At 45.2% G+C, this 71,031-nt stretch overlaps 1 protein-coding gene across 9 annotated transcripts; it reads left to right on the forward strand.

Annotated features, from left to right (window-relative positions):
• The first annotated feature begins 684 nt into the window (after positions 1–684).
• On the forward strand, positions 685–35,207 carry P4HA2 (prolyl 4-hydroxylase subunit alpha 2). Of its 9 annotated transcripts, none has more exons than XM_044228055.1 (16): positions 685–752; positions 1,303–1,439; positions 9,217–9,340; positions 9,952–10,048; positions 10,388–10,539; positions 13,392–13,529; positions 17,046–17,285; positions 18,553–18,746; positions 19,539–19,715; positions 23,705–23,775; positions 24,038–24,137; positions 29,605–29,658; positions 30,202–30,267; positions 32,038–32,106; positions 32,493–32,589; positions 34,729–35,207. In XM_044228055.1, the coding sequence occupies exons 3-16, from the start codon at positions 9,259–9,261 to the stop codon at positions 34,797–34,799; spliced, it is 1,608 nt and encodes a 535-aa protein (XP_044083990.1). In that variant the 5' UTR covers positions 685–752; positions 1,303–1,439; positions 9,217–9,258; the 3' UTR covers positions 34,800–35,207. The 9 variants fall into 9 exon arrangements, with proteins under 9 accessions (XP_044083990.1, XP_044083955.1, XP_044084005.1 ...); XM_044228020.1 differs by having other exon boundaries at positions 9,241–9,340; XM_044228070.1 differs by lacking the exon at positions 30,202–30,267 and adding an exon at positions 30,093–30,152 and having other exon boundaries at positions 686–752; positions 9,241–9,340.
• The last annotated feature ends 35,824 nt before the right edge of the window (positions 35,208–71,031 follow it).

Consider the following 71,031-nt stretch of genomic DNA (forward strand, 5'->3'; position numbering starts at 1 on the left):
ACCCACACATTCATCACCAGGACGCGTGTCTGACACAGGAGCTGGGGACAGGCAGAATTCCTTCGGGAGCTTGGTCCTGTGGGTGGACCCCGGGTCTCTTGTTGCCTTCAAGGTCTTCTCCACTGGTCTACCCACTTCGCTGATACCTGGGCCCCTGGCCCGGATGCCCCCCACCCCACCCCCGCGCCCCTGTAATCCAGAGGTGGTGATGATGCTGAGGGTCAGTAGGAGCGCGTGTGCCCAGCAGGACCCCTGAAGAGATGGGCAGGAGCGGAAGCCAGGGAAGTCCGCACGCGGACAGGGGCGCTCCCCACCGCACCCGCGCCAGGATCGGGTGGCGGGCCCTTTAGCAGCAGCCGGGGGTGCTGAGAAGGAGGGAGGGCCGAGTCCCGCAGGTGGAGCAGGGCGAGGGGAGGCGGGCGCGGCGTACGTGCCGCGAGCAGCCGGCGGCATGAAGGGCGTGGATAGCGGCCCCCGCCCGCTCCCGGCGCCCGGCGCCGGCCTCCGGCGCGCATTGCAGCCGGGACGTTCCCTGGGGTCGCAGGCGGGGATGACCCCCGGCCGAGGCTGTCAGGGCGCCGAGCCAGGGCTAGGGCCGGCCGGCAGGGGGGCAGGAGGTGGGGACGTGGCGAAGGCTCAAGCGGGCGGGGCCCGGCCGCGGCGGGAGGCGGAGCCGCCCGGGGAGGAGGCGCAGAGCGGGCAGGGCGCCGCCGCGGGAGGTTCTGGAAACGCCGGGAGCCGCGCGTGTTCAGGTGAGCGCCCCGCCCGCTCGGCGGTCGGGGTCGCCGCTGGGCTAGTGCATGGGCCTGGGGCTGCGGGCCGTGCCTGCTGCTTGCGCGGAGCCGGGAGTTGGGGGCCGGGGGTCGCGCAGTCCCGGCCGCAGCGCCAAGCCCTCCGCCCTGTTTCTCCTCGCGTCTGGGTTCCTGTCCCGCCGCTTGCGTGCCCTCCCCGAGCTCGGGCTGGTGAGGTCAGCGGCGCCCTTCCTGCCGGTCCCTAGGCGTCCGCTCCCGGCCGAGCGGGGCGGGGAACTTGGCCGCCCAGCCTCGTCAGGCTCCGCGGGAATGGGAACGGGCGGCCTGGCCCGGAGGACGACCAGAGGTTAGAGGCGGAGGCGGGGCGGTCGGCCGGGCCCCGGGGGGGCCACTTAATGTTAGCGAGGTCCGCCTTCCTTCCTCCAGAATGCTGGGAGTCTCTGGCCTTGGCCCGGCGGGGTCCTGCTTGGTGCTTGTGAAACGGGCTGTTGGTTGAGAAAGTTTTTACCTGCTCTAGACATCTCTTTCCAACGTGCTTGTTTTTCCTCAGCAGCTGCGCAGACCTGTGGTAAATAGTTAACTAATTCACCAGACGGACCCTTCTCTGTGTCAGAAACTGCAAGGAGTTGCTAGCCCAGTGAGGCAGACGGATTGAAGATTGGGAAAGTCCAGGTCCAGAACAGTGTGGTGAGTGCTGTGCTCGGAGGGAGTACCAGGCTGTGGCTCCTTGGTAGGAGACACAGGAGACACTTGGTAGGACAGGATGCTTCAGGCCAGAGGGCTTCCTGGAGGAGGTGATCTGTGAACTGGTCAGAGGAAAGCTGAATAAGACAGAGAACAGTGCGTGTGAGTGGGAGCAGACCTGGGTGCTCCAGTTGAGGCAAGGTGATGAGAAAGGAACATTTAATGGGATAGCTGCCCATGGACCCAATCCACAAGTTTCAAGTGAGAGGGCAGTGCCTCGTACTGTGTCCAGCATGTGGATGCTGCTCAGCCTGAGCATGGATCAGGGCACTTACTACATCAGGACACTTGGGCCCTTGGCCTTTTACTCTAATGTGACATCTTTAAGATGGTGTAGAATTTTCGTGTGCCTCCTAAGTCTGAGGCTGGTGTCTTCTGCTGTGGAGAAACACCTAAGGCTTGTGCTTCTTAATGTGAACTGTCTGAGGCCTGACAGCCTCAGCCCCCTTGCAACAGATCCTGGTTCTGAGAACAAGGGTCGGGGGACATGATTTTGTAGCGGAGGGCATTCTCACACGTCCCAGATTTTGCCAAGATCTGCTGTCCACCTAAAAATTTGTAGAATGTTTTTGCAAGCTGCTGCTGCTTCTTCTCACCCTATATCACATCTGGAACAACAGGTTCTGTGATTTAGTTCTCTGTTAAATGAACTGAGATTTCCTTTGGCTTGTGCTTAAATTGCCCCTGAAGTGTCTAGGGTATAGTCTCTCACTGTGGTTTGGGGGCTCAGAGCCCAGGTTCTTCTGTTCACTTCAACATACTCACGGGAGTGTCCTTCGAATCCTTTTTTTCTAGGGCTTTCTTATTCTCAGATGACCAAGTATGTCCATGTGTGGCCCAGCCAAGGAGGCCACGTAGCAAGGATGGAGTGAGTTGGCTGGGGGCCTCATCCCAGAGAGGCTGTCATGTTGGGCCACCCTCATTCTCTGAGAGCTCAGCAGTCAGACATGATGACAACTAGGCATTGCCTGGGACTTGTGATAGGCACTTTTATCGAGGAGGGTGGAGGAAGGAGGCTCTGAAACAGGGTGCCTGGGAGAGTGCTTACTTAGCCACTGCTATAGCTTATGCATAGCTGATCTCTGATCATTCCCTGAGTACCTCCCTGGTGCCTGCCTTCTGCTTGGAGTGTGCCTCAGGGTGGAATTAGGAGGGAGAGGAAGAGGGGAAGGAGGGGGTGGTGACACCCTCCTTGCCCATAGGTAGCTCATAATCTCCCCGAGATTGCTGCTTCAGCCTGGCAGCTGGCCGTGTGACAGAGGAGAAGCTCAGAGAGTGACTACTCCTCAGAACGAGATGGTGTGGTTGCAGCCCTGAGGAATGACTTGGGTGAGGGAATCTGGGTAGTACTCATTTCCTTACAGAGCCTCACTTTTTACTCTGCCCTCCCACGTCCATGGGAGGTTCTGAGGCTGGATGCAAGACCTTGGCCGATTTGTGGCCACGCTGGCTGATAGTGTACATTGGGCTGGTGGGTGTGTCCCTGGCTCTTGGTATCTGTCAAGAGTTTAATTTTATGCAGATGGTCATTGGCAGGAAATGCTCTGATGCAGGCACGTGCAAGCCTAGACAGAATGCTAGAGCGAGAGTTAAACTGAGATTGCTTGAATCTAGCAGTTTGGATGTGCCCCAAAGTGGAACATCAGCCTGTTTTAGAGTGAAAGGGCTAGTGGCTCCTGTGGTCTCTGGGGTTTTTGCTGGGGATGTGGACTGAAGGATATGGTTTTTATTCTCAGAAGGGGTGGAGGAGAATGAAAAGTATGGACTAGACTTCTTAGACCCCAGAAGAGAGTTTTTGTTCAAGTGGTTTTGTTGCCAGGCAGAGGATTAACTATTTGGGTAGTGAGTTCTCCACTCAGATTGGATCTGTCTGAGCCTGTTCACAGACCAGTACGTGTTCTAGACCTTTCAGGAAGTGCTTGCTAAGAGTATTGCCCGCTCTGTACCTGGTACTCCCAAGGAACATTGTGTGGCCACAGTCCTGAGACTTGGTACTTGTGGGAGCTCAGAACCAGTAGGTCAGAGGTAAGGAAATACAAGATATCTGAGAGTATTACTCCAGTCCCATGCCTTTTGCCAGAGAGCTTTCTTTCCTTGATGAGCTTTAGAGCTACTGTTTGACCTGTTCCAGGGTTATTCCCTGATGGTCAGTGTGCTGCATTACTTCTGATTCTGCTCTCTCAAGTATGTTTCATTTCTTTTGGCCCTTGTGGGATGTGGAGATTGCCTGGTATCTGCTTTGTTTTCATCTTGTCTGTCCCTTAGACTGGACTCTTCTTCTTTGCCAGGTGTTAGCCAGGCAGCTTGCCTCTTAAGGTCTACTGATGTTCTTCCAATACCATGGGTGCTGATGTCTGGTATATGCTGAGCTGGATGGTAGGCAGCCCACTGATAATGGCCATCTCCTTCAGTCTTCGCAACAACCCTGTGAGATGCAGGTCCTCATCACCATGATATAGATGGGAAACAGGTTCAGAGAGATCTGGAACTCGTGTGAAGTCACAAAGCCAGGTAGTGATGGTGGAGTTGAGATTGAAGTTGGGGTTTTCTGACTCCTGACTAGATGGTGCTGCCTTGCCTGGAGCTGGGTGGTCATTGCTGAGTGCCATGATGTCTGAGGCGGGAGTGACTGCTCACCTGAACTTGAGGCTCCATGGTGCTGTCCACCTTTTGGTGGAATCCAGCCTGGAATGTCATGTCACTGATTGGTGAACCTTGATAAAGTCCTTCACCTGGGCAGGTCTGCTCTGCTAGGTCAGAGTGCCTCCTCCTTGTGGGAGACCCTCGAGCTGTAAGGCAGTAGATGTTACTGAGTGGACTAAATGGTTGCAGTATCTGATGGAAAGTGTGCTCTGGGTTTGAGTCTCAGCTCTGCCCCTGATGTGTGGTAGCAGGTGAGGTATGCGGGAAACTCTTGCTCAGCCTCACTTTTCTAGTTTCTGTATCTGAAATGGAGATGATTGTCTAGTGTACATGTTTTGGTGAGGATTAGATGGTAGAAATGAGAGATTTTTGGAGATACAAATCGTGGTTCCCCAAAAAGTAGAGCCAGAGGCAGTGCTTCATGCCTTATTGGAAGGTGCAGAGCAGCAAGGGTAAGGAAAAAGAAACCTGAGAGAGAGAAGGCTGGAAGGCACAGGGTGGTGCTTTAGTCAGCTGGCCAGTAGCTGCCATGCAGGATATCTCTGGGGGAGCTCTGCAGAAACTCCATGCCTGCAGAACAGTTTGTCAGCGGAGGCCTTGTGAGGGAATTTATCTGCTGACCTCCTCCTGTCTTCTGTCTTCATTGGTCAGAGTTGCCTCGTGGGAGTTAGCTCCCTCTTGCTCCTTGGTTGCATTACCCGAGTTCTCCAGCAGCCACAGAGGAGGCCTGTACAGTATTTCTCTGGAGTTTGGAAGTACAGGAAGAGCCAGAGATTGGGGACCTGCACACACTTTCCCACTGACTCTGAGGCCTGGCAAGAGACCCAGGGCCCGGGAGACTGGTGAGGCCAAGAGGCTGTGAAGTGGGACATCGGAGGCATCCTATATATTGCTTTGTGGATTGTGTTCTCATTTGTCCCTTCTTAAGAGTTGGTCACACTTAGATTGCCAAGCTTCTGCCAAGCCCCTGACTGAAAGTCCAGTTTGGACTTTGCATGTTGATTTTTACAGCCTTCTCTGCTCCTTCACTGCCTAGCTACTGAAGCAGGAGACGCTGTGGTTTTGATGGTGCCCAAGTGGGAGGTACAAATCAACATGTTCCTATACCTGATAGAGAAGTATAAGGATGGATGCAGGTGAACATCGAGGTTTCAGTGAAGAAAGCCCTCAGTGAAGAATATTTTTCCCTGTGAGGTAGCATCCGAAGCTGGAAACCTGGAGTCAGGAGATGGGGCTAGGGAGGGCCATTAGGCCATTGTCATGCAGAGTCAAAAAGGCCCCTGGAGCTAAGGAGTTTGGACTTGATCCCGAGGACAGTGGAGAGAGAGACCAAATGAAGAGCTGAGGTAAGCCATGCTGGCTGCTTTGTAGAGTAGAGGTGGGGGGGGACGCCAGATGAGAGGAGAGACCGGTGGGGGAAGGGGCCAGAATGGCTGTTGGAGGGAATTGGGGGTGGCTCAGACCAGGTTGATGATTGAGGCCTAATGTCAGGTAAGGAGAGTAGGGTGCCTTCCGTCCTTCCCGGGGCCCAGTTTCTGGGCCTGAATGGACCTCCATGTGTCTAAGTTCTGGGACCTTCTCTCCACAACTCACAGGTCCTCATGGCTTTGGTGTTCCGGAGTTGACCACACTGAGAATCAGGGCCACTGGGGGGGCGCCCTTTTCAGACAGGTTTTTGCTCCTTCACAGAAGGCAGGCCACTTCTTGATTAGTGCCAGGCAAGACCTGCTTGTACTCTGCAAATCCATGTTCAGTCTCTAGGCTGTTAAATACATTGTTAAAATTCAAGCTGTTGCATTTGGGTTGCAGCTGGGAGCTTGGCAGAGGTTCGTGCCTGATGAGGTAAGGGGAGAAGCTAAGGACGCTGCTGGTTTGCAGCTGGAAACCTCTTTTCATGGCCATTTGGCCAGATTGTAAATGTCCTTTCCAAAGAGCAGACTTGTTGGGGCCTCTGATTGTATGTCTTGGAATTTGCCTGTGCTTAGAAACAGTGCTGGTTACCTGGTGAGTGAATCGTTGTCACTGGGGTGTTCCCGGTCTTTGGAGAACCTCCCTGTGGGTGTCCAAACTTGGGACTTACTATGCATACAGTGTCCATTCTTAACAATGCATAGCAGTCCATTATTTGGAAAAAAATGTAACATTTTCTGTTGTTGTTTCTAACTTGAACAAGTCTGTGGTGAAGCCTTATTTGTTGGATGCCTGATATGGGTCAGACATTTGTTCTAAACTTGAGATGCAGAGCAGATGAAATTCAATATTGGTTTTCTTCTTGGGCTTGATGCCACTTTGTGTTTTGTTTTTCATAAAAAGAGGTTTGATGTTGCCTATTTCCAGGTCTATTCAGCATGGATTTATGAGGGTTCCTGGAAGGGCTTTTGGCAGCACTGGACACTTGGGGTAGGGGAGGGGTACCGGGCATGCATACACATTCCCACCTACTCTGTCCTAAGCAAGGTATGAGATAGGATTGGGGCCAAGGCAAGTAGGGGCTTGGCCTTTCCCACACTGTGGGACAGTTGCTCTTCGATGTTACCTCTTCCCAACCTGGCCCTAATTAGAAAACTTTTCATACAAAGCCTGTCGCATTCAGGGTCAGGATCCAGAGAAATGCTGGGACTCTAGGGCATCCCTGCCTGAGGTGACAAGTCTAGGGGCTGCTTGGGGGTATCTCGCTCTCTGACCATTGGAGTAATCTTCCCCTCCTCCATCAGAGCAGGACTTTACAGGCTCTTGGCAAACCATTTCCCAGAACCCCATCTGTGATTCTTTGGGGCTCTGCCTCTGGGCTGGTAGTCATGGATGGGCTTAGTCTAAGCCAGAGAGTACATTCCAGAGAAATGACAGCTGGTATTCATGTAATGAAGGAACCTGGCTGCTTTTCCCTGAGTGCTGTACAGCGTGAACCCTGGATATTATCACCAGGAGGATTTGAGAGGAACACAAAGATGTCTCCCTCCTTTGAACTTGCCACCCCATCTCTGAAGAGGTATGCCACTGCAGCTGGAGACAGAGCAGGGGAGAAATGCTGGGCTCCCCTCCTTCCAGCCATGTCTGTCTGGTCTCTTTCTGGGGCCCTGCTCTCCTACCATCCCAGACAGGCAGTTGGCTGGTCCCTCACTGTCCACAGATCCAACCTCTTGGCTCTGGACTTTACTGTTCCTTCTTTTAAAAAAAAATTTTTTTTTAATTTGTATTTTTTAAAAGATTTTATTTATTTATTTGATAGAGAGAGAGAGCAAGAAAGGGAACACAAGCAGGGGGAGTGGGAGAGGGAGAAGCAGGCTTCCTGCTGAGAAGGGAGCCTGATGTGGGACTCAATCCAAGGACCCTGGCATCTGCTTAACAACTGAGCCACCCAGGCACCCTTTACCGTTCCTTCTTTTTACATATAGAAGGTGCTTTCCTGAGTTAGTTAAGCCTCTTGAGGTAAAAGTGACATATTGTACTCTATTATATAACGTATAGTACCCCTGTAAAGGGGCTTCTGTAAGCACAACAAGAGGCTTTCAGGAATCCTGGGCTGGAGATACAGAGGATGTGAAACCTGGGAGCAGACCTGTGGCTGGAACACGGAGGACCTGCCCTCCACCTCGGGGCTGATGGCCTGCTCACCTTCTCTCAGTGACTTGCTTTTCTCTGCTGCCCTAACTATATAATCCATTGCTTAGCCTGATACTCTGTGCCCTGCAGCAGGTTCTGGCCCTAAAGACCTGGCTCTGTGCATCTTGGCCCCCAACGCCTAGGCCACTGACGGGCCATGCTGATGGCTCTGCAGACATCTGGCAGGGACATGAACAAATGCAGCCATTCATTCATCCTCTCCTCTTTCTGATAGAGGAACCCGTTTGGGGTTGGGCCTTGTGGTTGGGCTGAGCCTAACCTGGAAACACAGTGGGTTGGAATTTCTTCTGAGGCGAGAAGTGGTAGGCGTGACTGTGTGTCTCTTAACCAGAGCAGGCAAAAAATGGACTGGCATTAGCTCAGACTTGGAATTCTGTCAGGTAAGGCTTCCATTTTGGGGAAAAGCATTTGTATTTTCTTCATTTTTCCCTGTTTTCTCTTAGTATATTTCCATGGGGCTTGGCTGACGTTGAACAGGAAGAGAAGGGACTGGTAGAGGTGGGGCTCAGGTGTGTGCTGGGTTGCTTGGCTGAGCTGGGAGACCATGTTCAAAGCTTCTATTATGTACTCAGGTCCCCTGCCAGTGGAGCTTGCCCCAGGTTGTGCCTGCTGCCCTCACAGCTGAGTCTGGCTATTTCTAGGCTAATGAGAAATCAGAAGTTTTTCTTGCATCCATGTCAGAAGTCCAGCCCATCCCAGGGTTTTGGCCTTGCATGGCTGATTGCTTTTTATATCCCAGGTGCCTAACTCAGTAATTAGCCCATGTGGATCTTCAGCAGATATTTGTGAGTGGTGACTTGCTAGCGAGGACAGTGTCTGGTGAGGTGGCAGACAGGAAGAGTAGTGTTTGCCCAGAGTGCCTGCCCCCCATGCTGCCTTTTCTGTGGCCGGGTGCAGACTGGCAGGGGATGGTTTTATTCCCCTCTGGCCAGCCATCTGGTGTACACCTCATTTTGGGTGTGGGTTCTCTGGAGCCTATTGTGGCATATTCTCTTTCTGTCATTGTTTCTCCTGTCCTTTCAGTCTCCTCACATGCAGAAGCTGCATGTTACTGGTGGGTCCCCAGCACCTGGCACTGTCCTGACACATGTGTTGGAAAGAAAGACCAAAATAAGACAAGCAATCTGTGAAATGAGAAGGGGTGGACTAGAATCTTGGACTAACTATTGGAAGCAGAGGGGACTGTCTCCCACACCATTCAGCCTTTCCATGTTGCTGGCAGTTACCGGGAATTGGGTGCACAGGGGTTCTCCCAAGGTGACATGGCCTCCCAGAGCAGGGGCCAGAATTGAGCACACATCACTGGTTGCACACCCGGGCCTCTTTCCACTGCTGGTGCAGAATATCCTTAGTTTCTGTGTCCTAGGTCAGGATTTTAGCACGTTCGGTGTATCTATGTGCACATGCATATGTATGTATTCACCTACGTTGCTTTTTTCACCTGTTGATCCAGTGGCTGTCACTGAATGCCTTTCAGACACTGCTCTCTGTGACCATGAAACGCTGGGTGCCCACATTGCTGGTGGCCTGGTTTGGTGTCCTGGGCTGTGTGCAGGCTGAATTCTTCACTTCTATTGGTATGTGCCAACAAGACTGTCTTCTTGAGCCATCCTTGGCTCAAGTGCCAGGGAATGTCACCACCTGAAGCCTGTTCTCACTCAAGGTGGGATGGCTCACCCACTGGTTTTGACAAGTTCTGGGGAAAGTAGGGTTTGGGGAGCTGCTGTTTCCCCTTCTGAGGCCCTGATGACCTGAATGTCCTTGCTGGGAGCCAGCTATCTCAACTCATCTCCTCCCTGAGAAGCACAGGCTGCTCCTGGGCTCCCTGGCCTTCTGACTGTCTTTGTCCAGGCCAGAGAGTGGTTCTGAGCAAAGAAGCCCTTAGGATGTCCATGCCCTGGTGACATGACCAAGCCAGGTGCCAGTAGAAGAATGAGATTTAGGGCTTCTTCCTTAAGGCTCTCCCAGTGTGCTCCCCTAGGATCCTCCACCCCTGTCTTACTGAGGCTGGGGGCCAAGACCATGTGAGTGCCTTGCCCCCCTTTAACTCCCAAGTGCCTTTGATCCCAAGAGAGTTGCTATGCCAGTGATCCAGAGGACTTGCCTCTGTGCTGGTGTTCTGTGCCTCAGGAAGGGGGATGGATGTCCCTGATCTGTTTCTTACTGGCCCTTTTCTCTTTCCTTGCAGGGCATATGACTGACTTAATTTATGCAGAGAAGGACCTGGTACAGTCTCTGAAGCAGTATATCCTTGTGGAGGAAGCCAAGCTCTCCAAGATTAAGAGGTATCTGATGTTCTAAGCACCCATCCAGGGTGCTCATAAGAGGAAGCGCTTGAGAGAGCCATGAGGGGCTGGCCTGGAGGTTACTTCATGCCAGTTCTCCAGAATGGCTCAGCGTACCGGCTAAGGACTCCCTGCTTTTCCCTATTTAAGAGCCTTTTTGCATACATGAAGATTCCCACCTCTTCTCTGCATTAAGGGGCTACAAATGTCAGTGGGGAGTTGCTATATTCATTTTATATTGCCTCTCAATAGAAAAAGGGGTTTCACCAGGGAAATTACCATAGGTCAAGACCTGTGTGAGTGGGCATGTTAAGTCTTCCTTTTCCTCTCTTTCCACAGCTGGGCCAACAAAATGGAAGCCTTGACCAGCAAGTCAGCTGCTGACCCTGAAGGTTACCTGGCCCACCCCGTGAATGCCTATAAACTGGTGAAGCGCCTGAACACAGACTGGCCTGCACTGGAGGACCTTGTCCTGCAGGACTCGGCTGCAGGTGAGGAATGGTGAGCAGGTGCTTGGGGGGCCAGTGGTCTGTGTGCCCGTGTATGGGGAGTGTTTGTCAGAGCCTGTCCTGGCTCTGCCGTTGTTGGTGGGCATGTGCGGTGTGTTGATATGTACCCTGCCCTGCCTGTGGCCATCTCCCTTTTCTGTGGGCACATAGCAGTTGGCTGTCCTTGTTTTTAATATGTAGCAATAATCAGATCTTGCCTTGTCCTAGTATGTTCATTCCCTTTTTTTTACACTTTTTTAGTATGTGCTTTACTAGTGTGTTTTTGTAGAAAAGTTAGGAAATAAAATGATGTAAGTGAATTAGAGTTCTTAACCCAGTTGTCTAGTGATAAATACTATTAAAATTCCTGTCTTCCTACACTTGGCATTTAGAAGAAATGGACCCATTCATATAGTCCAGGGAGTGCAAACTCACTTGCTTTGCGGGACGAAACGAATTAACAAAAGTGAGTCAAGTGGGCTGGGTGATGGGGCAGGCATAAGCTGGGGATTATGGGCTTCATCTAAATTCATTCCCATTCGTACCTTTTAGAAATAAAACATATCTATAGGCAGATTCGTACCATAAGCATACAGTGATTTCCTGAATTTTCCAGCTTCTTTAAATGTCTATTAAATGTTATAGGGCACGATTTTAATGGCTACATAGTAATAACTCAAACCAATATAGTGTGAAATTTGTCAAGTTAGTGGATGTGGGATTGTATCCAAATTATCAGCAATTGTGCATATACATCTTTGTGCCTACCTCTGATTATTTTCTTCTATTAAATTCTTTTTAAAATTTATTGTTATTTTTTTTTAAGATTTTATTTATTTGAGAGAGAGAGAGAGAGGGACTGAATACACAATGAGGGGTGGGGAGGGCAGAGGGAGAGGGCAGAAGCAGGCTGCCGACTGGATCCCAGGACCCCGGGATCATGATCTGAGTGGAAGGCCAGTGCTTAATTGACTGAGCCACCCAGGCACCCTCTCTGATTATTTTCTTAGTTTAAATTCCTAGAAGTGGTATTTAGGTCAAAGTATGAACTTTTTAAACTTCAAAGCTTTGACCGTGCTTGGTGTTTTTTACTGTGCTGGTATTTTTTATGCTCTAACATTTTCCTCTCAGCAGGAGGTGGTGGGGCAGGCATGGAGGTGGGCGCTCCTGACTCCAGCCAGCCCTGGGCTCAGCCTCCTGGACTGAGTGCCTCTGCTCCCCCAGTCGGGAGTGCTGATTAACTTCAGACTGGTTGTCTCTGGCTGAGCAGTTCAGCCCATGAGGCCAGACTGGGCTGGGCTTGGCTGGGGGCAGGGTGGCCTCTGGGGAGGGGTTGGTGAGTTGAGCCTGGCTGGAGCTGTGCCCAGTGAGCTCACTGCCTCCAGAAGCGGTGGCTGCCTTTCCCAGCCCGTCTTCCATCCTGGGGCTGTAGCTCAGAACTGGCTGTTCTGCCGGCACTCCATGGCCCGACGAGTAGAATGAGCCTGCCTGGATGACCTTCCGCTCCCTAGTCTTGCTCTCCACACCCCGCCCCCACCGTCAACATCTGGTTCTTGTAGAAAACCTTATAATTACCAGAAGGCAGACAGGACAGGCCCTGAGAGCAATAGGTTGTTTTCACCTCTGACTTGAGAGTTCTTGCCTCTGAAATGAGGGGTACCTGCTGACAGTGTGGCTTTTTCTGGGGGCATGTTTTCTTTTTCCTGAATTCCAGACTCTTAGAATCCCTGACTGGGCAGCCACCAAGAAAGGCAGGATTACAACTTCTCGATCCCTGGGTCCCCAGGCATGGTTAGAAGTGGGTGTTTGGACCTGAGGTCCTGAGAGTAGGTGACCGTGGGTACTGCTGCCCTGAGGAAGAGGCCAGGGAAGAAAGGACCTTGGGTTTCCTCTCCCAATTCTTAGCTCATAGGTAGCATTGAAACTCCTGAATCAGCTTGGGAAGGCCTGGCCTCCACCTAGAGTCCTGAGATACAAAAGTTCATATCCTGCTTAAGAGCTAGGGCTTGGAGTCCCAGAACAGCGTCCTTGGGCACATCTCTGGCAGGGGCTGGCCTAGGTTCCAAACTGTGGCCTTGTGTGCTATATCTGGGGAGCTCATGCCTTTGAGCTCATGGCAGGTCTGAGTTGTGGGAGTCCTCGAGAGAGCAATAGGAAGAGCCAGTGTGGTCTCTCAGTGTACTACACTGGGCTTGGGCAGGCCCACCTCAATGCTTATTCTGGCCAGATGATCCCCCAGTCCCTAATCTGGAGGTTGGGGACAGCACTAAATCTCTCCAAGACTGTCATCATCACCTTTTTGGATGATAAGGGCCTGTGGTCAGTAATCAGTGGCCAGCTAGGTTCCCTGAGTTGACTACCTCTGTCCCTTAGACTCCTTGACCTGGAATGTGGGCTGGAGGTCTGTTTATCTGGTCCCCCCAGTGATTCTGGATCGAGGTTTTCCATGTGATTCATTTTCCATTAAGTGATCAGTAGGTCCTCTGTGAGTCTTCTCCTGTGTCCTTCTCAATTACTGTTTCTGTCCTCTGTCCCTTCTGTCTCCACCAGATTTGACTGAGTGCTTTGGAGCCAAGACTCTCAGACTCCCACATGTTAACCAGTTTGTGGGCCATCTTTGTTCAATTCCAAATGAGCAGTACAGGCAGTCCGTACAGTGAGGAGGAAGAAAAGAGAGATCTTCATGGACTGGAGCCATCAGGGAGGGCTTCCTGGAGGAAGGGGAAACTGCCTTTGAGGGAGGGGGCAGGGAGGTTGCACTAGCCAGAAACCCTCCACTGGGTACCTTTCTGGTCCCAGGTGGAATTGCGCCCCTGGATCAAGTGTAACCTCTTGTTCTCACTCTCATTTCGAAGGTTTTATTGCCAACCTCTCTGTGCAGCGGCAGTTCTTCCCCACTGATGAGGATGAAATGGGAGCTGCCAAGGCCCTGATGAGACTTCAGGACACATACAAGCTGGACCCAGACACGATTTCCAAAGGACAACTTCCAGGTACCTTACCACTCTAGGCTTTGCCCATGCTTGGGTATGTGTCTACTGGGGCCTCTGGACAGAGTTGGAGCCACCACCATCTTGTGGTCTTTACCCTCAAGCACACCGTCAACTGCTGGTGGTGATGCTCTCTTGGGTTTCCAGTTGGTGCCAGTCCCCACCCATTCCTATGGCAGCCACCTCCCCTCAGCTCCTTCCCTTCCCTTCCCTCCCTCTCCTCTCTCTTCTCTCCACTCAGAGAGAGCCAAGGCTGCTGCTCAGAACCCCTCGGCCTCTACCCCCTGAACACTGCTCAAATCTTCTTCCAGACTTGCTTCTGTCTCCACACCCTCTGATTTCTTTTTGACAAAGACTGATCTCTGGACTCACTGCCCAGTGTCCTGTGTGTCCTCAGTTATAGTCTCTGCCTTGTTCCTTCTTGGCCCACCCCACTTGGCTCTTCCCCTTGAGCTCATACACTGTGGGTTCTTACTAATGTTACAAACCCCTCCCTGAGGATCCAAGGCCTGTTGAGTCTCTGGTGCTGATGGATCTGTTGGCTAGCCTAACCTGGCTAGGCTGCTGGACAGTCATCCACATACTCTGTATTTCTTTGCTTCCCAGGTCCTCCTGAACACGCAATCTGGCCTCTTTGCTCAGCATCCACTGATCCTGTCCCTGCCAGGTCTCCAGTGGCCACTCAGCTGCTAAAGCCAGTGGCTGAGTTTCAGGCAGAACGTCCTTTAATTTTTCAGCAGTGTTTGGCACGTTGATTGTCTCAGTCTTCTTGATACTCTCTGAATTCTAGGGTACTGATCTCTACTGCTTCTCTTTTTGGCTTTCTGCTCTCTCTCTTTCTCTTTTTTTTTAAAACATGCCCCTTTCTCCTGATTGTCTCAGTATGATTAGAAGAAGGTATATTTGGTTTGGGGGACTGTTAGAGGCCAATAAACCATGGGGTTCTGTTAGACCCCATTATACTTTGGATGTCACTCACCCTTGAGGACCTGGGAGGAGGCACAAGCCCAGGGAATCACAGTATGTAGGACAAAGAGACACTCTCTTGGTGGCTGGTTAAGGTCCAGAGTTGTAGCACTGAGGAGTCTGGTGAGCCAGTGTGACAGAGTGTAGACTTCTTATTCCTGCCTCTGTCAAATCTTAGATCAAGGCAGGCCACGAAGCCAGTGAGAGAAGGCCCTTTAGGGCACCTAAGAGATGTGTTCCCAGTGTAGCCCCAAGCATTGACCTTGTACATTCATTTAACAGATCCTTGCTTGTTCTAGAGAGGCAGGGAAGGTGGATTCCTTTAGGTAGAGTTTTCTCTGAGCACCTTCTGCAGGTGAGCCCAGCCATTTCCATCAAATGTACATAGATGACATCCACATCTGTGTTTCCTATCAAGGCTTATCACCAAAGATTCCAACTACTGAAGACAAATGCCTTTGGGGCATCTCCACTTGGGTGTTCTCTGGGCTCCTCCAAAGTCACATGTTCCAAAGCGAAATCCTCATTGTCTTGTGAAACGTTTACCTTCCTCCCTTGCCCTTTGCCTGAGCAAACAGCAGCTCTGGCCACTGGCAGCCCAAGTCAGAATCCTAAGGCCCATGGATTCTGCCTCTCTTGTGTCGTCTTTACTTGGAGGCCCTGACTCCAGCCTCATCACTTACTTCTCAACTGGATTATTGAAATAACTTTCTGACTTTTCTTCTATCTCCAGCTCACTCCTTAAAATCATTCTCCATGTGGTCTTAAGTGCATCTCTGTTTATATCAGTTCCTGATCACAAACTTAATCCTTCCTGATCACTTAACTTTAAGTGCTAAACCCAAATTCCTCCTGTGTGTGGTTTTTGAGGTCTTGTATGGTCCTCTTTCCTGGGCCTACTTGCCTATCTGTATTAAGTTTGTACTAAACTACCCACCACCTAGCTTCCTTGCCTATCCCACCCGATCAGCTGGATCTCATGTCTGATTGCCCTTTGGCATTCAGTTCTCTGAATGAAGAGCACTCTCTAGGGAGTGCTCTCCAAAGGTGTAGACTTTTGATGGGCCTCTGGGGAGGATGCTGAATATCTGGGAGCTCTTCTTTTTTTTTTTTTTTTTTTTTCCTGGGAGCTGTTCTTTACCTTCTTGGCCTCTGTAGAGTATGTGGATCATAGCTACTGATGATTAGCATCCTGGAGATCATAAAAGACATCTTTATGTGTCATCTCATTGACTTCTTGCCACCAATTCTCTAAAATTGATGGTATTAACTCTAGACCTAAGGGGACTGAGAGTTAGAGAGGCTCAGTAATTTATCCATTGTGACACAGCGGTGGGAGCCCTAGTGAGACCCACACGGAGCCAGCTTTGTGCAGCTGGCTCAGCTGCTGTGTTATATTGCCTCATTGTGCGTTCTGGAAAACTGCATAGCTAAAGGAGATCTCTAGAGGCCGAAGGATAATGACCAGGGGCTCAAGGAACCCCTTGATTACTAGCCTGTCTACTAATTCTGTCTCATGTTTACTCTCTTCATCTTCCTATCCCACATTGCTTAATGCTGAGCCATCACGGTGAGCAGACCTCCGTCTTTGAAGTAGTCAACCCATTGCAGTAGGGGTTTCATTGTGACAGAGCCCCACCTTGGACACTAGGCAGAAAGAAGCCCCTCTAAGGCAGCTCTTCCATGTCACCCATGTCTAGGTGTCTGTTAATGGGGTTAACGGAGACTCCCTTGCCTTCCAGGGAGGATCACAGCCCTTCTTTCCTCTGCATGGGGCCTGCTTTTTCGTTGTTCCCTGAGGAATACACTCATGTCCCTCCCACTTACCCCTACCCTACATCCTATATTTTCCCATAGTTAGCATACTATAGCTCATCCTTCTCGACCGGAGACTATTTTCACAGTCACTTTCCAGTATGGAGCCCATAGCAAATAACCTGTGGTCTCAGGACCTGCAGTGTTGATGCTCACCAAGTTCCTCGCCACCTAACGGTCAAAGCTGGCACTGCAGTCTTGGCTCTGACCTCCCTTGGCGTCTGTCCCATTGCTCTTGCCCTGTTCCTGCTACCTCTCTGGTCCTGCTCAGTGTCATTCGTTGTCCTTTCTCTGTAGGGTTCTGGCCTTAGCCACTTTCTCTACTCTCTTCTTACAGTCTTGCTGGAAGTGATTTTCCCCACCCATGGCTTTAGCTGCCATTGAAGTTCTGTTTTTTATATTAACTAATTTTTCTACCTTCCAGACTCATAAGGCCAGCTGCCCAGTAGATATCTCCTCTGTGGCTCACAGGATCATCATACTCTCCTGAATACTGCTTCTTGGGCTTCTTCACAAGAGAGGCCCCGTCCCACATGGCAGAATGGGAGTCTGTGGTCAGGAGATTGGCTGTGAATCATGGTCCCAGGCAGGCCCAGCCTGCTTGTGCTTACTTAGAAGTCTGGGTGGGACTCTGCTGGGATGATGCCCCCATTCCATTGGCCCAGGCTTCCTTGTGGGACTCTCTCTCTCCAGCCCAGCGGCTCTTTAGAGCCTGACTGTTTGCATTTCCTGCTGCAGGAACCAAGTACCAGGCCATGCTGAGTGTGGATGACTGCTTTGGAATGGGCCGCTCGGCCTACAATGAAGGCGACTATTACCACACAGTCCTGTGGATGGAACAGGTGCTGAAGCAGCTCGATGCTGGGGAGGAGGCCACCACAGCCAAGGTCGAGGTGCTGGACTACCTGAGCTATGCTGTCTTCCAGCTGGGTGACCTGCACCGTGCCCTGGAGCTCACCCGCCGCCTGCTTTCTCTTGGTGAGGAAGTTCTAGGGGAAGGTCAGAGCCGAGAGGGTGCTGGCAGGAGAACTGGTTACTCCACCAGCCACTACCTGACCCCTCTCCTGGGACTGAGCCACTTTGACATGCTGCCTGGCCAGTGACTCGAGCCGTACTGCTTTCAGGCCCATTCTGGCTGCTGGTTAGCTCTTTACCCACCTCATTTCTGGCCTTAGCCCTTGCCTGGTTGCTTATGGATATAGTCAGACCCGTGGCTCTATACAGTTCCTTTGAAAATAGGAATCCCATGGTGCAGTGCAACGGCTGCTGTACAGGGTGAGCCTTCATGAGGTCAGGAGTGGCTGGGGAGGCAAGCCATGCTTCACAGTTGCTGCAGTGATTGTGGCCTGACCCGTTCATTCAGGTCCGAGGTCTTATTGGTGGGACTTGCTATGGCATTGGTGTTGTAAGTATCTTGAGGTGTTAGACTGAAGGAAGTTAAAAGCGCTGTGTTTTTAAATCCTGTAGGTTCCACCTCTTACTGATAGATGGGATAATCATAGTCTGGAATTCCACAGATCAGCAAAGACTTCTTTTGCTGCTGCTTTTCATGGGCCTTGAGTCTGAGGCCAGCTACCATATGAGTGTTCTGCAAGACTGATGTGGGAAGAGAGCTTTGTAGCTGCTATCATATTAGTAAGAGCGTTGTCCTGGGAGTCAGGATACCTGGTTTCCTGTTCAGTCTAACCTTTGCCTAAATCTGTTAGTATCTTTGGGCCTTGGTTTCCTCATCTATTGAGTGACACAGTAATCCTGCCAACCTTGCTCCTTTGTGTTGTGAGGCCCACAAGATGAGGCTATGGCATTGTCACGTGGCTGTTCTTTTTGCCAGGATTTCAGCCTGCCTTCTCTCTGTGGCCAGCATGTGATCTGGTCACCAGTAATGGATGTACTCTAGGAGATGGATGTAAGTGACTCACAGCCAAGTTGGGAGGAGGTGGCAGGAGTCTGGAGTGCTTCTCTAGACCTGTGCTGTTGGGCCCTCCAGGGTGGCCTGAGAGGAGAGCTCCCAATGTGGCTAGCTAAGTGGCCTCCTTAGTGTCTCCTTTCCCATCTCTGGCCAAGCCGGAGAGCCCATGTTGGCTTTTCTGCTCTGACCAGTGAGCCCTGGTAAGATGCTATGGAAAGCAGAATGCTGCATGCAGATGAGCTGCTGGGAGAGAAAACTGCTTACAGAATAATTTCTCTAACTGACCTAACAGATGTTTGTGGTTTCCTTTTCCTTCTTGTTCTTTGCTCTTTCTAGAACCGAGCCATGAACGAGCTGGAGGAAATCTGCGGTACTTTGAACGGTTGTTGGAGGAAGAAAGAGAAAAAATGTTATTGAATCAGACAGAAGCTGGGCTAGCCACGCAGGAAAGCATCTATGAGAGGCCTGTGGACTACCTGCCTGAGAGGGACGTCTATGAGAGCCTCTGTCGTGGGGAGGGTGTCAAATTGGTGAGATGCATGGCTAGGTTCCACATGTGGACCTGACTTTGGCTCTGGATGGGGAGATTTGGGAATGATGTTCCTCTGTGTGTGTGTAGGCTGTTTCCTCAGTATCTTGCCCCATTCTTTGTAGCATCTGCTGAGGCTGATGGGTGGGTGTTCTCTGAGGTATAGGACAAGAGACTATCTCCCACAATGTCCCTGGCAGAGTTTGAATCATCTCAGTTATTGCTCAGCTCCCTTCCCTACCCCAGCATGCCCAGCTTCTGCTAGACTCACGCTGTGAGGAAAACCATGGGTATGGATGTGCCCCATAGGAAGCCGTGGTCTCTGTAGTGAAGCCGTGGCCATAGCTAACAGCTCAGCCTCCAGTGTCACTGATTTTTGAGAGCCCTGGGATCCCAGTGCTTCCTCAGTAGGTTCAGGTATGAGGTGGTCTCTGGGCCTTGTCCATGTCTATATCTTCGTGCATCCCACTGGTTTTTTTCACCTAGAATGGCCTCTCCCCTGCCTCAGTCCTTCTGATTTACTCATATCTCTGTGAGAAGGCTCAGGGGTTAACCTTGTGCCACAGGACCTGTAGACATGAGGAATTTTTGCAAGAGAGGAAACATTGCATGATTTGTGGGGGTATCATTTCTCTCAGTCAAGCTGTAGGACTTTTGTTTCTTCTGTGGTTGGGGAGGAGGGAGCAGCTGCTGGACATGGTATGAGACCCACTTCTGCAGCCAGCCAGTCTGGGGCCGGGCCGAGGATTAGAACTCATTATGCCCAGAGCCTTTTGCTTTGTATGCTCCCTAGACTCCCCGGAGGCAGAAGAGGCTTTTCTGTAGGTACCACCATGGCAACAGGACACCACAGCTCCTCATTGCCCCCTTCAAAGAGGAGGATGAGTGGGACAGTCCACACATCGTCAGGTACTACGATGTCATGTCTGACGAGGAAATCGAGAGGATCAAGGAGATCGCGAAACCCAAAGTACGTGTGTCTGCAGTTCCTTCCTGGGCACCTTATCCCTGTTATCGTGGGGTGGTTTGTTTGCTTACTCCTTTGGCCTTTGCCAGTGTTTAGCGTAAGTCTGCTATCCGGGTCCTGAGGTACTAAAGACTCAGTTTGATTTTGTGGGTTCACAGTCCAATGGCAAAGAAAACTGAAGGAAGCAATGTGGACAGCCAAGTGCTATGACAGAAGGACTCCTGGGGAGCAGGGCAGGTCCACAGTGGGAAGTGTTAGCTCACCTGCTGGGGGCTGGTGTGTGGGTGAGTTTTGGGGAACTGCCATAGGGTGCTGCCATTCTGGGTCGTGTGGAGCTCCCAGTTAGTGCTGTGAAGAATTGATTAACATGGATAGTGAACATCTTGACAGTGTTCAGTCTTCTCATCCACACTCTGGTCTCTCTGTTTATTCATATCTTATAAAATTTATTCATATATGCTCAGTACATTTCTTGTTAGGTTTATTCCTAGGTAGATTTTTTTATCATATTTTTACTGCTTACATCATTTTTATTAGTTTACTATTTTATATGCTGAAGTATGATTATAAAAATACATTTCATAGTAACAGCAAATGTTTACTGACTTCTTTTCTTTTTTGGAGATTTATTTATTTGAGAGAGAGGGAGAAGTGTGTGAGAGAACACAGGTGGAGAGGGGCTGAGGGATAGGAAGTAGCAAGCTCCCTGCTAACATGGGGCTTGATCCCAGGACCCTGGGCTCATGCCTGAGCCGAAGGCAGATGCTTAATCAACTAAGCCATTCAGGTGCATCTGAGGCGGTTTTTTGTTTGTTTGTTCTTAAGATTTATTTGAGAGAGAGAATGCATGAGTGAGGGTGAGCGGGGGAGGTGGGCAGAGGGAAAGGATCTCAAGCAGACTGCCACTGAGCCTGGTGCCTTCTCAGGGCCCGATCTCACAACTCTGAGATCGTGACCCTAGCTGAAATCAAGAGTTGGGTTCTTAACCAGCTGAGCCACCCAAGTGCCCCTGTTTTCTGTGTTCTTAAGTGTGATATAGGCCCTGTTGTTTTTTTTTTTTAAAGATTTTATTTATTTATTTGATAGAGGTGACAAGTAGGCAGAGAGAGAGGCAGAGAGACAGGCAGAGAGGCAGAGAGACAGGCAGAGAGACAGGAGGAAGCAGGCTCTCCACGGAGCAGAGAGCCCGATGCGGGGCTCGATCCCAGGACCCTGGGATCATGACCTGAGCCGAAGGCAGAGGCTTTAACCCACTGAGCCACCCAGGTGCCCCATATATAGGCCCTGTTTTAGGTGCTTAAACATACATTAACTATCGCGTCTGGTAAGTGCACTGTCACTGTCTTCATTTTACCCACTGGGAAACAGACCCGTGCAGAGTGCAGCTAGTTATTCAACTTATTACTCTTTTGATTTTTAGCTGATTCTCTTGCATTGTTCAGATACTGTCATCAGCTGCAAATAAAGATTGTTTTCTCTTTCCTAATAATTATATTTCCTTTGTTTTTATCATCTCATTGAACGGCCCAGAACTCCTTGAGCATTGTTAACATTTGGCATCCTGGTCTTTCTCCTAAATTTCCTGGAGATCCCTCTGGTATTTCGGTGCTAAGTATGCATCTGGCCATTGGTTTTGTACATGCGTCATTAGGCTGTAAAATTATTCTTGTATTTCTGGTTCATTCAAGATTTGTTCCCATTTGACGTCATTCAGAGAACCGCTTCCTACCATGTCCCCACCCTTTTCCTATCACTGGTGATTACAAGGGGGGCATTTAGCTGGAGCCTCTGCTGCTTTGTGCCTGATAGACTTGGTGGCCAAGAGGCCCTACACTTGTGGAGAGACGGAAAATAGGTTCCCATCCTGGCCCCCCTGCACCTCATCTTGAAGCGACCTTGGCTTGAGGTACAAGGACATCTAGCGCCCAGAATCAGCCATTGAGGTTGCTAAGGGATGGTCTAGCAAGTGTGTGTGGAGAATGGGGACCAGTACCCACCCTTTCTACTCTCTGGGTCAGCTGCAAAGTCCTCCAAGGAAGAGAACTGTTTCCCTGGTTGCCAGGTGAGAGAGGCTTTGTTATGCTAGGACCTCCTGAGATTCCTCAGTTGTCCCTCAGGTGAAGGCATTAAAACATTTCTGTGTGTGTTTTCATGCTGGGTGTGTATGTGCACATGTGTGGCAGGGGCGGTGTGGGGGGAGTGTTGGGAAAACTTGTCTTTGAATAGAAGCCATGACATGGGCTGTCACAAGCTGACCTCTCCTTTCTGGAGCCTGTGAGGGACAGATGCTATTCTGACTTTGAAGTAGAGCCCATGAGTTTAACTTGGCCTGTGGAGAATGTCTGGCAGCTGCTTTTTTGGGTCCCTGGCCTGCTTTCAAAATAGTCTTGCCTATCTCTGGGAGGAGAACATAGCTGCTCACAGCCTCCTTGTGGATGTCAGGCCAGCGATGAGGCTTAGATGTTTGGATGGGGCTTAGCTGCAGCTGCACTTGTCATTGGGAGGAATCATAGATAGAAGCTCAGGGAAGCCGTCTGTCCTGGGTGCACTGCCACATTGCCAGAACTGGGTGCAGCAGTACAGTGTCCTGGCAAGGTGGTCTCCTGGTCAGTCTTCTGGTCCATCCACACCTTTCTATCCCTTCTGCCATCGACTCTTGCCTTGCCCTCTGCCTGGAGCTCCTCTCTGGGCACCTTGTTACCACCCCAGCCCTTCATTAGTCCGCTCTCCCTGAGGTGTCCACATTGTGATTGTGAGTGTCTGTTACCTGCCTTCCCTGTTTCTTGTTCACCACAGACTTGCTTCCAGGCCTGGTCTCCAGTTGCCTCTTTGGCCTCTTCTCATCTTACGTCTAACGTCTAATCCACGGTCATGGTGTCACACCCATTTTTGCGCCTGAACCTCTGCATTGCTGTTCTGTAGTGCTCCCCTACCTAATTCCTGCTTACCCATTAAGTCTCAGCTAGGTGGTCTTCCCTGACCATTCTTGACTGTATAGACTGAGCTTCCACAGACATGAAGCTTACCTGCTCCCAGCTCCTCCCGTATTGTGCTGTGGGGTTAGGCAGCTAGTTTTCTGCCTTTCCCACAGACTGAGCTGTGTGAGGGCATGGGCCATGTCTTGGTCACCCAGTGTAGCACCAGCCACATAGCAGGTGCTCATTAAGTATTTATTGAAATAAATACTTTTCTCACATGGGTCCCACCCATGTGAGATCATTAGGACCGTGCATAGCTGAAGCATGGTGAGCTGCCTTTGGGCAGATGTGCTTCCTGGGAGCACCACTGTAACTATCTGTGGAGAGCAAGAGGATATGAGATTCACTCGAATGTTTGTGGATGTGTGTGTGTTAGCATACATATGGAGAGGTAGGTGGCTTTCAGGCAGCAGATCACATATTTCAACTTGTACAGTCCTTTCCAGATGCCGTCATCTGACCTTGTAAGGCTCCTAAGTGAGTAGAAGGTGTGCCTCCTATCTTTGCTCTTTACAGCAGTGGGAGCCCAGTGTGAGCTGCTGCAGCAGAGGGGCATTTGAGTAGGTTTCTTGGCAGAGGAGGCTGCTGTGGTTGAGAAGGACCAGGTCAAGAGGAGCATACAAGGTTGAGGCTCAGGGACAGAGACACAGTCTGAGTGTGGTGGGAGTAGCCATGCACAGGTGGCGCTCAGGCAGGGGTGGTATGTGTGCCTGGTGAGAATGGGTGAGTGAGATGGGTGAATGGTCAAAGGGGACTCCAGAGGCACAGTTCTGCAGACAGCATAGACCTGGGTGAGAGCAGGGCAGTGGCCCGGGGATGACCGCCAAGCAGGAATGTGGGGGCCTTAGACTCCTGCCCTCCCGTGGCTTGCAGGATCACAGTGCCTTGTCTAGGGCCAACCGCCTGAAAAACTTCTTTCCCCCACTGGTCTGAATGGCAGATCTGGTCCCAGTCTCTCTAGGAAAACACTCAAGGCAAAGAAGGATAAGTCTGTCCTCTCTTCCTGCCTTCCAGCTTGCACGAGCCACTGTACGTGATCCTAAGACAGGCGTCCTCACTGTTGCCAGCTACAGGGTTTCCAAAAGGTTAGCAGAGGTGGTGGTGGCGGGGTTGGGGGTGGTGGTGGCGGGGGTGGCTGCTCCAGACCTATCTCCAGCCTATCTCCAGGGCTTCCTAGTTTATACTCCAGGGAGCTTGGCGTGGCTTGTCCTTCCTGCCAGCACCTTCCCTACTTAGAACACTCACCCTGTACTGCCTGTTAGTACTGGCCCTGACTTTGGGGAGAGCATGAGACCTCCTGTAAGCTGTCTTCCCCACCTTCCTTTCTCTCACTCCTTTTTGGCTTAGCTCATGGCTGGAGGAGGACGATGACCCTGTCGTGGCTCGAGTGAATCTCCGGATGCAGCACATCACAGGGCTCACCGTAAAGACTGCAGAACTGCTGCAGGTATGGTCGGCCCCCCGGGATGCTGGGGTTGGGAAGCGGCTGTTTCTGGCTAGAAGGTCTTGCAGGGTGCCCAGAGCCAGGCTCCTGGAGGCTTGCCCAGTGAACCATGTGTCTGCACAGTGCTTTGGGTGTGGAGTGACCTTGAACAGGGAAGCCAGAAGTAAGCATGCCTCCTGTCATTCTGACCGTTCATCATGCAACAGGTAGTGATCATCTTCTATATGCCCAAGTATCATATGAGGAGCTAGGGACTGGTGGTGGGCGTGGCAGACCCATTTGTATTTCTTGACTGTGGAAGCTGAAATCCCGCATTGTGTTAGGAACACTTCTAAGAGAAATGTATCTTCAGTGGTCATAGTTCAGATCACGTGGTTCACATGCAACTGGAGGTAAGGTATTTTGTGATGTGTTGGTCAGAAAAGGGAGAGGTCGAGAGATGCTGATGAGAATGGAGACCTTTTTTCAAAGCAGCCCCTGTGAAACCTTGGCTTTCTGCCTTTATTTCGAAGGTGATTGTGAAGACACATGGCAATTGGGTAGGGCTCCTAATAATATATTCTTTGTTGTATATTGAGTTCAAATCGGTTTTGTCCATGCTCCCTTCTGAACATTGGAATTTATGGGTTCTTTTGTAAAGTAATGACCTGAGACACAGCCAGAGAAGTTTTGCTGGCATTTTTAAAAAAGATTTTTTTATTTATTGAGAGAGAGTGAGCACGTGCATACACACTAGCAGGGGGAGGGGCAGGGGCAGAGGGATAGAGAGAATCTCAAGCTGACTGTACACTGAGCGCAGAGCCTTACTTGGGGCTTGATCCCATGACCCTAGGATTATGATCGGAGCTGAAATTAAGAGTCAGATGCTTAATCGACTGAGCCACCCAGTACCCCTCACTGGCATTTTTTAAGAGCCCCTTAGGTGTGTCTGGCCAGAGTTCTGAATATTTAAGGATTGCACCTTTGATCTTTAGGCTTGGCAACCATAGATTTCATTAGAATATTGAACTGAAGAGCATTTAAAAGATTTTCTAATCAAGCAAATGATTGAGGGTTTTTTTTTTTTTTTTCTGTAGCTCTGTCAGCAATCAGAAAACCAATTTTGAAGATCCTCTTTGTGGATTTGTGTAAAATCCACCAGTTTTTAAGTACATGCTAATTACCATTTAGTGTTGTGAAAATCTTATATAATCTTCAGTTTAATCCAACTTAATGTTGAATTTATAAACTTAATCTTTTTTGAAGATTTTATTTATTTGAGGTAGTGCATGTGTACATGAGCTGGGGAGACAGGCAGAGGGAGAGGGAGAAGCAGATTCCACACTGAGCGGGGAGCCTGACACAGGGCTTGATCCCAGGACCCTGGGATCATGACTTGAGCCAAAGGCAGCCATTTAATGACTGAGCCACCCAGTAGCCCAATTTAATTTTTTTTTAAAGATTTTATTTATTGGGGTACCTGGGTGGCTCAGTCATTAAGCATCTGCCTTTGGCTCAGGTCATGATCCCAGGGTCCTGCAGTCTAGTCCCACCCTTCAGGCTCCCTGGCGGGGGGTCTGCTTCTCCCTCTTCCACTCCCCCTGCTTCTGTTCTCTCTCTCTGCTGTCTCTCTCTCTGTCAAATAAATAAATGAAATCTTTAAAAAAAAAGATTTTATTTATTTGAGAGTGTGTGTGAGCAGGGGGAGGGGCAAAGGGAGAGGGGGAGAGAGGGAATGTCAAGCAGAGTCCACGCCGAGGCTCGATCTCACCAGCCTGAGATCATGACCTGAGTGGAAATCAAGAGTCAGATGCTTAATCAACTGAGTCACACATGCACCCCAAGCTTAATTTAATTTTAAGGTAGTTCCATAAACAAGCACATTGATAGAGGACTTCTGCCACATCTCCCACTTCCACCTTTTCAGGCGCAGTAGGGACTCTCAGTGCACTAGGTGCGTCTTTATTGGTATTGTTGGGTTTCCTGTCTCTGTGGAGCCGGTCTGTTGTTATAAAACATCTGTCGTGGTCAGAGCCAGTGTTAGGACTCTCATGGCCCCCATCGAGGACAGCATTCTGTTTGGCTGATCCCATACCCTGGAACAGTGGGCTGAGGAGACTGGATGGGACCTGTGCCACTGTTGGCCTCCTGGCTGACTCCCTGGCTACACGCTCTGTACGCTGTCTCACATGCAAGCCGAGAAGGCAGCAGCTTCATACTTGGACTGGCTTCTCTGCCACAACCCTGGCTCCATCAAGTTTGGCCTTTTGTAGGTCAGTAATGAGTGGGATCCAAATGCCAGGACTCCGTGTGGAGGGGCTCTTACAGTCAAGGCTCTTCTGGAAGATCCAGACCACAGCTGCCCAGGCACTGAGGCACCATTTTTGTTTGTCTTCTAGGAACTATATCGGCATTAACTTTGCCTGCCGGCAGTGTTGAAAGCCTTGACCCTCTGTGGTCTGGGGGACAGGGACCTGGGTTTCAGCACCTCCCTCTAGGTGCTCATTCAGCATGGACTGTTTGTGGTATAACCAGTGCCTAGGTACCAGCAAGAGCCTGTACCCCCTGGCCCCTCAAAATGTTACAGGCTTCTGGAAAGGAGCTGGTTCTTCTATTCCCTGTTGACACTCTTTCACCTGTGGCCGATGTGTTTGCAATTGATCATTTGGAAGAAAAAGCAATTGAGGCTTTCTTATGAATTGGATGAAGGCTTGTCTGATAGTGGAGGAGATGCTACACTGACAGAATTCTTTAAGATTGAACGCACTTCTGACTTGATGTCTCAGCTTTACTAAAAAAGTAATTTCTGACCAATTTTTTTTTTGTCTTCACTCTGACTTCAGTATAATAAATACTCATGGTTTTCAAATGATTGGCTCTTCTATTTTTGTAACAACACATCTAATGAGTCAAATGAATGCTATCACAGGAATCAGGATGTTTTTTGGCTGGGGGGGTGGTATTTATTTATTTTTAAATTTAAATTCAATTAATTAACATAGTGTATTATTAGTTTCAGAGGCAGAGTTCAGTGATTCATCAGTTGCATATAACACCTAGGACTCATTATGTCACATGCCCTCCTAATGCCCTTTACCCAGTTATCCCATCCACCCCCCAGCAACCCTTGTTTCCTGTGATTAAGAGTCTTTTATGAAAAAAAAAAAAAAAAAAAAAGAGTCTTTTATGATTTGTCTCCCTTTCCAATTTCATCTTATTTTATTTTTCCCTCCCTTCACATATGCTCCTCTGTTTTGCTTCTTAAATTCCACGTATGATTAAAATCACATGATGGATGTCTTTCTCTGATTGAGTTATCTTGTTTAGCATTATATACTCTAGTTCCATCTGTGTTGTTGCAAATGGCAAGATTCCATTTTTGATGGCTGAGTAATATTCCATTGCATGTATATATACACCACATCTTCTTTATCCATTCATCTGTTGATGGACATCTAGATCCTTTCCATAATTTGGCTATTGTGGACATTGCTGCTATAAACATTGGTGTACACATGCCCCTTTGGGTCACTACATTTGTATCTTTAGGGTAAATACCCGGTAGTGTGATTGCTGGGTCGTAGGGTAGCTCTATTTTCAACTTTCTGAGGAACCTCCATGCTGTTTTCCAGAGTGGCTGCACCAGCTTGGCATTCCTACCAACAGTGTAGGAGGGTTCCCCTTTCTCTGCATCCTTGCCAACCTATATCATTTCCTGACTTGTTAATTTTAGCCAAGGAACCAGTTTTGATGTATAGTTGCTTGTTATAAAAGTTGTGAATCTGGGCTTGGAGTTGCCTACATCCACAATTGCACATCCACAAGCTCCCATGACACTTGCAGTCTTTGGGGACAGTGTTAAATAGTGTAGACACAGTAGCATCGGTGCATGATCCAGTGGGATTCCCAAAACTTAAAAGATGAGCTTGCTGTGGTGATGTGGCTTCTTTCATTCCATGACATCTGCAAGTTTAAGCATCCCATCCCGCAAATGGGAGTATTGGAAAATATAGTCATTTTCTGCAGTTCCCGCAACAGGTGGTGATCAAATTTTGCAGAGTGCATTGGCACCCTAATCCCAGTCATGTTGAAAATTTTCTTCCAAGTTCCCAACAAGTGGACCCAACGAAAGTGTTTGTAATGTGACTTTATCAATGGCTGTAGCACTTCCCTTCTTAGATGCACCTCCAGGCTTAGGGTCATCTGCTGAATCTGGCCTCGCCCTGTTGACAGGATTTCCAGGTATTTCTGGTGCAGGCATCTTGAATGCTGAAGCAGCTTGTGATAGCATATTTTCCTTCATATCTAAATTTTTAATTTTGCAGACACTGAAAATCATGCTGTCCCAATTCACTACATCACATTTCATAGATCCTGCTTTCTTTTCCAATAAGAGGATTTCTTTCTTTCTTTTTTTTTTTTTTTGTAAAGTATCCCCCCTCCTACTCTCTCCCTCATGTCTATAGGTCTTCATTATTGCCAGTTTTGCAGACTCTCACATCTGACTGTTGGAATCGCCAAAAAGGATATGCAAAAAATACCAACTTCCTGAATACCGATAGCTGAGCCCCAGAGGTTTTTAGGGTTTCAGTATAATGCAGTAGCCAAGTGTTCCCAGGTGGACATCGATGGTACCACCTGATCCATCATCTTCCTTATCAGACTCTGCACTTTGTCTTGAACTTTGTCTCTCATTCTGTCCTCTGTGGCTAGAATAACCGTGTTTGACTTAACACTTACGTTGTGCTGGTAAACTGTTCAGTCAGGCATTTACAGCTTATAGTCCAATTAATGATGTTTGGTAGTTGCAGAAGCTAGGATGGCTCAGGTCCTACTCCAGACACAGGCTCCTTCTGGGGACACTGAGGGCGCAGCAGTCGTCAGCTGCCTGGCGCTTGCTGTTTCACTTGGATGCACAGCTACTCCCTGCAGGGAAGCACTGTGAGAGGGAGCAGGGTATGTTCTCCTGGCTCCCTTTGACCTGGGACAGCAACCAGGGTGAAGTGACCTGGGGTAGGGGCAGTGTCAGGTCCTCAGGAGCTACTAAACTAACATAAAAGCAAAGTTCCCGTCTTGAGTTTCTCATTGGATTTCCTTGGATTATCTTTCTATTATCCTGCAAACAAATAGAGCCCCAGCCAGGGCCTGTCTCAAGGGAAGCACTCCCTTCTGTCCTCTGAGAGTCCCTGAGGGGCTGGAGCTTCTCCACAGGGGCTGCCTGTAGGTTGCCCATTTTGCTGTGTTTGGGAAACCCCATTTATGCTGCGGCCTGACTCTGCGACAGAGCCATGGATACATTTGATGCATGTGGGCTTCCCGTGCTGACAGGGCATACTTACCATCTACTTTGGAGAGGATGCACTTGGGGGTTCTGGTTATTAAGGATGCAGGTTATTTTGGTTCATGTGGGGACACAGTGTCCCTGCGGAGATGGGCTGCTTCAGGACTATTCATGCTGCTGACAAGGTCCGTTGCTGTTCTTTCCCACCAGGTTGCTAATTATGGAATGGGAGGACAATACGAGCCACATTTTGACTTCTCTAGGGTAAGATTCAAACCATGGGTGTGGTAGAGGGCCCTGTTCCTTCTGACTTGAGAAAGCTGAAGCTCCTTGGAACATTTCAGCCTTGACATCAATGCCCCCCAACCCCCACCCCATGCCTTACCAGGACCAAGTCTTTGTCCCTGGAAAAGTCCAAATGAGGAACATAGGGCCTTTGGAGCCCAGTGCAGCCAAGCTGTTTCACTTTGCCATGACTATAAAGCATGGGCCCAGTCTAGGTCTTTGTGAAAGCAGCTGTTCCTGCCCCCGTCCCCCTGTGCCCTGCCAGGGTTTTCTTTGCTGAAAGGAAAAACCATGGTCCAGGCTGATGTATGGAACACATGCTTAGTGTTGTCCCTTGACCCTTTTGGCCCCAGTCCTGTAAGTGGGGGGTGGAATCATCTGCAAACGTGGGTGAAAGTTGTTGTTTGTTGCAGCGACCTTTTGACAGCGGCCTCAAAACGGAGGGGAATAGGTTAGCGACGTTTCTTAACTATGTAAGTATTGGGGCTAGGTCCACCTGTTCATTCTCACTTAATTTTATAGAAAAATGAGCAAGATGCTTTCAAGCGTTTAGGGACGGGGAATCGTGTGGCCACGTTCTTAAACTACGTGAGTATGATGCATGCAGCAAATGGGCCCTCGGGGAATCTGGGTCCAGAGTGCTATCTCATATCCACTCTTGTCAGGGCTGATAGCACCAGCTGTCGCTCAGTGGCTGGGCCCTTTTGGCCCTCAGCACTCTTCTTGACTGGAGGAGAGATTTGGCCTGTGTTCCCATCTGTGTGCTCACCCACATCCCTGATGTTCATATCCCTGGCTCTTTTTTTGATGGGCCCAGTGCTAGTCAGGACTTTTGGGGTGAGTGCTCTGGAGAGTTCCATCCTTGGCAGCAGAGTGAGGAGGCTGCCATGAGGCCTTCCGAAATGAAAGTTGCCTTTGTTTCTCCAGAGCTCAGTGGCCTGCCTCCCATCTGTTGCCTTTGCTCCAGCCACAGGCCGTCAGGTTTACCTCTCACATGAGGAGCAGTTTGTTTTCCCCTCTGCTTAGAGAGCCTGCTCTAAAGAGGCATACAGACTGTCAAGTAACTTAGAGACGGAATCCTGTGGCCATCTTTTCCTTTGATGTCTCATTGATGTTTTTGTGTGTAGTTATTATGTTCTAGGGCTGGCCATGAACATGCTAGTGAGCAGGACAAGTGGAGTCTCTTGTGGGCTTTACGGTCTAACATGAGAGACTTGTTTTAACCATAGGAGAGGTAATTTATTTAGTTACCATGGGGACAAGTACCTTGAAAAAGTGGCTCAGGGTTGAGGTTCAGAGAAGGCCTCCCTGTGGAGTAATGTGTCAGTGGAGACTTGCAGTTGAGTGGAAATTAGTTGGTGGAACATGGTTTCTGGCGGAGGGGAGAATGTGTGGAGACCTGGAAAGGGGAAGGAGCTGGGGATGGTGGAAAAAGGGAAGAAGACTGGTGTGACTCAGAGGCAGTGCTTGAGGTGAGAGCAGCTGGAGCGAGAGAATGGCTGCTGAGACGGACAGGGCCTTTGGGTTCTAGAAAAGAGTCTGGATTTGATCCCTAAGCCTGTGGGAAGCCATCAAAGGTTTTCATCTTACTCATTTACCATATGTCTGTCGAGTGCTTTTTAGTCTGTCTGGCATGCATCCTGTGGAAATATTTTTTAAAACTCCATGTTTTATTACATTGTAGACAAAAAGACTTAAAGTGAGACAGCCAGATGAGAGTGAAGTGGTGCCTTGGGCAGGAGTTGAGGCCCGTTTTGTGGTCCTAAGTGTAGCCTCCCTACTGTGGTGCTTGTGTTCCATGTAGTTGGAGGCCTCTTTGGGAGAAAGCAGGGCCTGTGGAACCAGACCCTTGTGTGCTCACCGCGCTGGCCCTGGGGGAGGGCTGCCATTCTGGGAAGGTGAGGGTGGTGCTAGAACTGAGAAACAGAACCCGCACGGTGGGTTACAGATGGTGTTGGGGGCAGCAGGGAGCTTTGAGTTAGGGCAGTTCCCAGGGCACAGTGCCCAAGGTGTGGCCCAGGCTGGATGGTGATGTGAGAGCGGGGATCCGTCAGGCATTTTCCATGTACAGACTCGGATTGTTCCCATCCGAGGACAGTCAGGGTTTAAGTCTCCTGCAGGGCTACCGCTCTCAAGTGCCCCGGGCATAGGACTATCCTGATGAACCACACAGATGAAGCTGGGTTTAGGGAGGGGTAGTGCATGGGATGAGCTTCTCTTGGTGGAAGGGTGGCTGTGGAGCAGAGCCTTCAAGCAGTGCCACTCTGGCTCAGTAATCTGAATACTAGTGTCCTTGGTGGCTCAGTTGTTCTGAGAGCTTTGAGTACAGGGGCCAAGCTCTATGCTTTGTATTCCCAGATGAGTGATGTAGAAGCTGGTGGTGCCACTGTTTTTCCTGATCTGGGGGCTGCGATTTGGCCGAAGAAGGTAAGTTCTAGTTTTTGTGGGTCACAGGTTGAAGCCCCCAGTTCCCATTCCCTGGCTGCTTGACTTTTACTGTGAGAGGCCTTAGCCCCTCCCTGCCTGAACTCTGACATTGTAGCCTCAGCTTCTATCTGGGGAGATGGGCTGGGAAGGGAAGTCCCTTTGGGGGAACGTGGGTTATTAAACACCTGCCCCACCATGAACGGTGAATACTTCTATATTGCTGGAATGCCAGAGCCCTGTCCCTTTGTACACAGGGCTAAGTAGAAATGCACTTAGTTGAAAAAAATTGTGAGGTGAGGGTTTTTCTGTCTAGGGAGGTGTTTAGGGTCAAGTCCTTGAGCCCTGTATCTAAGAGTGTTGTCTGATGGGGTGTCTCTTTTTTCTAGGGCACAGCTGTATTCTGGTACAATCTCCTGCGGAGTGGGGAAGGTGACTACCGTACGAGACATGCTGCCTGTCCTGTGCTTGTGGGCTGCAAGTGGGGTGAGTGGCCTTAGCCTGGGCTCTGTGGTCAGCCTTAGACTCTGAGTTGGGAGGTGCCTGCTGCCCTGTTTTCACAGTGCCAAGACTGTTTTCCTTTTTGAGTTTTTCCTTTCCCCCCTGCTAACTCGTTGTCTTATCCAGCCATGTAGCTGTCCTCAAAGCCGATTATGGACCAGGATAGCTGGCTGGGAACATGCTCAGGGAGGCCCACAGAGCTGAGGGAGCTCTAAGGAAGAATAGCTACACAAGCACTGTAGGTCCAGGATGGCTCCCAGAGGAGTGGCCTCAGGCAGGGGTTCTGAGGGAGCAGTGGGAGAGAATTGGAATCAGAATGGGGAAGGGGTGACCCAGGAAAGCAAGGCTCACATGGAACAAGGCCCACACTAAAACTAGCATCATGGGTGTGGGGTCCAGCTGTTTTGTCCCTTGAATAAGGGGAGGCCTATGGCACAGGGACTAGAACATGAGGCTCAAGTCTGGGACCAAATTACAGAGACTGAAGCCAGAGCTTTGAGCTTTGTTCTGGAAGCACTATGGTGAACCAGAGAGAGGCTTGGGTGAGGATGATAGGAAGTGATTGCAAACAGAGGTGTTTATACCTCTTGGAGAGTTTTGGGGGTAAGAGTGGTAGGTTCATAGAAAGTTAAGCAATTAGAAACAAAATGAACAATTGCTGACTTCAGGGAAAAGAAAACGTTGTACGAGAAATGTCAGCATACACTGCTGGGTGGCTCAGGTATGAGCAACATTTATGTGACATGATAATGAAAGCACTGTATGTCGATTTAATTAAAATTTATGATTTAACACTATTGGGAAGATAGGATGTGATAAGTATGTGTTTTAGAGATAGAATAAAAGAATTAAAAAATTAAAAGTCAAGGGGCGCCTGGGTGGCTCAGTGGGTTAAGCCACTGCCTTCGGCTCAGGTCATGATCTCAGGGTCCTGGGATCGAGTCCCGCATCGGGCTCTCTGCTCAGCGGGGGGCCTGCTTCCCTCTCTCTCTCTCTCTTTCTGCCTGCCTCTCTGCCTACTTGTGATCTCTCCCTGTCAAATAAATAAATAAAATCTTCAAAAAAAAATTAAAAGTCAAGAGATAGCAGTATAAGCATGTTATTTAGAAATATGTGGTTAAATAGAAGAAACAATGAAAGATATTGAGTGTCCTCTTTTTTTTTTTTTTTTAAAGATATTATTTATTTATTTGAGAGAGAGAGAGAGCATGAGAGTAGAGAGGTCAGCAGGAGAAGCAGACAGATGCGGGACTCCATCCCGGGACTCCAGGATCATGACCTGAGCCGAAGGCAGTTGCTTAACCAACTGAGCCACCCAGGCGCCCCATTGAGTGTCCTCTTGAAGTGGGGTTTGGTAGTGGAAGGGTTGGGAAGAAAATCGCTGTTTATTCATTTTAAGCTTTGTAGACAATTTTTTTCAACTAAGTGCATTTCTACTTTAAAATCTCTATGGCTTTAGTAGTGCATTGGGATAAATTTGTTTTATCATTCTAAGAGTCTTTGTTAAGGAATGAACTGGCGTGTCACATGGATTGGGGGCACAGCTTCAGGTGACAGACAGTGCTAGCACCAGCTCTGCTCCTCTGCTGCCCAAAGTATACACACTGGGTCGGCTGGCCCCCAGGTCTTGAGGTTGATGTCCAGGCCCTCCACAGTCCTGACAGGCTTCCTCGCCCTTGGCTTCTATATCTCATTTCCTTCCCAGTAATATCAAGCTGCTTGAGGTCCCTCATATATGCCAGAGTGGTTCATGCCTTGATGTCTTTCTCATCCTGTTCCCACTTCTTGGACCACCTTGATAAAGGAGTCATCTGGTATATCCATCTTCTTCCCTGGATAACTCCTGTTCAGTATCATGTCCCAGCCTGGAGTCTTCTCTTCATGGTTAGATGCCCTTTGGTTCAGTTTCCATGGCAACGTACACGTATGTATCTTTTATCACCTTTGAACAGTTATCTATACAGAGCTCTTCCTTACCAGCTCATGAGCAACTTGAGGTATGAGACCATATCTTACTCATGTTTGAGTTGCAAGACCCAGTGTGGGGTTCATCATGAAGGAGTCATTCATTCTGGCTGCTAAGCTAACCAACAGGATTGTAACATACTTTCCTTTTGTTCACAGTCTCCAATAAGTGGTTCCATGAACGAGGACAGGAATTCTTGAGGCCATGTGGATCAACAGAAGTTGACTGACTTCGTTTTCTGCGCCTACCTTTCCTGGCCCTACAGCCCATGTCATCCTCAAGTTCAACATGACAGACACCTTTGTATGTTTCAGGCCCTATCACTTGGGACTTTGTTGGAATAAATGTTTGTCTGGAGCGAAGGGAGAACTGACTGGGGAGGGTCCCGGGTGACCTGGGTCCTGACCTCTCTGGTCAGCCTGTGCCACCTCTGGCCACAAAAGTTAGGTCAGGGTGGCTGCAGCAGAATCAGGCTATCTAGCACCTAGCAAGGTGCCTTTGTACCTCATATGTTTTAGGTGTGAGGTGTTTTCAGTGAACCAAAGTTCTGATACCTTGTTTACATGTTTGTTTTTATGGCATTTCAGTCAATGTGACTTTAACCAAAAAATAAAGTATCCCTGCCAGAAGCCTTAAAGAGCCTTATTCGGAATCTTTTTTTTTTTAAAGATTTTATTTATTTATTTATTTATTTGACAGAGAGAAATCACAAGTAGGCAGAGAGGCAGGCAGAGAGAGAGAGAGGGAAGCAGGCTCCCTGCTGAGCAGAGAGCCCGATGCGGGGCTCGATCCCAGGACTCTGAGATCATGACCTGAGCCGAAGGCAGCGGCTTAACCCACTGAGCCACCCAGGCGCCCCTCGGAATCTTTTTTAAGATGGGGGAGCTTATACCACATTCATGATTTCTTTCCTATGCATCTCCTCTTTGCTGGGAGAATCTGGGTAGTGAATACTTGATTGGCAAAACCTTGACCTTGGGTTCTAGATCTGGTTTCAACACTTACAGTTCCATACTTCGGTATCCTTTCTGGAAAGTGAGGGAAACAGTCTCTCCTTGCTTTCCAGAGAACATAGTGATCATGTATGTTCATGACTGTTTTGCTGTTAAAATCTGAAAAATTTTTTTGAAGTTTCTTATTTAAAAATTTGGAGATATATAGAACTGTGAAACCTAGATGTACAATTTAAAGAATATGAAGGTGAACATGAGCACTCATGTGACCACCACCCAGGTTAGAGAAGGGATCATTTTCAAATTTGCTCCTCAGGAGTCCCTTGTAATGCTCTTCTGGATCCTATCTCTTGTTCTGCTTCCAGTACCTTAGTGGTAACCATTGTCTAGTGATTTGTGGTAATTACTCCTTTGTGCTTTGTAATTTTACTACCTGTTTACTTCCCTAAATAAGTAGTTATTTTGTTTTCCCTGATTTTGAATGTTTTGTAGATGGAATCGTGTATTTTTAAGGGTGTTGAGCTTCTTTTGTTTGACACATCTTTTTAAGATTCATTCCTGTTGTATAGCTCTGGTGTGTTTTAATTTGTAGGGCTGCTTCAGTTTTGTTAATGTGACAGTACATAACATAGCCAATGTACTGTTAATAGATAATTTGAACTGGTTTCAATCTTTGTATATTATAAAAACTACTTTTTACATTTTTATACATGATTCCTGGTACACATAAATACATTTCTATAGAATATATACCTAGTAGTGGATAATGTGGAGTTTTAGTAGTTAGTTCTCAACTTTAACATATAATGTATTCCAGAGTGGTTATCCATACTCTCATCAGGAGTGAATGAGAATTCTTGTTATTCCAACCTTCTCTAGTATCTGGTATTGTCAAACTTCTGCATTTTAGCTAGCATTTTTTAAAAAAGATTTTATTTATTTATTTTGAGAGACAGAGAATGAGCAAGTGAGGGAGAGAAAGTACAGGCTGGAGGAGGGACAGAGGGAGAGGGAGAAACAGGGTCCCCACTGAGCAGAGAGCCCAATAAGGGGCTCAATCCCAGGACCCTGGGGATCATGACCTGAGCCAAAGGCAGATGCTTAGCTGACTGAGCCACCCAGGCGCCAGGCGCCACAGCTAGCTTATTATATGCATATTATTATCTATTTTAACATCATTATTTTTTTTTTAAAGATTTTATTTATTTATTTGAGAGAGAGACAGGGAGAGAGAGCATGAGTGAGGAGAAGGGCAGAGAGAGAAGCAGACTCCCCGTGGAGCTGGGAGCCCGATGTGGGACTCGATCCCTGAACTCCGAGATCATGACCTGAGCCGAAGGCAGTCGTCCAACCAAGTGAGCCACCCAGGCGTCCCTTAACATCATTATTGATGACATTGAATACCTTTTTATTAGTCCCTAGGTTTTGTCTTTAACTGTCTTTTCAAGTCTTTATCTTACTGATTGACTAGAACTTTTAGCATATTATAGACATAAGCTCTTTGATGGCTATAGGTTTTCAAGTATCTTCCCCTTTTTTGCAAGTATCTTCCTTTTTCTAGTTTGTCTTTTCAGTCTAAGTTTTGTCTTCTGATGAACAGAAGTTCTTAATTTTTATGTCAGATTTATCAAGCTTTCCCTTTTTGATTTAATGCTTTTTATATTTTGTTTAAGACATTGTTCTATTCTCCAAAATGATGAAGGTATTTCCTATATTCTTTGCCAAAAGCATTATAGTCTTGTCTTTTACGTTAATGTCTTTCACACACCTGGGTTTTATTTTTCTTGGTGCAAGGGTCTACTTAAAATCTTCTTGCGTATTTTGTTAGGATAGAATAGGATTATGCTATAGTAGTAATCAAACCTCTAAATCTCAGTGGCTTTTAATATATAAAATGAGAACTCTTCTAAAAAGAATTGCTGGGATTGGGCACCTGTCACTTATCTAATGCCATGTAATCTTCTAGACCTCTGTTGGCAGATCCTAAAAGGATGTCAGCTGGTGAAGGAATATGGGAAACACAGTTTACAGAGTTGCAACTCCAGTATAGCAGTGAGAGTACGGAAAGATTTGCTATTTGTTATGCTCCACAAATAAGTGAAACCATATGATAATTGACTCTCTCTGCTTGACTTATTTCACTCAGCATAATCTCTTCCATTCCCGTCCATGTTGCTACAAAAGTTGGGTATTCATCCTTTCTGATGGAGGCATAATACTCCATAGTGTATATGGACCACATCTTCCTTATCCATTCATCCGTTGAAGGGCATCTTGGTTCTTTCCATAGTTTGGCGACCGTGGCCATTGCTGCTATAAACATTGGGGTACAGATGGCCCTTCTTTTCATGACATCTGTATCTTTGGGGTAAATACCCAGGAGTGCAATGGCAGGGTCATAGGGAAGCTCTGTTTTTAATTTCTTGAGGAATCTCCACACTGTTCTCCAAAGAGGCTGCACCAACTTGCATTCCCACCAACAGTGTAAGAGGGTTCCCCTTTCTCCACATCCTCTCCAACACATGTTGTTTCCTGTTTTGTTAATTTTGGCCATTCTAACTGGTGTAAGGTGATATCTCAATGTGGTTTTAATTTGAATCTCCCTGAGGGCTAATGATGATGAGCTTAGAGCTGAGAAACAATGGAAAAATTATTGGCATGCTAGGTGGGTCATCTCCACTCCCGCCATTTGACAGTCTTCAAGCTTCTCGAAGGTATATAGTAGTCTCTTTAATCAGTTTTGGAAAACTATTAAGCCATTCTCTCTCTCTCTCTTTTTTAAGGATTTATTTATTTATTTGACAGAGAGATAGAGAGCAAAAGTAAGCAGAGCAGCAGGCAGAGGGAGATGGAGAAGCAGGCTCTCGACCGAGCAGGGAGCCCAATGTGGGGCTCAACCCTGGGATCATGACCCAAGCCAAAGGCAGCTGCTTAGGTGACTGAGCTACCCAGGCATCCCCATTTTCTCTTTTAATATTTTCTATATTCCTTCTGGAACTCTGATTATATGTAAATTAGACTATATCATACTATTCTTAACTCTTAACCTGCTTTCATTTTTTTTTTTTATAACTATACTATATTTTGGGTAATTTTCACAATTGTTTTCTAGTTTATTCTCTTTTTTTTTTTTTTAAGATTTTTTAATTTCTTTATTTGACAGAGAGATCACAAGTAGGCAGAGAGGCAGGCAGAGAGAGAGGAGGAAGCTGGCTCCCTGCTGAGCAGAGAGCCCTGTGCGGGGCTTGATCCTAGGACCCTGAGATCATGACCTGAGTGGAACCAGAGGCTAAATCCACCCAGGGGCCCAGTTTATTCTCTTTTCTATTAAATTCTTCTACATGTTTTTCTTTAGCCAGCTTAAAGATGAAATTCCACCATTTCTAGGCTTACACCATTCCTGTTGAAAATTCAGCTCTTTTGTCCTTTTGTTACTCCTTTGAAAATAATTCCCACCCCACATCCCTTCCCTGCTGTCTGCTTTTTAAGACTTTTGTTATGGTTTTTGGTGGTTTTACTATGATGTGCTGATGGTGGGTTTCTTGTTATTTTCTGCTTGAGGTGTACAGGGTTTCTGAATTTTTAGGTTGTCTTTAATCAGTTTTGGAAATTTCTCAGACATTATTCAAATGTTGTTACGGTCGCATTTTTTCTGGTCTCCTCTGAGACTCCAATAATCTGGACGTTAGACCTTTTCAGTTTCAGGTTTGATACTCTTCTCTTGTTTCTCAACCTTTTTTCCCCACTTGTGTTTTACTAAATATTTTCTATTCATCTGTCTTCCAATTAATTTATCACTTCTCCTAAACCCATCTACTGAGTTCCTAATTTCAGTTCTTCTATTTTTCAGTTCTAGAATATCTACCCATTCAATTTCTAATAGATTCTAATTCTCCAGGGAACTAATCTTTGTGTTTTATCCATGTTTTTCTCCAAGTAATGAATCAGCTATTTAAAAGTTCTTGTCTAGGTGCCTGGGTGGCTTAGTCAGTTAAGCATCTGCCTCTGGCTCAGGTCATGATCCTGGGGTGTTAGGATTGAGTCCTGCACTTGGCTCCCTGCTCAGCAGTGAGTCTGCTTCTCCCTCTGCCTTTCCCTCCCGCTCCTGATCTCTCTTTTGCTCTCTCTCAAATAAGTAAAATCTTTAAAAAAAAATAATAAGTTCTTGTCTGATAACTCCATGATAAAAATTTTCTGTAGATCTTTTTTTTTTCCCTCTCTCTTCGCTGCTCATCATTTAGTCCTTTCTATTGGTACGGCTGATGAATTTTGACTGGATGCTCGACATTGTGTATGACGAATTATAGAGTCTCTGGATGGTGACAATGTCCTACACAATGGGTTCATCCTTTCCCTCTACTAGGCAGAGTGAGGACTGATCAACTTAATCTAATCAGAGTCTCAGCCAACTTAATTAAGGCTGGGTTTCAGTTTTCTTGACTCTACTTCTGGTTTATCCTCATTCCCCACTCCCCTGCTTGAGAGAATTAGTCCTCTAGGGGTTTTCCAGTTGAGAGCCCAGAATGCTAACTGGATCTGGCCCTCTGTCAGTTGTACAGCTCTAATCTTTGTATCCTTAGTATCTAGATACTGCCTGAAAAATGCATTTTCTTTTTAGGTTTTCCTCCTTAACTTTACATTCTGCATAGCTTCAGAATTCAGAAAGTGTCTTAATGGGTGAACAGGCTGAGTGGTTGACTAAGCTCTCCACCCTTCCCTTCTATTCAGTATTCAACAAATTAGTCTAATTTTTGCCTTTTATTACCCCTTGAGACTGCCACTATGTCTGATGGTTTCTCTGCCTCTTAGCAACTGCCCATTTCTTGAATCCTTTATCTGCATTCTCAGTTTTTATGCCATGCCTATAATCAGAACATGATCTAAGGATAAAAGAAACTTAAGGACTTTTCGCTCACCAGCTTGAGAATCATTCTTTCCTGGGATTTTGATGCTCAAGTCCTTTTTGTTTTAGCAGTCCTTTGATGCCTTAAGACAGATTTTTAAAAGGTTTTATGCAGCTGTCATGATTCTGTTTGACCACAAGCAACTTGGTTCTGTTGGTCCACCAGAATCTACTCCTTCTTAGCTGGGAGTGGAAGTCTCTTGTTCTTTTGAGTTTAAAATTCATTTCATGTGAAATAAAACAGAGATACAGAAAAACTTATCTTTGGTATCCTCCTTTGTTATACGGCCTAACAAGATGTTTCATATTAATTTTGAACATTTCCTGCTTTAAGCATGGAGTCAACCATTAAGGAATCTGTTATTTCTTGGTACTTACCTACCAATCTCATTGTGGTCCTGGAAACAAAGGACAAAATTAGAGACAGGAAACTATTTTCAGTAATCTTTATTAACTTAGCTTAGCATTAACATGTTCAATATGGCACTAAAAAGAGTTGAGCATTTCACTATGCATTTGGGAATTTGCTAGGCAAATTCAGTTTAGAGTAACAGGTTTTTAGGCAAACCTTTAGGATAACAAGCTGGAGCTCAGAAAGGTTAGGTAATGTACCTGAGGTCACATGAGATTTCAGTGCTGGTCAGTGAAAAGCCTGGGAGTCAGATCCTGATCTGGAAGCTGCCCAAAGCCTTTGCTCAAAAAAATTTGTATTTTGGGGGCACCTGGGTGGCACAGTTGGCTGAGCATCTGACAGTTTCAGCTCAGGTTGTGATCTCAGGGTGGTGAGAGTGAGCCCCATGTTGGGCTCTGCACTCAGTATGGAATCTGCTTAGGACTCTCAGCCCCTTCCCGTGCACATACTCTCTCTCAAATAAGTAAATCTTTATTTTTATATTTCATCCATGTAACAGTTATAAAATGATATGGAAGCAAAGACAAAATACTGCTTTTACCTTTAAATAATTTGGAGTAATGTAAAAGATTCCTAAATAGATAAGTAACATAGAAGTCTGACAACAGAGAACCAAGTGCTTGAGTAACAGGAAAGTATCTGATTTAACCAGGAAGTTGGCACTAGAGTAGGCAACATTAGATCTGGGGCTTGAAGCTTATGAAAATTTGCTTTCTCTGCTATCCCAGTTAAAAATATATGCACATGGCTTTGAAATTAAAGAACAAGAGCTAGCCATGAATAATTTTCCCCACCCTATTGCTCTCCTCTGCTACCTCTTTCCATTGTCTGTTTTCATTTTTCCGTCTGTAAATCATATGCTTGCAAAGCACTATCTCTTGATTTTAAAACTTTGGAAATTTGAGAGATGATCATCTAGCTATTTTCACTATCCTTCATTACATCTTACCCACCCTTTGCAACTTTTTGATAGTTCTACTATTTATAGTCCTCTCTTGGTTGCCTAGTAACATAAATGTCCTTTTTGTTCTCCGCGTAGGCTTAAGGTTGTTTTGTACAACAGTCTAATTTGTGAGATGAAGATCCAGACTACTGTTTAACCAAACAACTGGTCACAACAGTTTAGGCAAGTTGACATATAAAATTCACCATTACATGCCCATTTACTTCACAACTTGTCAGTTTAGACATTGTTTTCGTTTCCAGGATAAGTAGATTAGTACTAAAAGTTGAAAAACCAATTACTGTTTATTTAATTGAACTTGCTATAATATTGATATAGCTATCATAAAAAGGAATCTGTACTGTATTTGTCTAATAAAATTCAAAACAAATTTATAAATTTTATGTTTGCTAGGACTGTCATAATAAAATACCACAGACAAAGTGGCTTAAACAGACATTTATTTTCTCACAGTTCTGGAAGCCAGAAGTCCAAGATTAAGGTGTGGAAAGTTCGGTTATTTTTGAGGTCTCTCTCTAGCTTGCAGATGGCCACATGCTTACTAAGTCCTTGCTCTGGACACCCCTTGGTCTGTGTGTTGTATATGACCTCAACTCCTCCTAAAAAGATACCAGTCATATTATTTAGAGCCCAGCAATAATGACCTCATTTTATCTTAACTACCCCTTTAAGACCCTAGGTCCAAATACAGTCATATTGCATTCCAAGGTACTGGGGGTTAGAACTTCAGCATAATCAATTTTAGGAGAAACATACAATGCTATTTGAAAACTGTGTCAGATTGAAACACTACTGGGAATAAAGGAAGTAACATACTTTTCCTTATTCTTTGTAAACCAGCTGTAGCCCATCTTGAACAAATGTGTCAGATGATTATGTGTGCAGGAAGACTGTCTTAAGGGATGAAAGTTTTACTGGTTTTATTGAAGAGATAGAAGGACATGGGCTAGCTAACAAAATTTTTAAATTGGGGGCGCCTGGGTGGCTCCCTATGACCATATACAAAGTATGTTACCTGCGTAATAGAAGGCCTATTCCTTTGCTTTTAAGAAACGAGAGCAAGTATTCTGAAAGTATGTTTGATTAATGTAAAACATTAGCAAGAGATATGAATATATGTCTTGAACTTGAAAAGAGACTGGAAATTAACAAATCACTGATGAGTGTATTAACTATTATAGGAAATAAGTTTACTAAATAGAAGTTAAAGAAGATTACAGATGTTCTAGAAATGGAGAGGTCTTCAAATATTTTAAATTGGAGAACTTATTTTCTATGGAGAAAGGCTATATTCTATGAATACATCTGATAAACAAAAAGCAAAGAGTAGCCTGATGATTTAAATCCTGTGGAAATTCCATCTGAGGAGGTTTTAGGCAGCAAACAATTTTGTAATTATAAAACCAGCATTGTGCTTGGATCCCGTAAAACAGATTCACAAATTTTTCTTAGTGGAATCCTATCCAAATATATAAGTGGTCTTGGGAAAAGAAATTTTTTTGGTGGGGGGGGATTTTTTTTTTAAAACACTACCAGTCAGTGGCGGCATCCTTCAAAACAAGTCTCAATAAACCAATGTTAATTAAAAAATAGGATTAAAAAATTATTTAAGATTGTAGTTGGTCAGGAGAAGTAAGTCTTTTTTTTTATTTTTTTTTTTTAAAGATTTTTATTTATTTATTTGATAGACAGAGATCACAAGTAGGCAGAGAGGCAGGCAGAGAGAGAGAGGAGGAAGCAGGCTCCCCACTGAGCAGAGAGCCCGATGCGGGCCTCGATCCCAGGACCCCGAGATCATGGCCTGAGCCGAAGGCAGAGGCTTTAACCCACTGAGCCACCCAGGCGCCCAGGAGAAGTAAGTCTTGAAAAATTTGTGAGCTTCCATTAAATCCAGGAAAATTAATTGATAGTATTTCTTTTTTGGTCTAAATATTTAAATTTTAAAATAATGTGAATTTCAATTCACCAGCTTTTCAGTTTTTCACTATTTAAAACTATTTTGGGAACATTAACCACTAAACACACAAATACACACAAAAACATGTATGTAAGAGGCACATGTTTCTTTTGCCTCAGGCTCCAATAAGGCTTGGCACAGCACTGTTCCTGTTTCCAAACTTGGCGTCTGAACTCTAGCGTTATGGTTGCCAGATTTAGCAAATAAAAAATACAGGACACCCAGTTAAACTTCAATTTCAGGCAAAAAACGAGTTGCATAAGCTATACCAAAAAGTCAGTCGTTGCCTTTCAAAACTTCCAATTTAAGTGGCTATCCTGCATATTACCTGGCAACCCTAAACATAATTATGTTACATGGTTGAGAAAGCTGCCTCCTTCTTGGTCCAATTTTACTGTCGCGCCAAAAACTCGTCACTCCTGCCGCTGGTTTTGCAGGGGAGACTCGGACTCACAAGAGGACAGTGTCCTGCTGAGCGGCCTGTAGGCACCTCGGATCCCTACCAGGTCTGAGAGATTCGGAGTCGGCACCCATCACCCTTCCTGCTGCCTCTGCCCCGGCTACACTAGCTTCTTCAGGGCCCTTGTGCTTGCTGGTCCCTCTTCCCTGGAAAGTTCTTCTTCTAGATAGTCACTAAGTTATCGCCCTCATTCCCTTTGGGCCGATCAAATACCATGTTACCAGGAAGGCATATCAGGTGACTAAGATGACTACTACGAAGGAACTGCGTCCTCATCCCCCCTCCCTGATTTGTTTTTCTTTATAGCACTTACCACGCCTCGTTAAATAATATATTTACTTGCGCGTTAGCTAATGGTAGGTATCCCTCAATTGGAATAGAAGCTTCTTGAGGGAAGCAGCTCTGTGTTTCCACGCGTTTGTCACGCTACAACCGGCTTCCCGCTCGCTGGACTGTAACCGGATGAGGACTGGCGGTGGGTGGGAGAAGCGCCAGGAAGGGGCGGGGCTTGTGTGGTTGCCTCCGGAAGGAACCGTGCCAAAGGTTTCTGGAAAAGTTTTGGGGCGATGGCGGCCTTCCCAGAGGTGAAGGTGAGAGATGGTATGGGGTAGTGAAGCCTGGGTGATACAGTAACCTGCAGGTGCTCTGACTTGAGGATTGTGACCGCTTTTCCTTTCAGCGTGTCCAGGTGGAGCAGCCGGTCAGGACCCGCTTGGCGAGGCTGCGGAGGGCCCGTGTGGGCTCTGTTCCTGTGAGGGCCTTGCTCGACAGGGAGCAGTGTGTGAGCCCGGAGGAGGGGTGTATAGGTTCCCAGTGGTATCTTGGAAATCGTTTTTAAGACTGCGGCTACTTCGTGGAGGTTTTTGTTTTTTAAGATTTTATTTATTTATTTGACAGACAGGGAGAGATCACAAGCAGGCAGAGAGGCAGAGAGAGAGGAGGAAGCAGGCTCCCCGCTGAGCAGAGAGCCCAATGTGGGGCTCTATGCCAGGACCCTGGGATCACGACCTGAGTTGAAGGCAGAGGATTTAACCCACTGAGCCACCCAGGTGCCCCTCCTTGAGGTTTATTTAGCTTTTGTGCAGATTCATTATTCTTTTGAAGTGAGGGAAAATAAATTATTTTACGTATATATGTTTTTAAGTAAGCTTCCGGCCCAACGCGGGGCTTGAACTCAGGACCCTAAGATCAAGCTCTGAGCTGAGGTCAAGAGTTGTATGTTCAAATGACTGAGCCACCCAGCACCCCAAAGATAACTTTTTTTGTAAATCGTTTGAGGGTAAAGAGAAGTATGCGGTTGGAAAAAGCCATAGGCATTAGATAAAGCCAAAATCTTATGTTTCGAGGGACTCTCTTAGTGCCTTTCTGAAAGTGCTTTTGTAATATGGAGGATCAGTGGCCTCCCCCCACCCCCACCACAGAGGTCTACCTTGTCCCATGTTACTGTCTCCTCTGAAAAATCTTTCCTTACCTCGTGAATTTGCTGTACCTCTACCTCACTAAAGTAATAACCAAACCCTCCCTTGTACATTAGGGGCTCTTGGCTGTTATCTTTTCTATCTACTTGATTTAATTGTCAAGCTGCTTAAAACTATATTACTGTGTTTATTGCCCTCTCACTTCCCTGTCTTCATTTTCTGACACAGTAAGTCTATCCCAGCTAATTTCCTGAACTTTTCTGATCAGGTGGTCAGGGTCCTCCTAGTGGACAAATTGAGTAGGTATTTTTGACTTTTTTTTCCTTCTGGTTAGTTGAAGCACACTGAGTGATTCTTGGTTCACCCTTTTTCTCCAGCCTCCCTTCCTGGCTCTTCTTCATCAGCTCACCTTTATCCTGTATGTGTTCCCCAGACTAATTCCCTAGTATGTGTTCCATAATCTAATTCCATTTTCCCTTTCACAATGACACCCTGTAGGAGGAAGGATTTTTTTTTTTAAAAGATTTTATTTATTTATTTGACAGAGAGATAGAGAGAGCACAAGTAAGCAGAGTGGTAGGCAGAGGGAGAGAGAGAGAAGCAGGCTCTCTGCTGAGCAGGGAGCCAGATTCGGAGCTTGATCCCAGGACCCTGGGATCATGACCTGAGCTGAAGGCAACCGCTTAACCAACTGAGCCACCCAGGTGCCCCTAGGAGGAAGGATCTTATCCTCTCCTATTACTTTAACAACTGGCTATATGCTTATGATTTGTTAAGCTTTTTTTTTTTTTTTGCAGCCAAATCTTTCTCTTAAATTATATCCTAATTGCTTATATCCAAGTTCCTAGTTGATGTATCTACCTGTTCTTCCCATGTGAATCTAAAGAATGAATACAAATTATTAAATGAATGATCATAAATAGGACCCTAGGTAGGAAAATATGCACTTACAGTGCCTTTAACCCTTGGGGTGACAGGCCATCTTGAGAATCTTAGGAAAATCAAGCACTTTCTCCCTTAAGTGGTGTACACTAATTTTTGCCTCTAGTTTTGGAGCTTCCCAGACCTGATGTAGTTTAAGATCACAGATCTGGATTAGGGCTTTCTGAAATAATGAGAAAATGCAGAAGTGTGTTTTCATAGATATACATTAGATTTAGAAGCTTATAATGAGTATACATTGTATTCTAACCTCCATGGACGCTTTACCCAAATTTTAATATTGTAATATATCCATCAGACATATTTATGGAAGCTTGATCTTTAGAAGCAGAATCTAAAATGGAGCCCGAGCATGATAGTTTCTGATTAACTGTGGATGGTGTGTTTCATAGTCCAAATGGGATCTACCTTACTTTGGTCAGAGGCCAGAGCACTGCAGACCTTTCAGAAAGTATTTGCTACTGAGAGTGTAGCCTGCTTCTCTCCTGAGGACCGGAGTACACCTCAGGTTCTGAGGCCTGCTGCTGTCTGAGTAGACAAGAATAATAGAGGTACAAGAGATTTGAGGGATTTTATTTTAACAGAACCTTCCTTCTGTGATGACTTGTAGGGCCGGTGATTTCCAAGCTCTAGAGTTATTCTTTTAATGGTGACTGCTAGTTGGAGATTCACCTCATTCTTTCCTGAGTTGAATTTCTTTCAACTTCTCGACTCTCCCCTGGCCCTTCTTTCTCACTCCTAAGTTATTGTCAGTTTCTTTGTGACTGTTTTGCTTTCTCTGAGGGCTCATGATTGCAAATACTACCATGTATTGATAACTCTTGAATCTTTAATTCTTATTTTTATTGTTTTCCAGTTAGCAGTGCCAACTCTACTTAAATGGCCCTCAGGTTCTTCCATTGTAATATATCTCAAACCAGGGTCATTTTATTTCCCTTAAATGATTTTTATTTTTGTTTTACCTGTCTTTGTAAATGGCAGTCACAGATTTTTGTGTTGATACAGATTCCACCTTCTCTTACCACTGCTTCTAATGATATTCATGTGAAATAACTTTCTTTCATTTTTTTAACTGTGACAAGAAGTTGATTTGTTTCTATTTTGTTTTTAATATTTAGAGTTTAGGAGTTTTGGTATATACTTCCCATTTTATCCATGAGAAAATAGGTTTTCTTTGAAAATTTTATAATTTACAAATTGTAAATTTGTAAATTAAAGATTTTAAATTTGTAAATTAAAATAATTTAAATTTGGGGCGCCTGGGTGGCTCAGTGGGTTTAAGCCTCTGCCTTCGGCTTGAAAGATCCCCCGGGGCTCCAAGCACCCCGGAATGGACCCCTTCTCAGGAGGAGACCCCCGGACCCAAAAACCAAGCCGAGTCCACTGATCAGATGCAAACAGCACGAGGTTTATTGAGTTGACACAGGTACCTGCGGGCGGTCAAGTCTTAGGAAGACTCGCGCGCCAGCCCTTTGTTCAGGGCCTTTTTATGGGGTTTGGGGAAGCAAAAGCATACGTACAGAAGCAGAAACATAGTTACAAGGTTCTTATTGGCTGGTTTAAATGTAAGGCATACTCGGTGTTTGTAGATTGGCTTTGAAGGACCCCGGCACGCGAAGAGAAAGGTGGGGAGGGGGAGTGAGGAGGGGGAGTTGGACCTTATTACTCAGCAGAGAAGCATCCTGCCTACGTGACTAGGCCCACGTACCTAGGCGACCCCCTTGCCTATGTGACTATGCGCATAAAGTATCCTGTTGAAACAGGAGACCAGTATCACCCCCTAAAAGCCAAGTGGTTACAGAAAGGCAAGGGAGTGGTTAAACAATTAACTGGGGGAGGGGTCTAACAGGGGAAGGGCGAGCGATTACAGAAAAGCCAAGAAGCAGTTAGTTAATCAATGGCTAGGGGGGGGGGTGTCTATATGCGGAGTCTTTCATTCCCCCCTTTTTCTTTATCATGGATAGAATCTTATATCCATTCGCTCTGGTCCTGTACCAGGTCAGTTTGGGATCCGGTCTGTCGAATTAGCTGATATTGCTGTGTCACCAGTGGTTTTGCAGCCCCAATAGCGACAATAAAAGTGGGATGTCCCACTACAGTAGGTCCACTCTCTGGGTCTGTGAAACACGGGGCATAAGTGTTCTTAACATACTTTGTTGACTTCAGTCCCCATAGCTTCCCCAAGGATTTAACCCGAGTCACCCCGGGGGGGATGGTTGTGAAGGCGGTCAAAGTAATTTTCTACGTCCTAATTGGCTGGAGTTCCCATTGCTAGCTTGCAGATGTTAGGGTGTACTAGCTGCAGGGCTTGCAGATGGGCTTGAGGAACTGAGTTATGTGTCTTTGGAAATTGGGCTATTGATAAGGTAACTTCTTTGTTGTAAATCTCAAGGACATTTGCAAACAAAGGGAGACTCCTGCCTTACAAGACTGTGATCTCTGCAATATAAACATTTGTTCTTTTTTTCAGGGCAGTCAGGGGTGCCCGTGAAATGTCACACATATTATCAAGGGGAGGGGTGGAGAGGGGGGTGCAAGGCGCCAGCCCCTGCTCCCTCTTCAGCCAGCCTCCTGAACAATTTTGACCCTTAAATCTTTAAGGTGGTTGAAGGTGGAAGGTCTTATCTTCTGTAACTTCTTCCTGCTGAATAGGGGCGTAGAGCTGTCCCTACCTACTCAGGTCAACATTGATCAGTGGAGGAATGTATAGGGGAGTTACAAAAGGCGGAGGCAGCTGAATCCAGTGCTGACAGTGAAAAAGTATCTTTGCGCATGGTAAGGATCATCTGTCGTGGTGAAGTCATTGCAGCGATGGAGTCTCGGCACCAAGTAGAGAAACAGCGAACAAAGCAACATATTAAGGCTAATAAGGCAATAAGAATGAGAAGCCCAAAAAGGAGATTTGGCTACAGTCCTCCTCCAAACCAGTAAGCTAACCAATTGCTGAGAGAGAGAGAAGGATCTTGTAGAGCTTTAATCTGGGCATTCATATCCTTTATTAATCCTGTGACATTTTTGTGATAGTCTGGGATGTACACACAACATTCTGTCTTGATAATTACATATATGCCACATGACATCCTCTAGTCACAAAGATGGAACAAAAATGGATGCTAAGTGATTATACCATTTAAAAAAAAATAGATCGCATCCATCTTTGTTTTAAGTTGGGGAGACTAGCTGGAGTTGTAATGGTTTTAGTAATGCGCCCATGAATCCAGGCAAATCCTAAGGTACAGCGACCTATCCACCCTGGAGGAAGCCAGGGCCACAGGTTTGTTTCACATATCCAGTGGGTTCTGTTTGGAGCTGGCCATCTAATGCCAGGTCACCTTGTCCAGTTAATAGCCTGGAGTACTATTATTTGGTAACACATTTCTAATGATAGCCATCCCAGATATCGTGTGTTATTTGCCCAAATATCACTCGTATGATTTCTTTGTTCCCAGCATAAAACTGCCTTCTGACTGAGCCGTCCAATCGTGGGTGTAAGCCACAGATATGCATCCCAGATTTGATATACACCATCCTTAGTAAGTTAAGGAGGGTTTTGTAACTTAGGCCCATATTTGATTGGGGAGTTATGGCTTGACAGCAATCCCCTTTTTTTTCCAAATTGCTCCATGGGCATGTAGTACCAGGAAGGCATATTTGGAGTCAGTGTTAATGTTTATTCTTAGGCTTTGGCAATTGCAAAGTGCTAGTGAACACTACAGTATACCTAGCTTTTCTTATTTTTTTTCTATGAAAACTATTGTCATCAGTAAACTGTCATTCATCTGGCATATCTGTAAGTATAGCCCAATATTTAATTAGTCGGCCTTCATCATTCTTTGGTGGCCTTTGAATTCTAGGAAAAATCTGGACCTGATGTGAACTCATTAGTTAGGGGCTGTTTTAGGTTTCGCTAAAGCATCTGTTTGCAATTGCACCTCAACAGAGGTGGCCTCTAGGATAAATATGACTAAGGGATGAAACCAATAAGAAGACCTTTGAGTGGTCCAGCCTTAACAATATCCTGATTACAGAGGATCACTGGCAAGTGAGAAAACTTGTCAAGAGATAAGGGGAGTTCCCCATGCATCATCTGATCTAATCATAAAGAAAGTGGGGTCATCCATTATCTCTATAAGTCCATAGTTAATCCTATGGAGTGCAATAGGCTGGCCTTTAGGCAATTTCATTATCCCAGCCACAAACAAGGTGTTAGTTAAGTTATACAATTATAGGGGAATCGATCCCATTTTCCAGTTGTTTAATCATGTGCCGTGGGGTCTGCTAATATCCCCACAAATCTAGAACTTAACATCCATAAAGGTGTGTTACTAAAACAGAATTTCTCTCTAAAATAACCCTCATTTCCAGAGATAGCCAAATCAGGACTAATTCACTTGTGAAACAAGTCCAGTTTCAACAAACTTGGCCTAATTATTTACATAAGCTCAGCAAGAACAGTTGAGTGTGATCATATAGATCTTTTAGAATCTGCTTTGCTGGAACTTCTTATAAGGAATCTCTAGGTTGAACTTCTAGTAGCCTCTCCAGGCCAGAAGCCAAGCCACGTACTTGCCATCAGGCATGCCTGCAATACCTGTCGATTTGGGCATATGCCTCTTTATGAGATTCTGCACCTACCAAGGAGTGACATTCTTTACTCACCTGGTGAGGCTGCTGGGAACTCTGTAAACAAGGTATCAGGCCAATAGTCCCAAGGGGCTTTATGGCTCCAGGTTTCATAAAGTCAACCTTAGTTCCTTAAAGCTGTCTGGTCATATCTGAGTCTATGCATGTCTTTTTTCAACTATGACATTCCAGTCAAAGCCTTGGTAAAATAACCAGTTTCCAATGCTGTCCTGTTACAAAGAGAACAGATTCTTATTGAACTTATGCAAATGACTGATTGCCATGGAAGAAAGAATACTTATTGAGACCTTTTGGTTTCAGAGGGTTTAGATAGAGAGAAAAGTTGAATGCCTTGAGCACTTTTACATCTCTGTGAGTTACAGATAACTTAAGAAAAAGTATCCCTAGTCTGGAAGAGCAAACATTAGAGAGAACCAGCAATGTCTAAAATAAGAGACACAACATTATAATCTTTTAGTTCATTTAGTTCCATGTTACTAATTCTGGTGAATGCACCTTTAGTTAGTTTTGGAAATTCTTACCCATTTCAGTTTTAGGATTTTCAAGTATATCAAATATCTGTATTTGTCCTGGAAGTCCTTTATATGAATCTCCTTTAAGATAAAACTCATTTTACAAGAGAATTAAAACAATTACAAATGACAAAACTCGGAATGGATATGGTTAGAGCTGATGAGACAAGAGTTTACAATTTAGCTGACAAGGAAATCAGGTTACTTCTGTGACACATAACATTTCTGTAATTATAATATCAAGCGATGATCTTTTAAAACATTTAAAACTTTAGGAAATGTATAGAATCTCTAGAATAATTATAGCATTTTCCCAAATGTAACCCAAGGTTTATCATTGGTTTAAATCTTGTCAACAATTGCTAAAATCTTAGAAAGTTTTAAAGCACATGCCTAAATATAATTAGGGATGTTAAACACGTGATAAAACAAAACATAGAGACTGGGTTTTCTGGGCTGGCAAAGAGAAAACCATTTACATTTTCTTATCTGATCAATTAATCTAAGAAAACTTTGTCCTTTTAAACAAAGAAAATCAGCTTTTTTTTTTTTTTTTATACCAGTGTCTTTTCCCTTTTTAATTTTATTTTTAAGTGTGCAGTCTTAAGATAGGAGTTTTCTGGGTTTTTCTCCCATCATGAATGATGTCGCAGACAAGGGAGGGGGATCTTTCCCCTGCTGTCCTGCTCGCATTCCCCACAGGAACTTAGGAGCGTTTTAGCTAAGGCCTGTCCGAATAAACCCTAGACCAGGCTACTCCGTGGAGTAGATGACCGTTCTGCCATATGACGCCCTGCGAGACTCAGGGTGCAGCCCACTCAGACTCCGTAGCCGAAGCAGTGAAGCCGTACAGACAGATTTACACAGTCAGGCATTCTTCAGATTCAAACAGGTTGGATACCCTCCCTTTTGGGTATCTCTGGCTAATGGGAGGTGATCAATCTCCCTTTTTACTCTTTACAGATTAGAGTGAATTTCTATGGTTACAGGCAATGGAGGATGGCAACCGGGTGTTTTCGCAGTCTCTCAAGGTTGGGCTTCTTCCTTAATCTCTCAAGGCCAAATGGCCCTTATACTTTACTTGGAAGTATAATCTATGTGGAGGCAGGTCAGGAGAGTATTAAATCACCTTGGAGGTTGTTTTTCTTCCTTTTTAGTCTGTCCTGACCATATCTAAAATTCCTTTTCTGAAGATTTCCCTTCACAAACCTTTTACATCTTTCCTTTGCATTCAGGTTTTGTCCCAAGCCATTTTCTTTCAAACAACCATTTTATTGAGGACAAAATTACCTTCCCTAACCTTCAACAAAATGTATTCCCATTCCTTAAATCTTTTTTACATATCACCTACTTTTTTATAGAGTTTTCCTTATTTTTATCAGTTTTAGTTACACTAAGCAGAACTTTGTATTCTTAGAAACACCTTTAGTTATTAGCCATTTGTGAACTGTTACAACAGAATTTTTCAGGTGGCAAATTTATGAATCAGTTAAGTGGAAAACAAGTTTACCAGCAGATTTAAATACTTTTAGTTTCTTTGCAGTTAAGAAGTCAAAAGCATAAACCTACATCCAGTAATTAACGACTTAGCATTTTATCCTGTTTGGTTAAGATATAGATGTCCACAATTCAATTCCGTTTGTCATCCAAGCAAAACTTTAAAACTTTCAGGTTACCAAAGACTTTGAAAGCTACTTCAGCAATTACCCATTAGAACTTTGAGACAGACAATTAACCATCAGTTTAGTCATCTCTTTGCTAACAAATTTTAATAAATAACACAAGCTTATTTGACCTTTAATAAACTTTGATAGAATAAAAGCTTCACATTTACTGCTGTAACTTCAAAGACACATCTTATCTTAATTAAACCAACAAACTTAACTTAGTTCCAATAGTGATTTACATTTCACCTGGGCCCACTCCACTTTGAATGTTTACCTGAGACATGCATGGGAAGATCTGGAGTGGGGGTGCGTTAGGTCCAGGGGCTGCTCTTCTTGCTCCTTGACAGTGAAGAGAGAAGGAGCCATGGTGCATGATTGAGAGGCTAGTCATGCAGGCTGCACGCACATTGGTACAGAAATATGATAAGGGGGAAACAGAGGAAAACAAAGTGCTGCCAGGAGGCAGAGAAAGGATTCCCGGTTTTGGAGCTCATAAGCCCCAACAGAGGAGCAGATGCCATGCTTTCCCACCAGCAAGGGGGGAGGGGTTAAGCAGTCCAAGTCGGGCCAGAGAACACAGGGAAACTTCCCCAAAACAAAGAGAGTTTCGGCAGCTGCTTGGGAATATTCCTTATGGTCTCTGTCTCGAGTTAGACCAACCCCAGTTGGTTCCAGTTATAGCCATTAACACGGGAAGTGAGTGAGGGAGAGACCCCCACATCTATTAGGAGAAACTCAGAATCTCTTCAGTGACCTAAAGTGAGACTTAAGGGGGTGGTAAGTGTTTGCCCCATTTTAGAGTCAAAGAAAACACCAAGGACAATAAGTAAGACACACAAAACAGTTAACAAGAAGGACGCTGCGCGATTTCGGTACAAAACCGAAAGCAAAAACTCAAGCGGAGATCCTGGGGGTCCGGATTCCCCCTCTCCAACCAAGGCCACGTATCTCTCTGATACAGGCTGAGCTCCAAATGCCCCGCTGCACCGGGGCCCAAATGTCCCGAAGGACTCAAATGTCCCGCCCGGGAGGACTACAAACGCCTCTGGAACGTCTTCCAGGGCTGCGAGGGAGAAGTCCGAGCCCGTCAGCTCCTTCTGGCCCCCGCCAAATACAAATGGATCCGATCGAACCCCAAACCAAACGCATGCGCAAATACTCAAATGTCCCGTCCGGCGGGACTACAAACGCCTCTGGAACGTCTTCCAGGGCTGCGAGGGAGAAGTCCGAGCCCGTCAGCTCCTTCTGGCCCTCGCCAAATACAAATGGATCCGATCGAACCCCAAACCAAACGCATGCGCAAATTCACAAGTAACAGGTTCAGACGCAGCCACAGACGCAACGAACAGACACAACGAATAGAGTGCTGGCCAGCTTACCTCCTGACAGTGGGTCGGTGGTCCTTGGGTGGGGGGTCTCGTATCCCGGACGAGCCCCCAAATGAAAGATCCCCCGGGGCTCCAAGCACCCCGGAATGGACCCCTTCTCAGGAGGAGACCCCCGGACCCAAAAACCAAGCCGAGTCCACTGATCAGATGCAAACAGCACGAGGTTTATTGAGTTGACACAGGTACCTGCGGGCGGTCAAGTCTTAGGAAGACTCGCGCGCCAGCCCTTTGTTCAGGGCCTTTTTATGGGGTTTGGGGAAGCAAAAGCATACGTACAGAAGCAGAAACATAGTTACAAGGTTCTTATTGGCTGGTTTAAATGTAAGGCATACTCGGTGTTTGTAGATTGGCTTTGAAGGACCCCGGCACGCGAAGAGAAAGGTGGGGAGGGGGAGTGAGGAGGGGGAGTTGGACCTTATTACTCAGCAGAGAAGCATCCTGCCTACGTGACTAGGCCCACGTACCTAGGCGACCCCCTTGCCTATGTGACTATGCGCATAAAGTATCCTGTTGAAACAGGAGACCAGTATCACCCCCTAAAAGCCAAGTGGTTACAGAAAGGCAAGGGAGTGGTTAAACAATTAACTGGGGGAGGGGTCTAACAGGGGAAGGGCGAGCGATTACAGAAAAGCCAAGAAGCAGTTAGTTAATCAATGGCTGGGGGGGGGGGTGTCTATATGCGGAGTCTTTCAGGCTCAGGTCATGATCTCAGGGTCCTGGGATCGAGTCCCGCATCGGGCTCTCTGCTCAGTGGGGAGCCTGCTTCCTCCTCTCTCTCTGCCTGCCTCTCTGCCTCCTTGTGATTTCTGTCTGTCAAATAAATAAATAAATCTTTAAAAAAAAATTTAAATTTGTAAATTTAAAATTTTAAATCTGTAAATTAAAAAATTAAATGTAAATTTAAATTTTTACAATTTAAAACTGTAAATTTGTAAATTTACAAATTGTAAATTTGTAATTTGTAACTTTGTAAATTATTAATTACATAAGAACATCTATGTACATGCTCCCTTTAAACAATTTAGACAAAACAGGAACAGAGCAAGATGTTAAAATGCCTTCTTCCTCCTGTCTCTAGACCAGTGGTTTTTAGCTGCGCATGATTTGCAGCACCCCCCCCCAAATATTTAGCAAGGTTTGAAGATAATTTTGACTGACTGAGGACAAATTGGTTATGACTGAGAGAATGCTACTGGCATCCAAAAGGTGGGTACTAGGGATATTGCTAAATGTCTACAGTATACAAAACAGCCCCTAAAATTAAGTATTTAAATTTAGTGGTCTTGTGAAATAATTCAATTTCATAATTTAGCAATTTTAATTTTACTTTTTAGAAGTTTATGAGCATGAAAATCATATATTCTTTTTTATTGAGTTTGTTTTACTCAGTGTTATGTGGTTTTTTTTTCCCACACTTCAATTTTTAATTTTTTTTTTAAAGATTTATTTATTTATTTGACAGAGAGAGAGAGGGAGAGATCACAAGCAGGCAGAGAGGCAGGCAGAGAGAGAGAGGAAGGGAAGCAGGCTCCCTGCTGAGCAGAGAGCCCGACGCGGGACTCGATCCCAGTACCCTGAGATCACGACCCGAGCCGAAGGCAGCGGGCTTAACCCACTGAGCCACCCAGGCGCCCCCAATTTTTAATTTTTAAATGTGCCACTTTTAACATCATCAGTTACAAACAACTTTTTGAACTTAGTGTTATGTTCTTAAGATATACCCATGTTGTTTTTGTGTATCTGTAGTTCATTCTTTTTAAGGACTTTGTGGTATTCCATTTGAATAGCTGTATACCTTATTTATTCATTTTCCTATTGGTGGACGTATGAGTTTCTTCCACTTTGGGAATATAATGAACTCTGATGTGAATATTCTTGTACTTGTTTCCTGTACACACATTTCTATTCATTTCATACACAAGAATGGAATGTTTGGGTCATTGGAATTTACTAGATTATGGCACTTTGTTAAAACAGTAGTATCTTCTGTCTGACCAGCCATGTGTGAGAGTTTCCATTGCACTGTTTCCCTTACCATATCTTTGTGTTTGTCACACTCTTGAATTTTAGACTTTCTACTGGTGTGTGATTTTATCTTGTAGTTTTGTTTTGCATTTCTCTGATTATGAATGATATTGAACACATTTCATATATTTATTGGCCATTTGGATATTATTTTATGAGTTCTTTTTGGTCTAGTGTATTTTTCTATAGTTTTTCTTAACAATTTGTACAGATACTTTACATATTCTGAATGCTAGCTATTCTACATATTCTGTATTCTACATATTCAACATATTCTGTATGTTGCAAAGATACGCTCTTGCTTTAATGACTTGTCGTTTCTCTCTTGGTGATAATTCTTGTTTTGTTTTGTTTTCAAGAGAAATACCAGGCTTTCTTCCTAAGATCATTTAGCAAAAGCAGAATAACACTAGGACAATGCCCTGTTTAAGTTGGCTTAGTTCCTCATTTCCAACGTTCACAGTCACTTCAATATAATCTTTAAAAAAATTCTATAAATCAGGGGCGCCTGGGTGGCTCAGTGGGTTAAGCCGCTGCCTTCGGCTCAGGTCATGATCTCAGGGTCCTGGGATCGAGTCCCGCATCCGGCTCTCTGCTCAGCAGGTAGCCTGCTTCCCTCTCTCTCTGCCTGCCTCTCCATCTACTTGTGATTTCTCTCTGTCAAATAAATAAATAAAATCTTTTAAAAAATTCTATAAATCATATAAAATTAATTAAGTTTTCTCTCTTTTTTCACATTTCCAGTTTTGGAAATAGCCAGCAGTAAATCATTCTCAAATGTCTATACTTGGACATATCACTTAAATAATTAGAGCATCGGTTTCTTCCAAACAATAAGGAAATATTTGTTTTATCTACCTGTAAAGTTCATTGAATGTTGTATCAGAACTAGTTGATACTAACTTGGACCACGATTATTCACTTTGTAAGCTCTTCCTATCCTAGTTACACAGTAAGTACCATTTCCCGGGTGACCTAGGGCAAGTTAACTTAATGATGTTCTGCTAATTTCCATAGCAATAGAAATTGGACAATAGTCAATTCCATAATTTTGTTATTATAACAAATAGCCCTTTGCTTAGATAGGACAATTGAAAGAATTTGTAAACAAAAAGACTTAGCAAATGATTGAGTTTTCCTAATTGGTCAGTCAAAGGAGAAAGGTATAAAGACTGTAGAGTTCTGGATGAAATTATGATATCTCAGAGAGAGGGCCCCTTACTCCCTGATTATTTTGGGGGAGTTGGAGGAGTGAGGAGGGTGTCCTGAGCCTGACCTCAAGTTACTAATAGGAAAATGAGTGTCCTGCTCATTTATTTCAGTGGGCTAAGCATAGTTGTCTTTAAGGGAAACTTTCTTGGTACTTAGGTAATAGAAGTCCTTCAGCTTTGTTCTTTTTCAAAAGTATTTGGTTGTTTTGGATCCCTTGCATTTCCACATGAATTTTAGAATCATCTTGTCAAATTTTGCAAAAATGCCAGATGAGATTTTGATAGGGATTGCATTGAATCTCTAAATCAATTTGGGGGCGTATTGCCAGCTTAATATTAAGTCTTCAGCCCACAAATACAAAATGTTTTCCATTTATTTAGAGTTTTAAACTGTTTTCTTTTCTTTGTTTTGTGGTTTTCAATATGTAAGTCTTATGCTTTTGTTAAATACGTTTCTGTATATTACATTCTTTTTATTTTATATTTTAAATTTTATTTATTGTGTTAGAGAGAGAGTACAAACAGGGAGAGCAGTAGGCAGAGGGAGAAGCAGGCTCCCCACTGAACAAGGAGCCCGATGTGGGCATCAATTTCAGGATCCTGGGATCATGACCTGAGCTGAAGGTGGCCACTTAACTGACTGAGCCACCTAGGTGTCCCTTATGGTCCTTTTAAAAAACATACATTTGTTTTTTAAATCCCAATGTATTTAATGTACTGTGTTATAATCATTTTGGGTGTACAATATAGTGCTTCAGCAATTCTGTACAGTATTCTTTGCTCATCACAATAAATGTACTCTTTATTACCCTCACCTGTTTCACTCATACCCCCACCCTCTTCCTTTCTAGTAACCACCAGTTTGTTCTCTGTAGCTCAGAATCTGTTTTTCAGTTTGTCTCTTTTTTTCTTTATTTGTTTTGCTTCTAGATTCCATATAAAAGTGATATCATATGATACTTGTTTTTCCCTGACTTATTTCACTTAGCATTACACCTTCTGGATCCATCCATGTTTTCTTATGCGCTAGTGATATTCTTCCATTGTGTGTGTGTGTGTGTATACCACATCTTTATCCATTTCGCTGTCAGTGAACACTTGGGTTGTCTCCATATTTTGGCTATGGTAAATAATGCTTCAGTAAAAATAGGAGTTCATATATCTTTCCGAATTTGTGTCTTTATGTTCTTTGGTTAATACCAGATAGTGTATTTTTTTAACCTCTAATTTTCTGAGGAACTTCCATACTAGTTTTTATAGTAGTTACACAAGGTTGCATGCCCACCAAGAGGCAAGAATGTTTCCTGTCCTCTTCATTGTCATCAATACTTATTATTTCTTGTGTTTTTGAGGTCAGCCATTCTGTCAGGTGTGAGGTGATAACTCATAGTGGTTTTTATTTGCATTTCTCTTGATGGTGAGTGATATTGAGCATCTGTTCATGTGTCGTTGGCCACATGTATGTCTTATTTGGAGAAATATCTATTTAGGCCTCTTGCCCATTTTTTTACTTGTTTTTTTTTTTTTTTAAAGATTTTATTTATTTGACAGAGACAGAGAGAGAGCACAAGCAGGGGAGTAGCAGGCAGGGGAAGAAGATCCTTATATTGTTCCTGATGTTAGCAGGGAGCCTCCCCCTCCCCCACCCACCCCAGGGCAGCGCTCAATCCCAGGACCCTAAGATTAGGACCTGAGCCAAAGGCAGACTCTTAACTGATTGAGCCTCCCAGGCACCCCTGGATTATTTGCGTTTTTTTGTGTTGTATAAGTTCTTTATATATTTGGGGTAATAACAGTTTATTGAATATGTCATTTGAAAATGATGTATCTCTCATTCATTAGGTTTTCTTTTTGTTTTTGATTGTTTCCCTCACTCTGCAGAAGCTTTTTATTTTGTTGTAGTCCCAATAGTTTATTTTTGCTTTGTTTCCCTTTCCTCAGAAGACATATCCTGAAAAATGTTGCTGTGGCTGATGTCTGAGAAATTACTGCTTGTGTTTTCTTCTAGGATTTTTATGGTTTCAGGTCTCACATTTAAGTCTCTATTGTATTTTTTTTGAAGCTGTTTTATTTATTTATTTTTTTTAAAAAATATTTTATTTATTTATTTGACAGAGAGAGATCACAAATAGGCAGAGAGGCAGGCAGAGAGAGAGAGGAGGAAGCAGGCTCCCTGCTGAGCAGAGAGCCCAATGCGGGACTCGATCCCAGGACCCTGAGATCATGACCTGAGCCGAAGGCAGCGGCTTAACCCACTGAGCCACCCAGGCGCCCCTGAAGCTGTTTTAAAGGGCTTGTTTTCTTAGTTTTATTTTTGTAATGTTCATTATTAGTATATATAAATACAATGGATTTTTGTGTGTTGGTATTCTATGACCTTACTAAACTTTTTGATCAGTTCTAATAGTTTTCTTATGAATTTCTTGGATTTTCTGTTCGTAGTCTGTGCATCAGTTTTATGTTTTCCTTTCTACGTTTTAAAAATCTTCTATTGCCTTGGCTACAATTTCCAGTACAGTGTTGAACGGAAGTGGCAAGAGTAGACATCCTTATATTGTTCCTGATGTTAGCAGGGAAGCATTCTGTCCTTCACCATTAAATATGATGCTAAATTATGAGATATTCATAATATTGTTAAAGAGAAAGTCATAGGCCCATGATAGAGTTATTTAGGTTAAGGTCCTGTGTCAACAAAGGAAGATTTATATCTAACTTAACTAGTTTCAGGCTTCCAGGACTGTAATCTTTAATCACTCAACATGGACTATCCCAGGCACTACTAGGAAATTTACTGGTAGTCTTCATTCCATTCCCTTTAGAAGGGTGACTTTGTGTAAACAATGCATTCCTTTCTCATGAATTCCTTTTTATATGCCCTGTCCTTGCCTCTAGAAACCTTCCTTTTGTTTAACTTCGGTGGAATTCCCCTCTACTTGCTAGATGGAATGCTCCCTGATTCATGAATCATTTAAAAAAGCCAGTTAGATCCTCACATTTCTTGGTTAAATTTTGGTTTTTAATAGATTCGGTGACAACATCAGGATCCCAAGTGAACTTTGATGGCATTTAGGGACAAGGAGAAACACAGCGGTAGCACCCCTTTTGAGTTCATAGTCTGTCTTGCCTTTTCCAAGTGCTGTTGGTAAGTCCCTCCTGAGTTTCAGCCCTACTCTTTTTTGCATTTGAGCTTTTGATCTAATTGGCTTTCCAGCCCAGGGTAACAGGTCATTCTAGCCTGACAGAGGAGGTGCTAATGGTGCACTAATTCTTAGCTCTTGGTTTAGTCCTCAATTCCACATTGGAGTTCTTTCCCCATTTCCCATTTGCAGTCCTCATTTCCTGGGGTTTGCTGGGTTAGTCCATGCAAGGAATTGCTGGTGGTGCACATGGGGCCTTCTGTTGGCCAGTCCACTTTGACATATTTTGGTTAGTCCTGATGTGCTGAAGTGCACATCTATTTGTCTTGTTTTGTGTAAATAAAGGCTATTGCTAGCTGGGATCTTGGACACCAAAAAGCCCTAAAAATTGATGGGCACAGGCCAATAGGTATTAGTTCAACTTCAAGAGACCCAAAGGCTTAGTTAATGGGATCCTTAAATTCTAGAGTCAAGGGTACTATTTTCCAGCACACATGATTATTTTATGTCTAAAAACTGTGGTACTAGGACCTGTGAGTATCTTTGAAAATGGCAACATTTTACTAAAATGTTGGATTATAGTGGCCTTTATGGGGAACATTACAGTTAATACAAGATGGTTCATTTGAAAAGTGCACTTGAAAATAAGGATTCCTAAATTAAATGAACAGAATGGGATACCTCTTTTAATTGGAATGTAGAAGCTTCCAGAAGGCTTTAGGATTCTAAAATATCTTCATGGAGAGATTTATTACAGAAGGTAATGATTGATATGACTGCTACTGCTGTTCTCTATTTTTCTTTACTTGAGTACTCATATTTAGTAATTCTTTTTCTGAACTTACTTTCTACTTACTTTCTGTGAGACTGTTAAACAGTTTGTTAAACAGTTAAACAGGTTTTAAAATTAAGTTACCTGAAGGTGTATATAACCACCCCCCCGCCAGTTATTGTGGAGGCCAAGAAAAACAAGGCTGTACCCACCTTGAGTCTAGCCCTGACATAAGTACAGCCATCTTGGCAAAGCGGAGGCTGGCACCTTGGACCCCCTCTCCACCTGCTCCCCTCCCCTCCCCTCGGTAGTATGTGTGACATTCCTTAGCCACCCCTGGCTACCCTAAAAGAAAAATAGTTAATTTGCAGAGATCACAATCCTGCAAGATGGAAGTCTCCCTTGGTTTACCAATGTCCTAGAGATTTACAACAAAGAAGCTATCTTAACAATAGCACAATTTCCAGAGGCAAATAACTCAGTTCCTTAAGCCCTATTGTCGCCCTCCCCACCATAAAACTGAAGGAGGCTGAGGCAGAAGGAAATGTAAATAAAGTTAAATTTCTTCTAAACCTAAATCTCACTAACAAGGACACTTGATAGGAGAAATGTGAAACTTTATCTCTAAACCTCCAAGATAGTGTCAGCGATCATTCATTTCCAAGCATATGACCCACTGATAGACATCTGAAGTGTCTCACAAGAAGATTTTTATTATTGGTAATGAATAACCTTTTCCCTGAAAACAGCTAGCCCCTCAAGGTCCTGGAGACCTTGCTTCCAAAATTCCTTAGAGACTTACATCATCTATAACCCCCTTTGTCCTCACCCATCACCGAGCCCACCCCTACTCTGCCTTTAAAAACTCTGACTGTAATCTGGCTCGGGGTCCAAGTCCCTACTTCCCTACGTCAGGTATACTTGGGCCCAAGCTTAAGCTTGTCAAATAAACCCTCATGTGATTGCATCGGTGCTTGGCTCCTTGGTGGTCTCTCAGACGTGAAAACTTGGGTATAACATTATCTTTCACCCATTGGTCAAATTTCTGAATCTCCAGAGGAAACACAAAAGTGTTTTGGAGAATTTAGAGTCTTCACTGGGGCCTGTAGGAGTGCTGACTCAGTCTTTGGTCCTCCATCTTGTTTGTGACCTCTCTTGGGCCTATGGGTCTTTGCCCCTTGTAAGTTAATATACATACCTTCAAAATGCCCACCAAGGCTGGGATACAGGGAGGCTTGTTTTGGCCTCCTATGGCCTTTCCCCTTTTTAACTGAGAGGTGGTGCCACAAGAGCTAATTCAAGGCTATCTGTCAGTTAGGTGTCTGCAAACTCTTTGAGGTGTGTGCAGACCTTTTGATTTTATTACAGTGTTCCTCTGAGCATTCCCTTTCTCTGTAAAATCTGTGGACTAAGGTTAAGACTCTGCTGAGAATAACTACACACATGAATTGTCATTCACCCAACTCCCCCTGTCAGTAAGTTACCCTGTCTGAAACTCTGTGTAAACTGGAGTGGCCTGCTTTGTTTTCCAGTCTCAAAGGGCCGTCTCACTTTGGGAGATACTTTGTTGTCCCTCCCTAAACTTCTAACAGGGCCTGTGACCCTGAGCTGGCAAATCCTTATTGTGTACATGATGGTCAAACCTGGGGAACCCCAAAAATGGATGCAAGAAGCAAGATAGCCAAACATGGAGGATAGTATTTGAGATCTCCACCAGAAAAGACTCACAGAATAGCAACTGAATTTTTATAAGCCATTCCCAGAGTTTTCCCTGTCCACACTGGTTGGTCCATTATTCAGGAATGCAAACAAAAGAAAAATGAATTACACACTTTAAGGCCCCTCTGAAAACACTCTTCCTACAGCTTTTCTTCCACAAGGTAAATAAGGCCACCCAACCTGCTCTAGCTACCTTATGAATGGATTATCCCTGACATTAGTAGATTAATAAAAAGACAAAATAGGTAGGAGGCCACCAGCCTAATTCAACTCATGACCATACTGAACACTTTGAAAGTCTTTGGACTGAGATCATGAGCTAAAGTCCTTATAACTACACCAGCTCCAAGGCCAGAGACCTCAGTTAACACCTAAGCCATCCATGTTTCATCTCCCTGGGAGTCTGTTACCAATAAGCTGGCCAGGAATTGATGTCTCACTTGTAATCAATTAGGACACTGGTGAAAAAAATTGTCTTATAAGATCCTATACAAATTCCTTAATCAAATATCCATATGGTCCCCTCCCAATATTGACAGGGACCCGCTGGTAAACTACTACCTGTGATATCCTTAAATAGCCAATGAGAAACAAAAATTAAAATTATTGGAAAACATTGACAAATTCTGGTGGATACCAGAGCTGTTGTTTCTGCTCTAAACCCCACTCCCGTACACAACAAATCCCTCAGAATGACACAGAAGTTTCCTTAGTGGGGGTACTAATAGAGTTCAGAGAAAATTTTTATCTTAGTACAAATGACTCTGGGACCTTTCAATGAGAAACATTCATTTTCAATGAAAACACACTACTAATGTAAGACAAATCATCCATGGGTTAATCATTACCTGTCCTAGTCCCTATAGTATTATTTTCCTGCTGCTTCAGAAACCTAATGGGAGGGGATAGTAGTTTGTCCAGGATTTAAGAGTTATAAACAATGTAGTTATTCCCTGTTTCCCAGTTGTCCCAACCTGAACAGTCTTTTGTTACAAATTCCACCAGGGTCAAAATGGTTTACTCTTATAGACCTTTTCCAGCATTTTTGTAGATCCCAATAGTCAGTATTTATTTGTGTTTACTTGCAACAATCAACAGTATACGTGGACATTTATGCCTTGAGGGTTCTCAGAGGCCCCTTCTTATTTCTCCCAAGTGCTCCATCAAAATTTAAATACCCACCAACTCACTGGGAATTGACCCTTTTGCAATATGTGGATGACTTTATGCTGTGCTCATTTATCAAAGAGGCATCCATAGAAGATTCCATTTATTGCTATAACAGCTTGAAAAGGGATGTAGGTAACCTAAAAAAAATTACAAATTTTAGATAATGACACTGTTCATTATCTAAGTCATAATCTAAGTGCTGAAGGAATCTAGCTGTCTCCAAAAAGAATTAAGCTAAACCAAGAGTTTCCTAGAAGGACAACTTTGTGGATTTCTAGGTCTAGCGGGTTATTACAGGCCAGGGGGTTCTAATTTTTCTTTATTTGCTTCCCTGCTTTGTGAGCTTACTAAAATTTCAGTCCTGGAACTCTTTTCCTGTGAAGATGAACATGAGTAGACCTTTATAAAACCAAAACAAGCCCTGCAAGAGCCACCTGACCTAGGGGTACCTAACTATTCAAAACTTTTCACCTTATTTATACATGAAAGAGAATTAAGACCTAGGCTCCCACAAAAACATGATGATAAACATAGGCTTACTGCCTGTTCTAGCATAAAACTTGATTTAATTGCTTGGGCTTATCCAAACTACCTCAAGGCAGTTGCAGAATTGGTAGAAGCCTCAGCAGATCTAGCCTTAGGAAATGACATTTCTTTACAAACTCTACTGATGTCCAAAGCCTGTTAACTCTGAATTTCTATGTGAGCATTTCTATGTGAGCCCACTAACCTTTTTGTTTTTATGTTCAGTTAGCCAACATATAGTACATAATTTTTTTGAAAGATTTTATTTATTTAACAGACAGATCACAAGTAGACAGACAGGAGGAAGCAGGCTCCCTGCTGAGCAGAGGGCCTGATGTGGGGCTCGATCCCAGGACCTTGGGATCATGACCTGAGCCGAAGGCAGAGGCTAAACCCACTGAGCCACCCAGGCACCAGTACATAAGTTTTGATGTAGTGTTCAACAACTCATTAGTTGTGTATAACACCCAGTGCTCATCACCACATGTGTCCTTAATACCCATCACTTGATTATCTTTTATTAGATCTTTCTGCATTCACCACCTAATCTACATGTCAAACATTTTAACATTCTCAGTTCTGTTACATTACCAACCCTGCCAGACCAAGGTGAGCCCTATGACTGCCAGGTAATAAACATTTCTTTTTTTTTTTTTTTTTAAGATTTTTAAATTTATTTATCAGAGAGAGAGAGCGAGCGAGCACAGGCAGACAGAATGGCAGGCAGAGGCAGAGGGAGAAGCATGCTCCCTGCCGAGCAAAGAGCCCGATGTGGGACTCGATCCCAGGACGCTGGGATCACGACCTGAGCCGAAGGCAGCTGCTTAACCAACTGAGCCACCCAGGCGTCCCAGCATTTCTTGACAACATATCCTGATTTATAAGATACCGCTTTAATTCTGATTTAATTTTGGGGTTTGATGTGTCATATCAGAAAAATGAGAAAGGGAGTTTCAGGCTGCCATGCTGTTAACACCTGATAACGAAGTATTTGAAAAGAGAAATCTCCCACAAGCTAAATTATCCCAACAAGCAGAGCTCCATACCCTTACCAAATTGTTAATATTTATAGTGATACTCAATGTGCCTTCAGGGCTTTCTGTGACTTTGGAATGTTATGGAAAGAAAGGGGTTTCCTCACATTCACTGGGACCCTAATAAAAAATATTCCAGTAAAACAGTCTTCTCAGTGCTGTTCTTCTTTCTGAAATTACCATCATCAAAATCATACTGAAAGGACTGAACCAGGATATCAGGGAAATGTCCTAGGTAAGTTTCATGGAAAGGCAGTAGCAACAGAATTTGTAAAGGTTATGGCAGATGTAGATGAAATTCATTCTGCTCCTTCAAAGAATGACCTCCTGTTGCCAGACTTTTACCTTACTGATGTTTTCGTGACATGGCCAACAGTCTGTTCCCAAATTATACTGGAGTGGGCTGTAAATTCAGTAATATTCAAGGCTCTCGGAAATCCATGATGGCCACTTGGTTCTTTGCTGCTCCCAGGCAAATCCCGTTTTTTGATTTTTTGTTGTTGTTGTTTTTTTTAAAAGATTTTATTTATTTATTTGACAGAGATTACAAGTAGGCAGAGAGGCAGGCAGAGAGAGAGAGAGGAGGAGGAAGCAGGCTCCCTGCTGAGCAGAGAGCCCGAGGCGGGGCTCGATCCCAGAACCCCGGGATCATGACCTGAACCGAAGGCAGAGGCTTTAACCCACTGAGCCACCCAGGTGTCCCCCATTTTTTTATTTTTGCATTTGTTTATCCAACATGGTGCGTTTGACATGACTCAAATTATAAACATTGACCAAAGGTATTACCTCTGGCTCTGCTAACTATTCACAGTATCCTCTTTCAGAAACATGAACTCCCTCCATATGAGATAGTCACCAGTAGACTGTTCATTGTATGTTGGTATACAGCCTTCTGCTGATCCTCTATTATCCCCTACTAATATAACCAGCTACTGTAAATCTTCAGTGCCTTATATGCTAACGTCTATCATTACCACATTAAAACTTTACCTGACCTCACTTCAAAAGATCTTGTTGGTGACTGGGTATTTTGGGAACAACATCAAAGGAAAACAGTCCCCGAGCCCCATTGGAAATTGATGAGATAACAAAAGGCAAGGTGACACCACATACCTATCCCCCTTCCAAGGTGAGAGTATGCATGTAACATTTCTTAAGCACTTACAATTGCCGGAGAACAAAGGAAAGAGCCAATTGTCAGCTGATAAAGATCATAGTCAGGACGTGAAATTCCATCAGTTTGTCATTGTCTTGATGATCTAGAAGGAAAGCCCAATCCTGAGAATAGTCAGACCTCTGGAAACCTCTTGACTCAATTTTCTGGAGCCCTAAGGCACCTTCTCACCTTCTCAGTCCCTAGGTTAGAAAACCCTGGGGCGCCTGGGTGTCTCAGGGGGTTAAAGCCTCTGCCTTCACCTCAGGTCATGATCCCAGGTCCTGGGATGGAGTTCTACGTCGGGCTCTCTGCTCAGCTGGGAGCCTGCTTCCTCCTCTCTTTCTGCCTTCCTCTCTGCCTACTTGTGATCTCCGTCAAATAAATAAATCTTAAAAAAAAAAAAAGAAAAAAAAAACCTATGTAATCAGTCATTCCTCACACTTACAAAGCAGTTCTTTCTACCCACAAATCCTGAGTCTGTGCTTTAATGAAAAAAAAAAAATACCTTTTTTTGCACTTAAAATGTCTCAGTAATTGTTTCTTGACCATTGGGCTCAATGATCCTGCATCATATATTTGGCATTCTTTTTTTTTTTTTAAAAGATTTTATTTATTTATTTGACAGAAATCACAAGTAGATGGAGAGGCAGGCAGAGAGAGAGAGAGGGAAGCAGGTTCCCTGCCGAGCAGAGAGCCCAATGCGGGACTCGATCCCAGGACCCCGAGATCATGACCTGAGCCGAAGGCAGCGGCTTAACCCACTGAGCCACCCAGGCGCCCTATATTTGGCATTCTGCATCTTCCTTCATCTGGACTTTGAGCTTGGGTGCATACTTAGTGAGTACTTCCTTTTCTCTTCCTATACTTGATTCCAAGGGCTTTTCAAGGAGTATGGTCTTTTGAAACACTTTCATGTTAATTGTTGAGGCTGTAATCCTCCAGCCTATGGCTGCTGTGTGGGGAGGAAAAAGCCGGCCATTTGGCTAGAAGTTAGTACCCTGGTTGGAATGCTAGTAAGACCCAGAAACTTGATGCCTTCTCTTTCTTTTCTTTCCTTTCCTTTCCTTTTCTTTCTTTCTTTCTTTCTTTCTTTCTTTCTTTTCTTTCTTTCTCTTTCTTTCTTTTCTTTCTTTCCCTTCCTTCCTTTCTTTCTTTCTCTCTCTCTCTCTCCTTCTTTCTTTCTTTCAAGATTTTATTTGTTTGACAGACTGAGATCACAGGTAGGCAGAGAGGCAGGCAGAGAGGGGAGGAAGCAGGCTCCCTGCCGAGCAGAGAGCCTGGTGCAGGACTTGATCCCAGGGCTCTGGGATCATGACCTGAGCCAAAGGCAGAGGCTTTAACCCACTGAGCCACCCAGGCACCCTGCTCTCTTTGTTTTTATCCATATACAAAGTTGTCTTTTTAGGGGGCATGGGGCAGCCACCTAAATCACTGGGACAGCTGCCAATCTTAAGACTTCCCTGTGAGGTTTCCTCCTCATTGGTCTAATGTGATCCCCTCCACATTTCTAGTCTAGCTACTTCTGTCCATGAGACCTCCATCCAGACCTGGCTGAAACTGTTAGGTCCCCCAATAATGGGTCCATGATTAAGGAAGTGAGACTGATACAAAGCGAAGGTCAAACAAAGCTTTATTTCACGCCAAGCATCAAGAATCAAACCCAACGTTCAGGGCCACACATCTTATAGAGAGGGTGACCTCTCTCTGCTTCGCAGACTAGCTTTTAAGGGCCAAGGCCATGTGGTTGGGCCTGGCCACGCACAGGTGGCAATGAAATTGTAACACACACAGGTGGCAATGAAATTGTAACACAGAGAGAAAGCTAAAAATTCATGTTAGGTCACATGCAAGTGACCAATTGAATTACAATTTACCCTAGTAGATATTTGAACTAGCCTATCACCTTGGTCAGAATTGGTGCCCAAAAGGCTACCAAAGGGTGGGGCCCATACTCCTTGGTAACTGGGGAGACAGTATGCACCCCCCCCCCAACTGATTGGCTGTCTCCACCTGGCCTGACCCACCCTTGTATTTGGGCTTTGTTACCTGGGACTGGTTTCTGGGACTTGTTTTTAAGTAAGTCCCCGGGGAGGGGGGGCGGCAGGGACAGTTTAAGGGTTAAACAACAAGGTTATTGTTTAACCGGATGGAAGTGCTCTAGCTAAATAGGTCCTTACATTCCCCCCTTTTCTTTGGAGATTAGTCAAATCCTTGACTTTTCAGTCAGTTCTATATCCCCGTTTTAACAGCCACTAGACTGTTTTAATGACTTTAGTGTGATTTACCCAGAAACAGCATTTCTCTCCTAGGGCTACGCAGAGCCCCCCCACTTCTTTTTTTCTGCAATTGCCTATATCTCCCACCTATACCTTAACAACAGGAGCAACAATGAACTTAATAAACTCATTGTTTTTTTGAGTCTTAACTTTAGTCCACCATTGGCAGGGTCTGTTGGCAGCAGCATCTACCCATCCTCGTCCTCGGCTCGTTTGACGTGACCTGCATGAATCCAGGCCCTGATGCCTTCTACTTTTATTGCCGTGGGGGTGGTCAGGATGACAGTAAATGGTCCCTTCCAGCGAGGCTCCAAGTTTCCCACTTGGTGGCGGCGTATCCAAACCAAGTCCCAGGGTTGGTAAGGATGTGGCTCCACTTCTGTCCCCGTCTCCATGTGGGCAGTTCGGATCCCTGCGTGGGCTAGGCAGACTGATCAGTCATTTCTGCTAGGGCAACCTCTTGTAACCAAGGGCAGAGTCGGGGGGGGGTCTCCTGAGCATTATTTCAAATGGGGTCATGTTGTTTAAGTAGGGTGTACACCATGCCTGAGGAGGGTGAAAGGAAGGGGATCCACCCATCCACCGCCAGTCTCAAGAATTAACTTTGTCAAGGTCTCTTTAAGAGTCCAGTTCATTTTTTCTACTTGCCCGGAACTCTGGGGCTAGTAGACACAATGGAGCCTCCAATTAGTGTCCACGGCTTTGGCCAATGCCTGTGAGACTGAACTCACAAATGCAGGGCCATTGTCTGACACGATCACGAGGGGCAGCCCAAACCTGGGGATTATTTCTTCTAGTAGCTTTTTGGCTACCATTCCTGCTATCTCATGTTTGGCAGAAAAAGCCTCTACCCAACCTGAAAACGTATCTACAAAAACTAACATATACTTGTGGTCATATTTTCCCAGTTTCATCTCTGTAAAATCTATTTCCCAATAAATTCCTGGCGCCTTACCTCTTTTTCTTTTCCCTCTTCCCATTCTAGTTCCTCCCACATTGGCTGCCTGATGTTGAGCACATCTATCAACCACATCCTGAGCCATACACCCTAATGTAGAAACCTGGAGCTGCTTGCCCATAAGCTCTTTAAGCTTGTATGTCCTCAAATGAGTGCCCTGATGTATTTGGCTTACTAATTTCTTCTAGTCTTTGAGGAAGGATTAACTTTCCTATTCTAGTCTTAGCCCAATCCCTTTGTAGTCTAATTTAGTCCATT

Source organism: Neovison vison, chromosome 1 (genome assembly GCF_020171115.1).
Source record: "Neovison vison isolate M4711 chromosome 1, ASM_NN_V1, whole genome shotgun sequence".
NCBI classification, from domain to species: domain Eukaryota; kingdom Metazoa; phylum Chordata; class Mammalia; order Carnivora; family Mustelidae; genus Neogale; species Neogale vison.

Excerpts from the sequence above, each read along its gene's own strand:
- P4HA2 (XM_044228082.1), top strand. The coding sequence starts at position 9,259 with ATGAAACGCTGGGTGCCCACATTGCTGGTGGCCTGGTTTGGTGTCCTG. Across the intron at positions 10,540-13,391 it reads CCTGCAGGACTCGGCTGCAG|GTTTTATTGCCAACCTCTCT; the intron begins GTGAGGAATGGT and ends CTCATTTCGAAG. Across the intron at positions 19,716-23,704 it reads AGGAGATCGCGAAACCCAAA|CTTGCACGAGCCACTGTACG; the intron begins GTACGTGTGTCT and ends CCTGCCTTCCAG.